Source organism: Melozone crissalis, unplaced genomic scaffold (genome assembly GCF_028551555.1).
Source record: "Melozone crissalis strain CALT ecotype California unplaced genomic scaffold, PUWL_Pcris_2 ptg000111l_1, whole genome shotgun sequence".
NCBI lineage: Eukaryota > Metazoa > Chordata > Aves > Passeriformes > Passerellidae > Melozone > Melozone crissalis.
In genome coordinates, this window is record NW_026535888.1 from 8858022 (window position 1) to 8928905 (window position 70884).

The 70884-nt window shown below is 41.2% G+C and overlaps 4 protein-coding genes across 4 annotated transcripts; 3 read left to right on the forward strand and 1 right to left on the reverse strand.

Moving 5' to 3' along the window:
- Nucleotides 1–1093: 1093 nt before the first annotated feature.
- NFKBID (NFKB inhibitor delta) lies at nucleotides 1094–7319 on the reverse strand. The gene is made up of 13 exons (XM_054292476.1): nucleotides 7256–7319; nucleotides 6581–6842; nucleotides 5696–5882; nucleotides 5582–5615; nucleotides 5325–5443; nucleotides 4765–4949; nucleotides 4206–4311; nucleotides 3461–3607; nucleotides 3264–3315; nucleotides 2632–2789; nucleotides 2129–2242; nucleotides 1691–1855; nucleotides 1094–1255 (listed from the first exon to the last, which is right to left on the reverse strand). The coding sequence occupies exons 1-13, from the start codon at nucleotides 7317–7319 to the stop codon at nucleotides 1196–1198; spliced, it is 1653 nt and encodes a 550-aa protein (XP_054148451.1). The 3' UTR covers nucleotides 1094–1195.
- Nucleotides 7320–11901: 4582 nt separating this feature from the next.
- Nucleotides 11902–13434, forward strand: GJA9 (gap junction protein alpha 9). The gene has a single exon (XM_054292585.1). It carries the CDS (start codon nucleotides 11902–11904, stop codon nucleotides 13432–13434), a length of 1533 nt encoding a protein of 510 aa, XP_054148560.1.
- A 3546-nt stretch (nucleotides 13435–16980) lies between these two features.
- On the forward strand, nucleotides 16981–22149 carry MYCBP (MYC binding protein). The gene is made up of 5 exons (XM_054292567.1): nucleotides 16981–17061; nucleotides 17261–17333; nucleotides 19053–19101; nucleotides 19757–19886; nucleotides 22051–22149. The coding sequence occupies exons 1-5, from the start codon at nucleotides 17047–17049 to the stop codon at nucleotides 22093–22095; spliced, it is 312 nt and encodes a 103-aa protein (XP_054148542.1). The 5' UTR covers nucleotides 16981–17046; the 3' UTR covers nucleotides 22096–22149.
- A 2154-nt stretch (nucleotides 22150–24303) lies between these two features.
- On the forward strand, nucleotides 24304–34831 carry RRAGC (Ras related GTP binding C). Its single transcript, XM_054292604.1, has 7 exons — nucleotides 24304–24570; nucleotides 28029–28232; nucleotides 28964–29163; nucleotides 30007–30121; nucleotides 31559–31701; nucleotides 32951–33099; nucleotides 33601–34831. The coding sequence occupies exons 1-7, from the start codon at nucleotides 24304–24306 to the stop codon at nucleotides 33750–33752; spliced, it is 1230 nt and encodes a 409-aa protein (XP_054148579.1). The 3' UTR covers nucleotides 33753–34831.
- The last annotated feature ends 36053 nt before the right edge of the window (nucleotides 34832–70884 follow it).

Here is a 70884-nt window from a genome sequence, read left to right on the forward strand (position 1 = left end):
ACACGCAGTTCTTTACAAGGGTAAAAGAGAATATTTAATATTTGACTCCAACATGTATACATTTCCAAAAGTGACAGTGGATTGGAGGGTGACAGTGCTGCCTTTCCAATGACACTGGACAAACCAACAGTTTATCAACTTTTTCTTTTTCTATATAAGAATGCAAAACAATAAGCTATTTACATGAAGTGTGTGAAAAATTTCGTTATAAGAATGTAAACATCAAAAAAAAATCTTAAAAAATCAAGACAACACATCAGTGTATAACACTGGACTCCATATAGAGTGTTAGTAAGCTCAATTGGCTTTTCAGTGGTGCTGGGTGAGGTTTGAGAGTGCTAAAGAGGAGCTGTAGCTGGCTAAAATGGTTTGGGGTGATGTTGGGAGGGTTTGAAGGTGGATTGGGGGGTCTGGGATGGTCTGGCTCTGGGGGGACTCGGTAGGTGTTTGATGGTTCTGGGGGATGCTCCCCTCACCAGTTCCTCAGAGCACCCCTAGGCCTGGGGAGGGAAAAACCTCAGCATTTGGGGGCACCTCTGGGAGTCACCCCAAGTGGCTCATGGTTATCACCCCCTTTTCCTTGCATTTCCCACCCTCATGGTTATCACCCTCCTTCCCCTTGTATTTCCCACCCTGATGGTTATCACCCCCTTTTCCTTGCATTTCCCACCCGTTCTCCCTTATGTTTTCTGCTCTTTTCGCCTCATGCTTCCCACCATTTACCCCCTTAATTTAAGGCCTTTAAATAGTATCAAAGAGGTAGTTTTGATGACTTAATCCTTAAAATAAGAAAAAAGGAGTTTTTCTCAATTTGAAGCCCTTTGTTTCAAAACCCCCTCCTTTTTCTGTGGTCACTGGGATGCGCTGGGAGGGACTGAGGGTACTGGGAAAAAACAGACTCAGATTTTAAGGAAGTTTTTATTTAATTCCAGAATTCTCTCAGTTTTTGGGTTTCCTCTCCAATTTGGCATGTTCCACCCAAATTCCCCAATTTAGAGGAGACGCCCCTCATTAGCAGCCCCCATTAATGAGGCTGGGGGGGAGGGCAAGGGGCTCCTCCCCCCACCAAACCAATGTGGTTCAGACTCATTTCACAGAAATTTGGGGGCAATTTCATTGAAATCAGGAAAAGTTCAATCCCCCAATATGGGGGTGTCCCCCCATCTGATACCGGGGAGACCCCGCCCCTCTGACGTCACTCGGCGGTGGGCGGGGGGCGATGGGACCCCCGGCGGCTCCTCAGGAGGAGGCGGAGCTGTGGGAGAGGGAAGTTCAGGGAGGGTCCCCAAAACACGGGGTTCTACCCCAGAATTTGGGGATGTCACCCAGAGATCCTGGGATGGGGGGGTGGTGAAAATGAGGGGGTAAAGCAGCGGGATTTGGGGGTAAAGCAGCGGGATTTGGGGCATAGCAGCAGGGATCTGAGGCAAAATAGATTTGGGGATTTTGGGGTTCCAGGAGCAATTCTAGGCATTTCACCCCATCAGCAGGAAGTTTTAGGGTGCAGTGGGGTCTTGGGTGTGAAGGTGATCTGGGGTCAGATCTGGGGTGCTGGTGGGGTGCAGGGGATGGTGCTGGCTGTGAGGGTGATGTTGGGGTGCAGGGGACAGTGCTGGCTCTGAGGGGGATCTGGGGTGCTGGTGGGGTTCAGGGGACGGTGCTGGCTCTGAGGGGGACCTGGGGGTCTCACCTGCTCTCCGGGGGCCCCCGAGGGCAGCAGGCTCTGGGGCAGCTCGTGCTCCAGGTTGCGGGCGCTGGGGTCGGCGCCCCAGGCCAGGAGCAGCCTCACGAGGGGCTCCTGGCTGGGGGTGCCAGGCAGTGCTGCTGCCATGTGCAGGGGGGTGTTCCCGTGGGCCTGAGGGATGGGAGGGGGCTCAGGGTACCCAGTCACCCTCCAGCCCCCTCAGAGACCCTTGAGATTTGATTCTGATACCTCCAGACACCCCAAAGCCCCCCGTTCCCTTTTGATTCCTCTGAGCCTCCCAGAGCCCCTTCACACCCCGCAAGGCACTACAGGAACCCCAAAGAGCTCCACAGACCCCTCCAATCAGCCCCAAGAGACCCACAGAGGTCCCCCAGCCCCAAGTGCCCCACAGAGAGAACCCAGAGCCCCCCAAGTCCCTCACACCTTCATGTTGACCAGGCGGGGTGCCATGCCAGGCTGGCGCAGCAACAGGTGGGCCAGGGCAAGGTTGCCTCCCCTCACAGCCAGGTGCAGAGCTGTCAGGCTGCTTTTGGTGTCCTGGGGGCAAAACGGGGGTCGGGGAGGGCCCCACAGGAGGTATCACCCCCCTACAACCTCCTCAACCTCCCCAAGAAATCCCAGTGCCTGGGAGAACAGGTTTATCCAGCCCATGGGGGCTTTGAAGGGAGATACAGGGGTCTTTGGGGGGCACACAGGGGTTTTTGGGGGCACACAGGGGTCTTTGGGGGGCACACAGGTGTTGTGGGGGTCTCACACCCCTCCCCAACCCTCCCAAGGTACCCCAAAGGATCCCAAAGGCTCCCAATACACAGGGACCTTGAGGTGGGACACAGCCATCTTTGAGAGGTCTATGGGGAACCCAGGGGATCTGAGGGACACCTGGAGAGTTGTGGGGTACCTGGGGGTCTTTTTGGGGGGGTCTGTACCTGGCTGCTGCTGTCTGCCCCCATCAGCAGGAGCAGCTCCACACAGCGGAATCGGTCCTGGGGAGTGGGGGACCCCCCTGCAGAGCCCCCCACGGGGCTGTGCCCTCCCTGCAGCGAGGCGTTGTGGGCCAGGACAGCGCAGTGCAGAGGGGTCTGGCCTGGGGGGGAACCGAGAGGGGTCAGGAACGGCCCCTCCCCCAAACAGGACCCCCCTGGAATTGGGAACCCCCCTAGGGACCCCCTCAAAGTACAGACACACCCCCTGGGACGCTCCCACCATCATCCAGGACGCCCAGACTGGAGATCCCACATCCCCCCAAAACAGGGATGCATCCCACTGAGAACTACCAAAAAATGGGCATCCCCAGCATCCCCTTCAAACCAGGGACCCCCAAGCCCCTTCTGTATTGAGTACCCTCAAGTGGGACTCTCCCAAAACACCCTGAAATAGGGACTTGACAGACACCCCAAATCAGGGACCCCTGAGTCCCCCCCCCACCATTGGGAACCCACCAACTGAACCCTCCCCAGTCCCACCCAAACAAGGACTCCCCAAGAATCACCCCCACCCCAAAACCAGGGGCCCACCCCAAGCCCTTCCACCACCCTTGCCCCCCCTCAGATTTGCTGACCCTCAAAATTTCTGGCCTCCACGTTGACAGGAACCCCCGAGGACATCATGGCCTGGGAAGGCAAGGGGGAAGATTTGGGGTCCCCCTGGATACCAGGAACCCCACTAGGCCCGTTCTCTGGTCTCCCAGGACAGCAGTGTCCCTTCTGGACCCACTATGGGAGGTTTTTGTGGTCCCCATGGGGGTTGGGGTGTCACCTGGAGGATTTCGGGGTGCCCATAGGCTGCAGCCAGGTGCAGCGCCGTGCGGCCCCCGTGGTCGGCGGCATCAGGGTTGGCCCCCAGGACAAGCAGGTCCCGCACGATCTCCGGGGCTGCAGCTGCTGCTGCCACCAGCAGGGGAGTCTGGGGACATCAAATGGGGTCAGGGACAGAATGAACAGGGGTCAGGGGGGCTTGAGTGACTCCTGGGGGGAGTTAAATGTCTGAGGGGTAAAGGGAGTCTGGGGGCTCTTGCAGGGAAAAAAAGGAAGGTCAGTGAGATCTGGGGGAGTCAGGGGTGGTTGGGCGCATCAAGCACTCCCAGACCTTCAAATTATCACCCTGGTATTCTGTCATTGCTCTGCCCCCCCTTATCATTCCTTTATCATCCCCTCATTAATTATTTGTTACTGATTGCCCCTTCATTGCCCTTTATTGGACTCTAATCACACCATCACTAATCAGTATTAATTGCCCCTTTATTCTCAGCACTCCCTCTATTATTAGACTGCAACGGACCCCTGTGATTAATTATCCCAGAATTAACTACCCCATCCCCATATTTTTACCTCCATCACCCCCTTATTGCCCCAGTACGACCCACTTATTACCCCTTCTTTACCAGCAATGCCCTCATCTTTCTCTTGCACTTCTAGCTTCCCACCCCAAACTTGCCTAGGTGCTCCTGCACCTTGATCTCCCCCAGATGCCCCCCAGGCCCCCCAGGTGTGTCCCCCCTCACCTTGCCCAGGTGCTCCCGCACCTCGAGTCCCCCCAGGTCCCGCAGAGCCTCGGCCGCAGCCCGGGCGAGCGCCCGCTGCCCTCCGGCACAGAGCACGTGCAGCAGCCTGGGGGTGGAGGGGGGTTAGAGGGGACCCCCTTAACCCCCTACCCACCCCCCACGTTCCACCCAGAACACAGAGCCCACAAAAGCACTTGGCACCCCATAGCTCCTCCCAGTGCCTCACAGCTGCCCCGGGGGCTTCCCAGCACTGCCTTGTCCCATGGATTCCCCCATTGCCTTCCCGCTGACTCCACACTGATCTCACCCACAGACCCCACTTCATCCCACTGCCCCCCACTGAGCACCACACTGACCCCACTCACCCCACTGCCCTCCCATGGGCCCCACTGACTGTCCTTCACACCAGTGACCCCCTAAATTGTCCCCCATCAATGCCTCCCATTTGCTGCAATTTAGCCCATTGACCCATCATGGACGCCTTGACCCCTGTACCCCCTTATAACCCCTGTACCCCCCCTTATACCCCCCAGTGCCCTCCCATGCCCTCCCCACTCACGTGTCCCCCTCCTCGTCCTGCAGCAGCAGCTCCCGGGGGTCTCGGCCCCCCAGCACAGCGCGGGCGGCTGCCAGGTCCTGGGGTTCAGGGTACGGCTCTTGGATCTCCCTTCCCAGCAGGGAGGCCCCAAATTGTCCCCACGGCACTGCGGGATGGGGCCAGGCAGGGCCGGGGATGGCAGCAGCCTTTGGGGGGGGGCAGCAGTCAAGATGGAGTGGGGTTTGGTCCCAGGTACCCCCCCATTTTCCTCCCCTTGTCCCCCAGGCTGCCACCCCATTGCCCCCACCTACATCATCTCCCCCCATTGTCCCCAACTGCTTCCTTCATTCCCTCCCATTGTCTCCCTTAACCACCCCATTACCCTCATGTAACTCCACATTGCCCCACCATTCCCCTCCCAGTTGTCTGCCCCCCTTCTGCCCCCATTTCCCTCCCATTCCCCCCCATTCTTCCCCCACTGCCTTCTCATTTTCCCCATTGACCCCCATTTACCACACTGCCCCCCCTTTAACCTCCCAGTTCCCGCCCCATTTCTCCCCCGTCCCCTCGAACCAGCTCACCTGGAACCCCCTCGGACCGGAGACCCTTCCCCCATGGGCCCCCCCCGGGCTGCCATGGGACACGTGTGGGACCTCACAGAGGCCGGGAGTCACCGCGGGGACAACGGGCCAGGGAGCGCCTGAGGGGACACCCGGTGATGGGGGGACATGGGGAGGGAATGGGAGGCGAAGGGGGGACGTAGGGATGGGGAGGGCATGGAGAGGAAGTGTGGGGCACAGGGGGTGTGGGGGGATCTGGGGGATCGGGGGTCACTCACCATCCGAGGGGCGCGGGGAGGGCACAGCCAGAACCTGGGGGGAGAGCGAGGGGGTCAGCGAGGAGAGTGGGGGTGTCCCCAGGGGAGGTGTCACTGGGATGGGGGGTCACCCACCGGGGATCTCGCCCCTTCCCTGCTCTTCTGCTGCCGTAGCTCCTTCAGCAGCTGCTTCACCGTCTGGGGCGGAGCGGCGCGGGGGGGACCTGGGGGTGTGCAAGGGAGGGTTCGGGGGTCCCCGGGACGCCGGGGAACCCTAAAAACTCCTAAAACCCCACCAAACGCCCCGGCGTCCCCCCTACACCTGAACTAGGAGGGCGATAACCACGTGTCGGAATTAAACCCCTAAATCCTATAGCAGTCCCACTCTTTAACACTGCCATCCTGCTGGCCTCAGGGGTTACCGTTTCCCCGTGTGTCATCCAGACCCTGTTCGGGGGTGCGCCCTGAACTCCCGAGACCTCTCAAACCTCTGGGTCATAACCGAGACCCCCAAAGCCCGGGGCACTCCCCCAGCGAGGCAGGAATCCCCCTGCCGTGACGTCACGGGGATTCCCATGCGTCACCGCCCGCCCCCGCCGTCCCCGCGCTCCTCCCCGGGGAACCCCCTCCTCCCCCGCGGGGAGAATCCGGCGGGGAGGCCCCGGGAGCCCCCCCCGCTCCGTCGAGGCCGGTGTCCCCCCTCCTGCCCCCCAGGGCTCCTAAAGGGTCAGCAGACCCTTCTTGGCTCTCTTAAAGGGCCAGTGTCCCCTAATAGCGAGGCTTAAAGGGCCAGTGTCTCCTACACGCAGCTCTTAAAGGGCCAGTATGGCCCAAAAGCAGCTCTTAAAGGGCCAGTGTCCCCTAAAAGAGCTGCTTAAAAGGCTCTCTTCCAGGTGTTTTACAGGGCCTGCACCTTGTCCCAGAACTCTTAAAAGGTCAGCGTCCTCTCAAAGCGGGTCTGAAAGAGCCCGCGACACCCCCCCGCCCCCATACCCCCTCATCCCCCTTTTCCCCCCTCACCTCTCTGGGGCCGCATCCCCGCGGGATCCGGGGGCAAATGAGGCCGGGGCGGGCGCGGGGACCGTTTTGGGGGGACCTGGGCGAGGAAACCCCGCCCCGGAGGGAAACGCCACCAAAACGCCAACGCTGTCACTGTTGCGACGGGTGACAAGGCGGGGGGGCGGAGCTTCGGAGGGGCCCAGGGCACCCAGAGGACGGGTGGAGGTGGCGGGGTCACCCGGGGCCGGGGTCCTCTGGGGGGTGTCGGGAGGGGTCACAGGTCCTGGGTTGTTCCATCAGCACCGATTTGGGGCGACAATCCAGGGTCCCTCTGAGCCCCCATCATTTTGTGTGGGTTTGGGGTACTTTCTTCACCATTCTGGGAGGGGGCTCTGTCTCCCCAACCCCAGAAGATCACAAGACCCACGAAGACCATGAAGACTGTGGAGACACCAGGGCTGGTGCCTTTATTGGGGTGAGACAGGGCTGTCCCCTCACCCACAATTTGCAGGAGTCACATCTCCCCTCCATACCCCCCACTTGGGGGATGTGGGGTGTTTCTTAACCATTTGAGGACATCTCTGCCCCATTTGAGGGAGGTTTCTGGCCCATTTGGGGGTGGCATTTAGGATGGGGGGGCTCAGCTCGATTTTGATGGGAGTCTCTGACACATGGGAAGGAAACCATGAGACCCACTGAGACCATGAAGACCCCTGAGGCCACCAAGGCTGGTGGATTTATTCTGGGGGATGTCACACATTATGGGGGTTCCCTCCAGGATCCTGACTCGGGGCTGGGTGTCACAAGTGTACTTTCTACTGCACAGCCTGCTGAAGCTTCACTGGTCCTGAAGCCTTACTCAGACAGCTCCATTCTCTAAATGCCACAACACTGCTGCCCAAAGAGCTGAAACAGCAGGAGGAACAGCAAAGCACCCTGACCAGAGGCTGTGGTTTATGTACCCCAGCCTCAGTGGCTGCACATTTGCTGCCCCAGCCCATCCCTTCCTGCAGCCTGTGTTAAATCTTGGCTCCCTTGTACCTCCTGAGTACAACCTTGATGCTGCAGCTCCCAGGTAATCCCATCTCCCTTCCTCTGACACTGACCCTGAGCCCAGCAGATGGATACAGAACAGGCAGGAAAGAAGAAAAAAAATAGAGAGAGGAAGCCTGATAAAGTACACATGGAAACTTGAAAATGCAAAGTCAGGAGAGAACTAAAAGCAGGCACAGAAATCTACAGTACCAGTGTACATGTATAAATAAAATTTTACAGACAATGGATTAAGAGAGGAAAATAGACAGCTAGCTATATTAAAGTATACAGAAATTACAAATTTTTAAAGTTAAGGAACTAAGAGAGGAATGAATTAAAAACTATCAACAGTGAACTAAGATAAAGACAGAAACTGTGAAAAAAACCCTTACACTTTCAGATATAGGCCAGGGCACCTTCAGAAATTTTGCTTGTGAAAGTGAAAATATAAATGTGCGCCTACTGATTTGCATGTGTATCTTAGCAATAAAGAGTGAATCTATAACATACCTACTGATTTGCATGTGTATCTTAGCAATGAAAAGTGAACCTATAAGGCAGCACAGAATATACACTGATTTGGAGAGTATGTGCTTCAGTCTTCATGTGGTGATCTCTGGTCTGCCTTCAAACACTACTGCTGAATTTGGTGATCCTAAAGACAACACTGAGTAGTTCAGTTGTCCAAATTTCTCATTGTTGCAGTTTATAATTTGTGGTCCCCCTTCACTACTGAAAGAAAACCATGGCAGTGAGTTCATGTTAGCCTGAAAACGTGCAGGACACATCACTGACGTTTGTGCCTCATCTAGCTGTCCATTGTGGGTCAGACAGATTACAGTAGAAAATAAAATCAATTGTGCACATAAAGTGCACATTATTGATGTATAGAAATAAAAAGGCCTTGATCTTCAGAGACTATTTCCATGATTGGAGGATTACTGTGACGTTTGACCCTAAGCTAAGAAAAATCAATATAGTCATAAAAATGTAGAGAATGTTTTGCAGTGAATAAAAAGCCAGTGAGGTAGCTTCAAACCTGGAAGAAAAATTAATAGCCTCTCCATACAACACTAAATTACTAAATTCTGAATGTTGTTATAAACAGTTTGAGTTGCAAGCTGTCTAACTAAGGTAAACAGCAGCATCAACACTATAAAATTATTGTTGGCACTTGAATTTATTTTCCCTTGTGAGTTGTCAAGTTGTCATTTAACTGTAGTACCATTTTAAGAGATAATGCATCCTGGAACACTGTGGATTGTTACATGGTTTTTTAAAATATTTAGGTTTTACAGAGCAAGTAAATCTCCAACCATGGCAGCTCAGTCTCACCAAACACTTCAGGTTTTCAAACAAATCTTCAGCATCTCTGCATGAACTGGCAGGGTGTGTGTGTGTCTGTGGACCACTTCAGCAGAGTTAGAGGGTTTTATTAATAACAGATAAATATTTAGAGACTACTTTAAGTACCCAAGAGAAGACACATGTTTGGAATCCTGCTTTAAGTACTTCACAGAGATGGCTGCCTGCAGACTGCCGGCTTGCCACAATGACTGAGTACTTTCAGGCAAGCTGTCAAGTGTGAAATTGGACATGACCTATTGACTGCTCTTCAGCACCAAATTAAAAGATAATGATTAGCTTTTTAGAGTTCTCAGCAGGGGAAGTTTGTTCATATTTTACAGGACATTTGAATCAGAACTACACTTTTGCAGAGTGCTGATGAGCATCACCTAAAAGAACATTACAGTGCTAGATATGCATCTTAACTCATATTGGTCCTAGCAATGGACTTGCAATTAATACCAGGCATGCCTAATGAGGCTGTGCCCTGCTAATGCTAATGCTGGCTCCAGAAAACATTTTTGTCCACAAAATAGACATATTTATTTCCTTTTTCCCTTTTGTAAAATTTCCTTTTTCCCTTTCTCCTCCCTCTGCCCAACATTTCTTAATGTTTAGAGTGTTTGAAAAGGTTTCCTCAGCTTACCATCTGTACCCAAAATGTTCTTTGAGACCAGAAAGTTTGTGCACTCTGTTATAACAGAAAACATTTCAGCCTGTTCTCCCTGTTTTCCCTGCTGAGGTAATGCAGATGTTTAGCTTAAGGTCTGAATTAAAAATGGAACTTGTGTCACTGAGTCAGTTTTTATAGGCTAGATGTAAGTATCACTCTCAAGAAGAATGACATCTTTGGTATGTCTGACATTTAAGACAGGAATTATAATGATTTGCTCCCAAAAAGAAATACTCAATTATATGGAGGGGGAAAATAGAGTAAAAACCATTGTCAAATTCAGGAGTTTTTTAAACTCATCAGCGTGACCAGTAATGTGGTCTCAGGAGAATGGAAGAGAAGTGCAGAATCACAGAATATAGATACATACATATACAGAATACAGATGCTGTCTGTGAGCAGGGAGTGAGTTTGGAGTAACCAAAAGTACATCCACTGATTTTTTTTACATCAGGATTGTGGTGCTAAGCTGTGGCAGGAGAACAGACTGCAGGAATTTACAATGAGAGTGTTTGGGAAGATTTACCTTCTTCTGCACAGGCAAGCTGAATTGCTGCTGCTAGTGAGATATATAAACTGAAACATAGTCTGAAAGCTCTGTTTTATTCTGTTTTATTTATATGAGGCTGAGACTGTTCCTAAAACTTAAAAGGTGCTATTGAGGCAAAAGGGAAGATAATCTCAAAGAACTTAAAGGTGCATAATTTTTATTTCTAGCTTTTTAAAAATGAGAATCTTTTACTGTTCATAGTTAAATTATGCTTGGAGCAGTAGCAGATTGAACAAGAGATCGATTTTCTCCTCCCTTCAGCCCCAGCAAATAAAAATTCCATGTGCAAAGCTCACACTCTATTTGCTACTGTAGCAAAATAAACTGCTTAAATGTGTCAATTCACTCACATAGATGGAAGATGGCAGGGGCTGTATATTGGACGTCACAGATGTTTAGTTTGACATATTTTTGTAAAGAAAGGTATGTTTTATTTTTAATTTACCATTTATTTTTAATTTGTTTCTCTTTAAAAAATGCTTAAATTGCCTATTCATATACTGATTTGCAAAAGTATGTTCATGTTTAGAAGGCTTAAAATAAATATTCCTCTATGGACATCAATATGCAACCATAACATTCCAGTTTCTGTTGACCTGTTAGCACTCCTGTTTTACAGGGTGAAGATTAACCCCATCTGAAGAGAAAATGCTATGCTAGAGCACCTTTGTCCTAAAAATACCAAAGTAAGATACTATTCTATTGAATTGTGCTGTACATACAATGAAAAAGTGTTTAGCTACAAGTGTTTTGCTTGTCCCCACTCATAAAAAAATTGTGTTACAATTGTATATGCATAGAATAACATAAATATTGAAAAGGAATTTAAAATTTTGACCACAATGTAGTATCCTGTTAATGGAGAAACAAACATATGAAAGAAAGGTGAGATGTACAATTACACACATATGTTACCAGTTTAGCTGTGTTCAGATGACAGCTATTTAGGAAGATGCTGGTAAAGAATTTTTGTGTCAATAATTTATTTTTCAAAGAGTTGTGGCCAAAAATAGTAATGCTTGCCACTTAGGCACTCTATTCACTATTTCAAATGCAGGTATCATTGATCAGAGGAAGTGAACCAATTACAGCAATTCTATTTATTTATTGTTGACATCCATAAACAAAAAGCAAATGTCTGCACAAAATGATATGCTTTAACATGTCATTTTAATTAATATTGACATTTCCATGAGATGATTGACTCCCTCTTGAGCTCCTTTATATAACCAATTTTCTCTGTGAAACAGTAATTGGACTGCCGTAATTACAGCTGTGACATGGGGCTTGGAACATCCAAAAATGAGGACAAGCAAATATTCCTGTACCTTGATAAGTGACCTAAATAGAAATGTACTGCTCTCACATTGTTACTGGATGATGTTCAAATGCATCACAAAATGCTCTTTAAATCCTGCTACAAGTCAGACACTCAGGTTTCCACTGATCTGATGCAGACTGAGGGTGTTTAATATCTTGTAGTGATGTCTTATCAGGATGTTAATAATAAATAATAATAATAAAGCAGGCACAGGCAGATGATGCAGTTCTCCTTCTCATAGGTGAAAGAAAATAATACCCAATTATCAATGAGCAGTTGGTCATGGTTACAATGTGAGATATGATAGTTTTCCCAGTGTTGTGTTTTTCATAATATGTTAAAGAAAGAATGCAACTTTTACAATCTTTGATACTTGTTTCTCTCATGCATTTTAGTGTTAATATGGCAGAATAACCATGGGAGACTGGAATTTCCTTGGAGGCATTTTAGAGGAGGTCCACATTCATTCCACAATTATTGGAAAGATTTGGCTCACAATCCTCTTCATATTTCGAATGCTTGTCCTTGGAGTGGCAACTGAGGATGTTTGGAATGATGAACAATCAGAATTTATATGCAACACTGAGCAGCCTGGTTGCAGAAATGTGTGCTATGATGAGGCCTTTCCCATCTCCCTCATAAGATACTGGGTCTTGCAAGTTATTTTTGTGTCTTCCCCTTCCTTGGTGTATATGGGGCATGCCTTATACAGACTAAGAGCCCTGGAAAAAGAAAGGCAAAAGAAGAAAGCTCAGGTAAGGGTGGAACTTGAAAGCACTGAATTAGAAATGACTGAAAATCGTAAAAGACTGGAGAGAGAGCTCCGGCAGCTGGATCAAAGGAAGCTGAACAAAGCACCCCTGAGAGGCTCTCTGCTCTGCACTTATGTGATACATATTTTCACAAGATCTGCAGTGGAAGTTGGCTTTATGATTGGGCAGTATCTTCTTTATGGTTTTCACTTAGATCCCCTTTATAAATGTCAGAGAGACCCATGTCCAAACACAGTTGACTGCTTTGTATCTAGACCAACAGAAAAGACAGTGTTTATTTTATTTATGCAATCAATAGCAACTGTATCATTGCTTTTAAATATCCTAGAAATTATCCACTTAGGATTCCGAAAAATTAAAATGGGACTCTGTGAGCAGAACAGAACCAAAGATGACTCTGAGAGTTTCTACATAAACAAATCTAAGAAATACTCTGTGATACCACACTCTTCTTTGGGAATATCCACCACCCCTCAGAAAACACTGCCTTGTGCCCTTAGCAATTATACCTTTCTGATGGAAAAGCAAACTGACACTATGCTCTACCCAGTTTTAAATTCTCCTTCTGTGTTTCAGTCTGTGCCAAATAACCGTGCAGAAAGCAGCAGCAATTACACCCACTGCAATCAGGAAAAGAAATCTCCAAAGAAGAGGCCAGCTACAAATGCTTTGGACAATCAGACTCAAAATGCTAGCACAAATAATAACGAAGGCTTTCTTGGTGAGCTTTGGACTGAGACACACAATGCACAAGAAAAGACTGAAAAGAAACATTTTCTTGTTGATACTCAGATTGCAGACACTGCTGCAAACATGTACTTGAGAAGCTTTGCTGAGATGCCATCTCAAACTTCAGTGCAGCCTGGTACAACTTTTCCTGGTACCAGTTGTGGACGACAGGCAGTGGTTGAGAGCACAGGAGCACCAACAAATTCTCTTCCAAAGAGCAGTGACAGAAGACAAAGCAGTTTCAGTGCAAACAAAGCCCAGATTCCTTACAATGCTGATGGAAAAAACTCCAGCCGACCAGACACTTCTGATTCTATGGGGGTGGTGAGCTCAGAATCCACACAGAGCAGAAACTGGAGCAGTCCTAAGCTTTTCTCTCTGTCTAGACAACAGTCACTGTCAAGCAATGCCAGCAGCAGGCGTGCCCCCACTGATCTTCAAATATAACATGAGCTAATAACTCATTACTGCACTAATCAATGCTGGGATAATTCCTGAGCACAGACACAACCCACACCCGTGTGTAAGTGCAGCTAAATAATTCAACTTTAACCAGCTCTTTACATAGGTAGAAAAGTTGTGTAACTCTTTGAATAGTAGCTAAGTAATTTTAAACACTCTCTTTACTATTACAGCGACTTGAGGAGGTCGCTGGGGTGAGAGAGAAGGATGAGAATCCTGTTTCTTGATCAGAAGGTTGGATTTATTGATATATGATATATAATACATTATAACTATACTAAATAGAATATAGAGAGAAGTTGCAGATGCTTGCTAAGTTAAGAATAGAAAGAATCTAAAAACAAGAGAATTCTCTGTCTTTGTGTTCTAGAGGGCTTGCCCTGGGATTGGCTCTTAATGGTACACATGAAACACGAACCAATCACAGGTGCATTTTATTGCATTTACAGCAGCTGATAATCATTGTTTACATTCTCTTCTGGGGCTTCTGCCTCCCAGAAGACGCAGAAATCTGAAAGAAAGGATTTCTGTGAAAAATGTCTGCGACACTTTACTTCCTTTGTAATGAAAATGTGGCGTAGACTCAGTGTATAAACCTCAACACTCCAGCTAAAAAGGAAAAAATACATCCTCCCAATCCACATATTAGGAAAAAGTCAGGCATAAAATCACAGGTGATACTATTTAAACTGAATAAAAGTAGAAGACAAAATTTGCAGGCTAAGGATATTTTTTACAAAGACCAGTAAATCAAATTAGGCTAAAGATGCTCTCAGAAGAATGTATTGGTAAACATGTCTCTGCCTAATCAGTCTGAGAATTCAAACAGACATTTGGTAGCTGACCAAAAGCAGAATGTCACACTTATTCCACTGTTCCAACTGTTGTAAATACAAAGAGAAAAAGCCTTTACAAGACAGATAATTAATTCTTTGGCTCCATGGTACACTTTTTTTTCAGTGTATCGCCACTGACTTCCTCAGCAGAATAATCAAAGTGAATTTGTTATAGTATACTATCAGAATTCAATATATCACTATTTTTTTAAAACATCATGAATTACAGACATGTTGTGAGCTTTACTTTTGACATTTTTTTATAACACTAATAAGATAGCAAAACCAGAAACCAAGTTACTGAAATTTACTAATCAGATATTTTGAATTTCACAAACCAGAAGGATTACTAAGGAAAACAGAAAAAAAACCCCAAAACCAAAGACAGAGAAGTAAAAAAAGCAAATATGGTAGTACCTCCTGATTTCAGTTACAATGTCAAAAGATGTATAAAAGGTTTATCAAACAGTAAAACTACTCCTTTTCTGTTTGTCTTTCCCCTGAATTCTGATAAACTTTTAAATCAAATAAAGCTTCTACCTGTTTAGGATAAATTTCTGTTTATGCTTTTTATGGGGATAGCAAAACATTAGCACATTTATCCACTTGCTGTTCAGGTCATCATGGTGTAAAGGAAGTTCCATGAAACATCTTGAAATAACAAAGGAGGCAAAGATGAACAAAACACTATGATACATTTGTAATCAAGCTTTCTATGTATGAAATACATTTATTTGAGTTGCACAGCACTGAAACACTGTAAATACTTGCTGAGGTGGCCACAGCTGGAATGCATTGGTATTTTTGTATTTTTTACTGGCAGATTTGACATACTGTTCATGTACTGAAAATAATAATTTGTGAGATATAGGATAGTGATGTTACAGCACAATTAAATTCTTGAAGTGCACTGTCATTATGCTTACCAGACAGCCATGATTTACTGAAAACTGTACAATACTGGCAAAAAAGGAGCCAGAAAACCTAAAAAGCTCTTTTGCTTGTAGCAGAAACATTAATTTGGTCCCATCCACGTAAGAAATACACACAAGAACTATTAAAACTATTCACTGTAGATTTCTCTTGAGCAAGTATCCTTTTCACTTCTACGTGTATACATAAATACAGCCCTACATAATTGTGTTTACACTGTAAAATTTAAGATTGTGTAATATACTGGAATGCACATTACTGTATAGTGTGGCTTAGGCAAGTTAATGCTGCTGCTATGCTTTAATTCTTGCATTTCTTGATGCATAAAATTCTGTGAACAATAACTGCTCATGCTTGATTTGCATTTAATCTCTCCATAATAAAAAGCCTCGTATTTAATGCACTCTGTTCCTGCTATCTAAATAATAGAAAGTCAGCATTTAGATGTTCGTGTACGGGATATGACATTTGTATTTTTATTGTTCAAGACAAGTTAAAAAAGAATTTTTCTGCTGCTGTGAGAGGAATTTTATTAACTTTTTTGTGTCTGGACATGAGTCAAACATTCTTTTTAATCACAGCACCTTCCCAAATAAAGAGTAACTACTGAAAAATAAAAACATTACGGAGGAGCATGGAGTAGATTAAGGAGTGAAAACTCCTTAACATCATATGTGCAAGATCATTTGGTTGGTCTTTTTTAAATTATTATTTTTTTTTTTATTTCTACAACAAATAGATTGTTTCTGTCAGCGTTTCAGAAAAATAAACAGGTATAACTGCTTCTGTTTTTTTTTCTTTTTTTTTTAACAGGCTAAGGCAAAACACTTTCGACGTGAAAATTTCAGAGTCTCTTGGGTAGGCACCTCTGCAGCTGCTCGCTGCAACTTCTGTGATTTCAGTCAGCTGCAGCTACTGAAATTTATTAATCAGACTCTTTGAATTTCAAAAAACACAAACCAGAGTGTTTACTATGGAAAACAGAAAAACTCCAGCGACCCTCAGGACAGCTCGAAGACGCTCGGGCCCGGTCACGGCCGGACCATTGCCGCTGCCACCGCTCGCCCTCTCCGCGGGGAGCTCCGGGGCCGCGTGTGGCGGCGTCCCGGCCAGCGGGCGGCACAGCCCCTGAAGGCTGAGCTGAGCAAGGAACCGTCCCCGGCGAGGAGAGCAGGGCAGAGCGGGCCGGGGGCCAGAGCCGCGCAAGAAAGGGGGCACAGCGCCGGCACAGCTTCCCCCTGGGCGGCGAGCGAGCCGGCGAGGCTGCCCCGAGCGGAGCGAGGTCACCCCGAAGGGAGCGAGAGCGCCCTGAGGAGAACGTGGCCGCCCCGAGGGGAGCGAGGCCACCCCGAGGGGAGCGAGAGCGCCCTGAGGGGAGCGAGGCCACCCCGAAAGGGAGCGAGGCCGCCCCGAGGGGAGCGAGAGCGCCCTGAGGGGAGCGAGGCCACCCCGAAAGGGAGCGAGGCCGCCCCGAGGGGAGCGAGAGCGCCCTGAGGGGAGCGAGGCCACCCCGAAAGGGAGCGAGGACACCCCGAGGGGAGCGAGGACACCCCGAAAGGGAGCGAGGCCGCCCCCAGGGGAGCGAGAGCGCCCTGAGGGGAGCGAGGCCGCCCCGAGGGGAGCGAGGACACCCCGAAAGGGAGCGAGGCCGCCCCGAGGAGAGCGAGGCGGCTCCGAGGAGAGCGAGGGCGGCGCGCGGAGCTCGGAGCGCGGGGCGCGGCCCCGGCCGTTGCCGCGGCGCCGTCGCCGTGGTAACCGCAGGGAAGCGCTCGCGCCGTTAAAGCGCAGGGCGCAGGCGCGCGGCCGGGGCAGGCGCCGTGCGGGTCAGATGGCGCACAACAAGGTAGGGGGGAGCGCGCCGGCGTGGGCGCGGTGCCGCTCTCCGTGCCGGCTGCGCGGAGCGGCGGGCCGCCGACCGACACCGGCTCGGCCCTTCGTGCCGCCTCCGCGGCGGAGAGCGGGACCGGCCTGTGCCAAAGGGCCGCCTCCGCAGTCGAGGCGGGGCGCGCCGCCGAACTGACCGTGTGGGCGTCCTCCCTCAGGCCGCGGACTCCAAGCGGGAGCAGTTCCGCCAGTACTTGGAGAAGTCGGGAGTGCTGGACATGCTCACCAAGGGTAAGTGTCCGGCTCGCGTCGTGCCGCCCCGGGGCCGGCGGGCGCTCTTCGGGGGCGTTGCGGGCGGGTGCGGTTCCTCTCACGGTGTCCCGCTCCCGCGGAGCAGTTGCCGCCCCGCACGGCGGTGCCGCGGCCGTCCCTCGGGCTGCCTTGCCGCTCTCCACTGGCTTCCCGCCTCGCCTCGCCGATCGCTTTTTCTCCTCAGTCCGGCGAGGCGGCCGGCAGAAGAACTCTCCTGGAAAACTTGGTGCGGCGTGGCCTGGAAATGGAGCCCGAGGTGCGCGGCGGGGCGGAGCACGGCGGGAGAGGGCAGCGGGCCGCTGGAGCGGCGCCCCGGGGGCTGCGGAGCGCTCCGGCCCCGCGCCTCACTCACCGTGTGGGGGGCAGTGCCGGAGGTGCCTGCGGAACGGCAAGGCGGGTCCTTTCCCCGTGCTGGGTGTGATGGAGACATCTCTGCTTCGGCCAAAGTGCTACTTTCAATGCCTGCTTTTGGTTAGTTAGTTTATTTTCTTTCAGTGGGTGCTTTTCGTGAAGTTTTTCTACAGAGGAAGTTAGTGCTTGCGATGAAATAACAGCAAATGTTGTCTTAATAAAACTTTGTTTCGAACCTTTTGTTGGATGGAACTTAGTTTCATTCATTCTAGAAAAAAGCACTAAGTTCTGGATTAATGACTCTCCATATCGAGCTAGAGGAAATGATGATTCTAAACTTGACACGTGTGACTTGCTATCTTTGAAATCCTTCTAAAATCTTTTTGAGAAACTTCCAATAGTATGTAGCAAAAATGTGTTAATATTTAAAAAAAAGTATATTCTGCTAATACTGAAAATATGCTGTTTAAAGAGGGAGCAGCAGATCTAGGAAGTCAAGCGAATAGCTGCTGCACTAAGACTCTTGGCCTGGTGTGTGAGTACCATTTGATTTTTCAATCTCAGTACCATCCTGTGGGATGCAAAACAAGTCTTCCAAGCAGCCTAATTTTGCTTTTAAAAGCAAAAGGAGTTAGGAGTAAGTTACTTACCTAAGTAACTTCGGAGTCACTGAGCTGAAAACCAGTTTGGCTGTATAGTGCAGACATCTGAAACTGGCACGTGGCCCCTGTGGGGAGCAGGGAGTGGTGATGTTTGGGAACTTCCTGGGTATTCATGTGACAGTCTCCTATTATGTTGCTATGTAATGGCTATTTTTATTTAAATTGTCGGGGTATTGCTGCTTTTGTCCGGCGGTTTTGGCCATTAGAGCCCCCATCCGTAAAGATTATCAGTGTCAGCCATTTAGTAGCTATTTAGTTTTGTAACTGGATGCTCAATGGAGGTTTGCTGTTCTGCTGGAAGTTACAAAATGCCGATGTCTTGTGGTTGAAATATGTAGCTTAAGTAGAATTTTAATGAACGCTATAGTTAGAATTTCAGGCTTACTGGCAAAAGCTAGTACTAGAGTGTATATGGCATATGTAAAAATATTTCAGGATGCTTTGTGTTCTGTGTTAGACTAGCCAAAGACTGTGTGGGGTTAGGGATCAAGAAAACTCTTCAGCTGTTGCCAGGTACAATGTTCTGTCCCCTCTCACACAGCAGACCTGTTGCTGATGTCAAAGTGTACAGGAGAAAATCTTGTTAATGGAAAAATTGCAACATGTATGCTGACTGCTGGTATGTGTTTGAAAATCTTAGAGCTGCATGAACTTCTTGCAATTGTTGAATATTTTCTATTTGCAGTGTTGGTAGCCTTATATGAAGAGCCAGAGAAACCAGATAGTGCACTGGAGTATCCTTTTTCTTTGCTGTGACTTATTTATTGAGGCTTCATGCACAGTACTGCTTCTGACTCATGGGTGAACTGACAATGCATTGACTTTTATCAATGCATTTTACCTAATAATTGCATTTTCTCAAGCTAACAGAGTCTGACAGATGCAGGGGAGCTGGGTATTTCAGAATGCCAGCAGTTATGGAGCTAAGTTAGAGCCATTTCAGTGTTGGAGATCTGCAGCGTTAGGTTTGAGCACCTGCAGTGGCAGTGGGTTCTGAAGTTTGCTTCTTCACACTTCCTTTTTCTGTTGTTTTTTGTTTGTTTTTAAATACATGAAGAAAGGGGGAACTAGCATATTTGATTTCATGCTGTTTTTAAGCAGCCTCCATTTTTGGTTGTTGCTTCTTTTTTTTTTGTTATTTCTTTTAGGTTTTCAAAACATCTACCATAAAGAAAAGAAAAGAAGGGGGTACTAACCCATAAGAATTTGTACTGATATCTTGTTTTTGTTTGCTTTTAAGGAATATGAATTTGAAAAGCTGTCTTATTTTGGTAACTTTTTTCCTGTAGTAATCTCAATGGTTTACTGCAATTTTGACTATGTGTACTGCAGTGTTAACACTAAAATTTAGTTATACAAGTGAACAAATACTTAACGTCTAAATATCAGTTTTCTGAAGCATCATCTGGGAGCTTCAGCTCCTGAGAATCCAGAACTAGAAGCACTTCGCTTGGAAGTGGCAGAGATGAAAGAAAAATATGAAGCTGTGCTGGAAGAAAATAAAAAACTGAAAAGCAAGGTAAAAGTCTACTTGGTGTTATTCAATAGTTCCATCTTATACAACAAGAAAAATATTTTAATTACTTAAATAGAGCTAACTTCCTTCCATTAGAGTAACTGAGAGATGTTGTTACATTGTTTAGCCTCATGACTGAGAAATGCTGATAGAATTCATTGTAGTAAAGATTTATTATTTTTTATGGAACACTTCTTGTAGAATATAACAGAAAATATTGCTAAAGTAGGGATTTTATTTATTTAGGGGAAGTGTATTATCATGCCCAATATGTTGTATTGAGTCTTGTCAGGATGTGTTTAAGTTATCTGATATTATGTAGATCATGCTTTCAGGACAGTTTTGAAAAACAAGTATCCAGTATAAAGCCTTTCAAAAGGCAGATTGAAGGAGGAATATTATGTATTACTTTGTGTCACTTGGCACAGACTTCCACATGGCAGGAACGTACACGGGCACTTAGATCTTGTGGAACAATAATTTATGCTTTTAATTTAAAGTGACCTTGGGATTTATGTGAAACAACAATGAATCTGAAGTGCTAGCTGGGGCAGGGCTGTTCTTTAATGGGTGTGCAGGCTGGCTGAGAGAGCTCTGAGATGTGAACAGCTCTCTAACAACACTGAAGAAGGAAACCTGTGAGATACTTAATGTGCTAGTAGCTAATGTGCCACTACAGGTTCCCATGTATTTGTTAAAAGAGGATGGTGGCTGTTATATGAGAATACCCCTGGGAGACAACCCACCTTGTTTTAGTTCTGTGAGAAAGGATTCTTGGCCATTACCCCTTTGTATTTCTTGTCCAGAGTGCCATCTTGCTGTCCTAGTAATTCTCCTTCTTCCCTATTACCCATTATGAGTCCTCAGCTACATTTGTTATTTCTTACTAGGAAATATGGCAAAGAACAGAGTTTTAGGCAGAGTAGCAGTAGACCAGCCACCTGTTTTAGCAGACTTGAAAATCCAGCTGATAATAAATAGATAAGAGCAGAGTAATCTGGGTCTTTGTTTAAAGAAGTATTTTCAAGAAGTCAGAACTTGTTGCAGGAAAGTAAGCCTTTTGGAATCATGTCCTAGAACTCCTCCTTCTTTACATATTTTCCGGTATTAGTGTGTTTTGTTTTTTCCTGTTCTTTCCTGTACAATGTCATGGCCATCATTCTGACATACTGTAAAATTCACATAGCAGGGAGAACACTACATTCTATTGTAGCAATCCTGTAACATAAAATACACATCTTTATCTGTGCTTTTATTGATAATTACTATCACACAGATGTCAGATATTCATGTGTGTTGGGAGGAGGACAGGGAGTTAGGACCTTGGTAGAATAGAAAACTGACTTTGGGTTGTGTACTAGTAATCCATTGTAGTAAAACCTACAATAATAAAAAATTAAAATTTTAGTGGTTCTTGTTAGCAGCAGAGTGATTGCTGCAATTTACTGGTGCTGGTAGGAAGGAACACATGTACATTTTTATTTTTAATTTTATTTATGTTTTAAAATTTTATATGTACTTTATTTTTAACCCACTCTGCATTTTGCAGAGGGGAGGAATCTAAATTGAGTAAACTGAACCAGCATATTTCAGGGAGATGGCCATAATTCTTGAACTGGTTTTGAAGCTTGAACTAATCTTTAATGCCACTGAGGTCATGAACAACTTTGTATCTTTCTTTGGTAGTAACTGTACAAGTAAAGGTCATATTTAAGTGTGGAGTTGCCCAGGCTATGCTCTCCAGAAAGGATAATGGAAGCTGGAATGATTACAAGAAATGCTGTGTTGGATACTATTGCAATGAGAATGACTGTTTCATTGAATCATGTTTCAGTGAAAGCTGATAGTACCCCAGTCACTATCAACTGCTGTTTAAGATGAACGTACTTAAAAACTGCTAGAATTAAAACAGGGAAAAATTGAGGGCAAGACAAATGTGCTTCAAAGTGCATTTAAAAATCACCTTGTTGTGGCTGCATGGTTATTCAGTGTGAGAAATGGATGCTTTGGGGAAGGGTTACTTTATTGCCTGACTTGAAAATAGACTTGCCTAATAATGTACAAAGTTAATGGAACAAGTCCAGACCATGTATTTTCCTTCACTTCTTAATATAGAGTGTTACATAAAGTATTGCAACTAATGAAATTCCTTTCTTTAAATCCACAGCTGGCTCAGTATGAACCACCTCAAGATGAGAAGCATGGTGAATAACAGTAGTTTTTTTCTTTATTGCCTTGACTTAATAAAGGGCTTCCTGAGAAATGCTGTCTTGTGTGTGAACTCTGCATTGTCTACTTTGTTACTTCATCATCTTAGAGAAAGAATTTATCACCATGAGCACGCTGATGCCTTGGCAACTGCTGAGTTAAGCATGCTGGCCAAGGTTCTTGCTTTCTGTGTTTAAGAAAAGATGATAATTATGATTAACTTTCAGATAACTGTGCTTCACTCTTCTGAAATGCAAAGTAGTTATTAAAAAAAATCCATAAAAATAAAGTAATAATATTTTAAAGAGCTGCATTTGTTTCCTGCCCTAAAATTAAGTACTTTAAAGGCAACTGATGACAGCAAAAATAAAGGAAGGGGGAAATGAAAGCAGTAGTTGTCTTATGTATTAGATTTATTGGCTGTTAGTCTGCAAAACCCATCCTAAAAATAAGGAAGTTAAACTACCTTGAAAATGTGGCAAGATGGATCAGAACTTTTGTTAGTCATTGTAATCAAGGGCTAGTGAATGCAATAATTGCTTGCCTTAATATTACATCTATTGATCTAAATAGACCAGAAGAGAGGTAAAATGAGGGGAAAATACTGTTTTATGCCTGTAAAGCATTAATTAGGAAAAAACTGCCCTGGACCAACAAACCAAAACCAAACAAGTAAGGCAAAAAAAAGAATTTCCCAAACCTCAGGAACAAAGGACAGAAGAAAGTTCCCTTGAATGTAAGCTAGAACATGAAGCATTAAGTTGCACCATGTGGAAGCAGGGAGAGGGTAATGCGGTGGGAAAGGTGTTGTACAGCTGAAGGTGTTTCTGAGCAACGTGAGGTGTCCTGCTAAGGAAGCAGCAAGGCAGGTAAAGGTGTTGGCCCAGCCATCCCAGGGCACGGACAACTGACCTGAGCTCTCAGTGCCTGGCAAGTAAACCAAACTTAAGAGTTTTCATAACTGTATTTGCTTCCCTCTGAAAGCACTTGGATATCGTGAACCTTAAACTAGGATTGTGATGAAATAACCAAGATTTGTTAAAGCTTCAGCTGAGTGCCTGCTTGCACCATGGCTGCTAGAAGAAAATCAATGACTGTTAATGAAGACTATTGCTTCACAAGGTAATGTTTTCTTACACGGCTGCTTTGGCAAAAGCTCCCCTGCTGAAACCAGTGCCTCTGATTTATTAAAAATATGGATATTGATGTAGTACTGATAGCACCTGTGACAGACAAAGACTCTCTAAGAGTTTAGAGTTAGAAAGTGAATCTTTATTGTGGGATAACTCCCAAATACACTCCAAGTTTACAGGTGATTACAGAATCCTTTTATCTATCCAAGTATTGAATAGCCAAAATACAAATGCGTATTCATAACTTTGGTACATCCCATTCCCTGCTTCATATGGCAATTAGTTCAAAAGCTATTAAGCATGCGTAGTTTGTTCCTTGAAATGGGTCAGTGGTCCCAAAATGAGGAAGTAAATGAAGTCTTCCTCGTTCTGACCTTTCTACCTTTTCAATGCAAATATGACAAATGAACCCATTGGTAGAACTCCTATTTCCCATCTTCAATTGGTTTCAGAACAGAGGAGGCCACAATTGTCTTATTTCTTAAAAGCTATTTATCAGTTCCTATATTCATTATAAACCCAGCTAACCAAACACTGTGCTGACAAGCAATCAATTATTAGTTAACTACTAACTCTTAACTTCATCAACCTACCCATTTATTTTGATTAAATCCAATAAAGCTTATCTCTAACTGAAACCTCTAAAATTTTAGCTCCTCTAAAATCCCTATGTTCTTTAAAGTTTATATCTCACCTCTGCTGCGAGCGGTGTGCGCCCCGGTGCCTCCGCTGCGTCCGGGCGCACCGAGCCCTGCGCGCCCCCGGTGCCGCCGTTCCGCAACGAGCCCTGCGTGCCGCCGCCCGGTGCCGCCGCCCGGTGCCGCCGCCCGGTGCCGCCGCCCGGTGCCGCCGCCCGGTGCCGCCGCCCGGTGCCGCCCCGCCCCGCGGCTCACGTGCGGCAGCGCCGTCAGGTGACTCGGGTCGTCTGACCGGAGCGTTCCCAGCTCGCTGCCGGCCGAGCCAATCGGCGGCGCGCAGCCTGACAGCGGCCAATCGGGGCCGGGCTGGGCTGGGCCGGGCGAGCAGAGGAGGCCCCGGGACGGGCGCTGGCGGCTGCGGGGCGGCGGGCTCGGGCGGACATGGCGCTGCAGTTCGGCGGGGCGGGCGCGCCAGGCGCAGCCGAGGAGCCGGCGTTGGTGGGGGGGAGCTTCGGGGCTGCGGACTCGTTCCCCAAGGACTTCGGCTACGGGGAGGAGGAGGAGGAGGCGGAGCTGGAGGGAGGCCCGGGGCCCGGTGGGCCCGGGGGCGGCGCGGGCGGGCCCGGCGGCGGCGCGGGCGGGGCGGACTCCAAGCCGCGGATTCTGCTCATGGGGCTGCGGCGCAGCGGGAAATCTTCCATCCAGAAGGTGAGGGGCAGCCGGCGGCTCCCCGCCCCTGCCTGCCGCGCTGCCTCTCCGGCGCCGAGCTGGTTCTCCCCGCCCTGCCGCTCTTCGGGCAATTTCTACTTTTTGTTGTGGGCCCGTGTGGCGAAGTTGGAGCGACGGGAGCCTCCTCCTTACAGACGTTTGCTTTCCAGAATGGACTCTGATCATCTGCCCTAGAGAGGAAGGTTGTGTAGCATAGGTTGTAGCCTTTGTATTTCTTCACTTTTAAGGCGTAAAAAGTGAAGACGCTGGTGTGAAATTTATCATGAGTAGGTTTTTTACGTGGTGTAGGTGTGTGGTGTTTAGCTAGTGCTTCCATTTGGAAGGCTTGAGCCGTTGTTTTGCCCTTTGATGCTTTGAGGGAGACTTCTGCTTTTGTGAGAGCAGAAAGAGCCTCTGGTTTCCTTTAGAGCGAGTAAACGAGAGTCCCTTGGCAAGGAGGAAATGCAGCAGTTCCGGTGCCTTAGGTTTGTTGGTAGCTTTGTGAAGTCATTAGTGTTTCTTAATAAAAATAAGACAAAACTGACTTTTGATTTGCCAGGTAGCTCACTGGAATTGCAGCAGTCAGAACAATCCTTGTTCCTCAGTGCAAATTTTGTTTGCAGTCCCTCCTGTGAACTTTGCATAGGTGATGTTTTTATGGAAAGGTATTACTAGTGAAATGCATAAGTCTCAGCTCTAGACTTAAGGGTCTCAAATTTGTTTCAGATGCAAGTGTGAAAGCCTACAGAGATTTCTATAAAGTTTTTGTGCAGAGAAGCCTTTTTGGACATTGCAGTATAGAAGGTATGCATCTGCTCCTTTTAGAAATGTTGTGCAGGCTGCGTGGTGATCCAAGACTGCAGTAAACCAATGAGTTCTGAGCTGACTTCAGCCCCTGTTAGTGAGAAATCTTTGCCATTGTGCTGTGCTGAAATCCAGTGGTAGCCTGGACTGTTGTTGCTTTTTAGCCTTATCAGTTACTCCCCGTTATTTAGGTCAAATGCTCCCACTGTATGTGCAAATGTTCTTTCACTGAAAGCCTTTTTTCTAACTATTTTACTCATGTGAATGGTATTCGTTGTAGACTCTTATTAGAGATCTGATTGTATTATCCACTTTTGAAAAAACTGAGCCCTAAAAGCAAGAGGAAGACAGCAACTCCAGATTACAGATAGATTTCAAGAAATTACAAGTCTCTTTATACATGTAGCTTTTGGACTTTTTTTATGGCACTCTTCAATTTTTTGAGGGTCTATTCCAGTAGTTGTGTAGGAAAGGAATGGTGTCATATTGAATATGCAGTAAGAGGACATAGAATTTATCTTTTGCCAGTTACTAATCTTGCTTAGGAATTAGAAGTTGTGATTCTGGTTCCTAGGAGCTCACTGTGATGCTGCCTGAGCAAACTCTAATATCAGGAAATTTCTTATTAACAGTGTCCCTGCTCTTAAATCTCTCTAGTTCAAAAATGGGCATAACCAGACCCAGCCCTTCTGTCTGGGCACCAGCTGTTGGTCCCCTTGCCAGAAAATAGGGATATATGCTAGATAAATTCTGTATTGGGGGAAGCATTGGCTTTGTGATTATCTAGAAATTTCTGTGAAAAACATGATTATTAAATAATTTCATGCTTCTACTGAGTGCAGTATTGACAGGAGATCTCTCACAAAAGAAAAAAACACAGTCCTGGGGAGGGGCTTTTTTCTCCTTTGGTCAATTGGGTTTTCCATGCTGGTGTAACCTATTAATACTCAGTTGCAAATTGTAGGTAAATTTTGGGAATGCAGTGATTGCTTCAGTTCATAAGCAAATTTCTGTGCAGACTTGCATAACTGGACTTACTGTACTCTACTGATGTAATAGGAAACTGGAAAGAGTTCAGGTGGAGAACATCAATCTGATGAAATGTGCTATTTTGGGAAAAAAAGGAGGTGACTGTGTTGCTTCCCAGAGACTTATCAGCTTTAAACTGAACTTACTAATTCTGTCCTGCTCTTGTGGGAGATGCTGAGTCCCAAAAGAAATGTTGATTTCAGTGTACTTTAGAACTATGCTGCAAACCTTGAAGAATGCAGTACAGCTGCTGTTTTTCTAGAAGTGTTCTTACTTCTCCCTACAAATGTCCTGCTGTTTAAAACCTCTGTTAGACCCTGGCCTCCTGAGATGTTTATCCCAAGGAAATAAATTCTTTCCCTTGGCCTTAAAAATCTAGGCTGAAGTAATACTTTGAACCTCACTGAACTGTACTAGGTGTGGAGCTGTTGGTCTTGCAGTTTTTTTCATAGTTTGTTGCATCAGGTTTCTAAAGGATGACTTCTGTAGCTGTCAGAAACACTTGAAGAAACCAAAATGACCAAGTTTGCAGTCCCTATTGTGAAGGTTTTAGGTTTACAAAGTGCTGTATATGAAGTTTGCAGTCCCTATTGTGAAGTTTTTAGATTTACCAAGAGCTGTATATGAAACTTCTTTAATTTTTGCAGTCCTGGTGTATGACTGATTGTTTGGAGTAACTTTCTTGTCTGGTTGAGTTGCATTAGCACAGAGTTCTCTGTTGACACTGGCTGGTTTTGCTACAGGCTGCTTGTGCTGCTTCTCTGCAAGGAAGGACTAAAATAAATCCCAGTGGGGCTTTTTGAGTTCTGGCAATGAGTCTGTTTATCATCCTGCAGCTGAACTGTTTTTGCCAACTGGTGCGAAATCCTTCATCCTTTCTTTAGTGAGCTTTCACAGGAAGTTCCACCTACATCAGAGGAATTATTTACTGTGTGGATGCCTGAGCCCTGGAACAGGCTCCCCAGAGAGGGTGTGGAGTCTCCCTTTGGAGCCACTCAAGAGCTGTCTGCATGCAATCCTGTGTCTTGTGCTCTGGGATGACCCTGCCTGAGCAGGGAGCTTGGATCAGATAACCCCACTGTGTTCCTTCCAACCTCACCCATTCTGTGATTCCCTACTCAAAATGAGTTGTTAATAGATGGCAAACTACCTAAAACTGAGGTGTTATTTTTGTACTCTTCTGTTGTAGCTTAGGAACCATCTCTTTATGTTGTGTTTTAACACCTGACACCAGACTAAAAACAAAGTTTCCTTTAGGAATTTCTAAGACTGAAAGGAAAAGTATTAAAAGCTTGCAGTTATTTATTTAACTGGCTTTATGCCAGATCTGAATAGAACAGAATTTGAAAACACTGTGCTAGCTTTGCTGGGAAAAAGAAAGAGTAACTTGGATGTCTTTGTCTCCAGCCAGCTGGGTTATTTGTGAAAACGTTTCACTGTATGCAGTTACTTGGTTCTTTTAAGGGGTAGACAATTTCCTTAGCTGATGCAGGAAGCTGTCTATTTACCTCAAGCTATACATTTTAGAATGTGTAAAACCTATTTGTAAAATTCAAGTCACAAATCTTTCACTAATTTCTTCTGATAAGATAAAATCTAGACTGTTATTTGTGTTCTTTTCACAGGTGGTGTTTCACAAAATGTCTCCCAATGAGACTCTGTTCTTGGAAAGTACCAACAAAATCTACAAGGATGATATTTCCAACAGTTCATTTGTGAACTTCCAAATATGGGATTTTCCTGGACAGATGGACTTTTTTGATCCAACATTTGATTATGAGATGATCTTCAGAGGAACAGGTGCTCTAATATATGTTATTGATGCCCAGGTAAATACAGATGACAAGGAAGTTTTAGTTTAACTTTTTGTGTGAAAGGGATGATGAAGAGGCCAGTAATTTGTATTTTTAGATAAGTTCATTTATATTTTTAGATAAGTTTGGTAGAGGCTTCTGCTGTGTATGAAGAGATGCATTGGCAATCTGACTCCTGGTGTGTGGTTTTGTTTTGGTGGAGTGACTGGACATATGCTGCTGGTGGAGAGAGTGGAAAAGGGCTCCTACTCTGAACTTACCTGTTCTGTAATAATAGGGAGAACCTGCTTGGTTATTTGGTCTGAATTATCCCTTTTTTCTGCTCTGGAGTTCAATTAATAACACACAGTTCAATTAACAACAGCTCACTTCTGACTTCAGGTTCTAGTATTGTTATACTGGTATCTGGTAGCTTCTAATCAACCTAGGATTTGCACCCTGGGAGGTTTTCTGGTTTTTGGGACCATCTTGGGGATCTCTGCCTTGTGCTGGAGTTGAAGTGTACCCCACATTTTGCTCTGAAGTCTGGTTTTGTGTAGCTGAGCCTTGTATAGCTAATGAAAATTAATTGACATAAAGAATCTAAGCTGCTTGGATTTATGACACACCAAGGTATTCTCTTGTCCCATACTTCTATTTAGTTACAGAAGTGAAGTTCTTGCACTGAAATATTTTGTCTTTGTGCAGAATGGAATAGTTATCAGGCAGCAACTTTGTCATTCATTCCTGCCAAAACTGATTTACAGGATGACTACATGGAAGCTTTAACAAGACTCCACATTACAGTTTCAAAAGCCTACAAGGTCAACCCAGAAATGAACTTTGAAGTTTTTATTCATAAAGTTGATGGTTTATCAGATGACCATAAAATAGAAACTCAGAGGGATATTCATCAGAGGGCTAATGATGATCTTACAGATGCTGGGCTTGAAAAACTTCACCTTAGGTGAGTTAAAGACTCTGGCATATGTGATTCATGCTGTTGCTGATATGCATACAGATTAAAGGCTTTTAGATGTAATACTGGAGCAAGATCTGGGTAGTTTCTTATTGAACTAACTTGTATAAATAAGATTGCTGAATTTATGCACAAGCCTCAGCTGTTAGGCTGACTGAAAAAGAGGCAGGCTACTGTATCAGATTTATAAATCAACAGATTTATCCCTGCTCAGTGATAATTGAAAGTTTCTCTTTCAGTGTAACAGATTTGTGCCTGTGGGCTGGAGGAGCAGGGAAAGAGAGGGGAATCTCTCTGCCTTCTAGTCCTGACTTGCACTGATTTTCCCTGTGATTAGTGTGGTTGATTCTAAAAGCTCAGTGTGTTAGTTGAGATTTGGCTCACTTTTAAGGTATTTTCTACAGACACCTTTAAAACAAGCTATCTTTTCTCTGGTTTTGTTGTTCTTTTGATTCTTGTGGAGCCGGTATCTTAATGTTAATGTGAAAAAAGTGGAAGGCCAGGAATGGGACTGGCAGAAATCTGATTAAGCATTTTTACACCTTTGTGATAAGCATTGTGTGGGCAAAGTGTATTCTAACGATGCTGAGATTTTTATTTTTGTTCTTCCATCTCTCAAGGATGGGAAAAATCTGTTCCATGTGTACTCCAGCTGCTCAGAACTTTGATTCTTTGTGCAATGTCCAGACATATTTGTGATAAAGTCATCCCAGGCAAAAGTAGCAGGCCTGAATGTTAGAAAATGTAACTTTAACATTTCTATTACAGTTCTGAAACACTCTTGAATCTTCTTTTTCTTTTTTCTTTCATTGCCCTCCCTCCTCATCTCAGCTTTTATTTGACCAGTATCTATGACCATTCAATATTTGAAGCCTTCAGTAAAGTGGTACAGAAGCTCATTCCACAGCTGCCAACCCTGGAAAATCTACTTAATATCTTCATATCAGTAAGTGTTCATCTCACAGAACTTTGAATGAAATACCCAGAATGGTAAAGCAAAGTCCTTCTGCTAAAGGTTTCTGGCTAGATCTGCCCTTGAGAGATTTGGGTGGCACTCATGTAGGTGTCCTCTGGCAACCTGGTTTTCTGTATTAAAAGCTCTTTACCAGCTGATTTGTACTGCTGTGTGCTTTGGGACTTTCTCTAAATATTGACAAAGTGTATTTTGCCTGGTTGTAACAGCTGATGGAGGTTTCCTGCCAGCAGGGTGTACTGATTACTTTGCTAAGGCAATTAGTAGTTTAATGTACTGGCCAGAGATTTTTTGATAATATGAACTTGGCCTCAGACTCAGCTGTCTGTTTCATATGACCTGTGAGACTTTTCCCCTTTTTTTCTTAGTGTTTGTGTTTCTTATGGAATTAGAAATTTGCTGCTCTGTACTTTCAATCAAATAAAATATCACCCTAGAGACAAGGCCATCTCATTTAAGTTGTCTGTGAGGCTGTTGCAGGCATTTGGACAACAAAGAAAAAACATTTATATCCAGGAGGAGCTGGACACTTAGACATGTCACCCCATGCTACCATTTAATGCTTGTTTGGTAGAGCACTGTTTGTAATAACCTGCCCAGTGGATAAAGGATATGTTGACCTTCCCAGTGCCATGAGGATGTGGAGTGTAATCTTGATATCAGAAAGATTGTCTGGATATCCTCAGGACACTGTCCCGGGTATTCAGACTAGCTAGGAAAAGATAAGGAGTGTTTCTGGTGCATAAATAGAAAAGAAGCTTTGCCAGTAATGTATGTGTGATAAATTGAACCATAGAAGGTTTCTGAACTGTGTATGGACACATGCACTTTACCAAAATGCTCAGGTACAAATGGCATTGTGCTTTTCCATACTCATAATGTGCTACTTTTCATGGGTTTTTAACTTCAGAAGCTAAGTTGCTCTGCATGTTAAACTGCATGGCAAATGCTTCATGCAGAAACTGAACTGCCAAGATACTACAAGCATAAATTTAAGGGTCAGCACACTGCTATGAAATATCTCTGAGCCCAGTTCCTTAGGAGGACGTGAATTCTGGCTCTTCTGGAGTTAATAGAAACACAGAAAAGGTAAATTGCTGAATATGGATTCTGGAAGCACAGTAAAATGTAACCTTGATAATGATTAGTTAAATAACAAACTGAAAAGAATTGTACCAGAGTCCCCAGTTTTATTTTTGTCAGCTATGTGATGTTGATATGTATTATGGCAACAAGGTTATTGTATTTGTAAAGTAAATGCTCTAAATCTTGTATCTATCCTAAGCCTCTAAATTGCTTATATTTAAACTATCTTCTGCTACTAAGAATGTGAAGATGTATAAATTCTAGTTGAGATTATAAAAATGCAGTTATTTTCAAAATTCATCCAAATTCTTTCTCTTTCTGAAGAATTCAGGCATTGAAAAAGCTTTTCTCTTCGATGTAGTCAGCAAAATCTACATTGCAACAGACAGTTCTCCTGTGGACATGCAGTCATATGAGTTGTGCTGTGACATGATTGATGTAGTCATAGATGTTTCCTGTATATATGGGTAAGTGATGAATACTCTCAGGAAAAAAAGAGTCCTCAGAAGGTGTAGAAACACCTGTAGGAATAGATTGTAAACTGTTCAATTGGTGCTGGCTTTGTCATGCAGCAAAATGCTATCAATTGGTTTTTAGAGCACATTGGTTCTGTGAATAACTAAAATAAATCCAAATTATTTGGCAGCATTTATACTTGGTTTGTTTCCCTCCACTGATGGCCCTAGACAGATATGTAACATTTGTAGAAATCGTGTTTCTAAACACAATTTACACAAAATATTCGAAAATACACAAGTGTATATTCTTCTATATATGTATATATATACACAAGTATATTTCAAATATTTTACACAAGTATTTGAAAATCTGAATACTGCTGTGTCTGGTTTGGCGTGGTGGAGCAGGTACATAAATACCTGTAAATAACTGGGGTCAATAGCATGCCATAAGTGTAACCTGCAGTGATATTGCTTTGAGATTTGCTGCAGTCTGAACAGAACAACAATTGCCAGATAACTCATCTGCTGCTGACCATCTATGAGGGATGCACACAGTGCTGATATCTCACAATTTACAGCAGAATTATACTTCCCACTGGACTTGAGAAGTGGTTCTGAAGAAGTGATAGCTTATGTTAGAACTGTAGCCTGGAAAATGCAGTGCTACCAAGAAAATACCACAGCATTTCATGGTCTGTCTCCTGATGGGTTGATCCAGGGTTGTGTAACTGTTTGATTTGGGGTTTTTTTCAGGAGGGCTTAGAAGTAACTTGCAGTACATCATTTGCTTCTATAGTAATTTAACTAACACTAATAACTTGAAGCTAGAAAACAGCATGCTCATCTCTTCTTGTAATAAATGCAAGCTGGTGTAGCTTAAGACCAAAAGTGTCCTGCTCCATTTTGCATCCTCTGCCCCAGTCTCACAAAGGAAGCCTTTATATTAATTTACCAAAAGTAATTTCACTGAGCTGTCACTCCAAACATCAAAAGAATTCATGCTGGTAGCTTGCTCTTAACTTTTCATTTATGATAGTCAGTATCTAATGAAGGCCTCTGCCCTGTTTAGCTCTGGCTTTCCTGAGAAACTGAAGTCTGATAATGGTCTTACTCACTGAGAGTATTGAGACCTGCATTGCAGGTTCTCCATTTGCTTAGCTCAGTATGAGTAATATTCTTCTAACTGCATTTAGCAGCTGTTTGTCTTGGAAGTTACATGTTAGATGATGCCTTGGGTTAACTTGTTCTTTTTTAGGTTAAAAGAAGATGGCACTGGAAGTGCTTATGATAAAGAGTCAATGGCAATTATCAAGCTCAATAACACAACAGTCCTGTACTTAAAGGAAGTAACAAAGTTTTTGGCATTAGTTTGCATTCTTAGAGAAGAGAGTTTTGAGCGCAAAGGTAAGAACTTCCCTGCCATTGAGCAGCCTTTATATAATATTTTTCTATCAGCTATAAAATATGAATATGACTTTACAAGTCACCTTGATTTTTGTCTGACTAAATTTGTGTAGTTTCTTATGGGAGAAAATTTTTATTTTTTGGAGATAGATCTAATGAGGTCGTATTTTTAAATTTGTGAATCATCACTTTAATCACTGTCCTGCTGCCAAAATGACTTGTGTAGCTAACGTGAGTTCTGTCTCTACCATCTGTTCTTGTGGGATCAGTGGTATGGAGCCATGGGCCCCTCACCTACTGTTTGATCATGAATATACACCTTGCATTCCAAATTATTACCTGAGACAATCCAAATAAATACTAACATCAGTAAAACTTTGTTAAATCTTCTCAATCCAAATTTATACTAAATAATTAGCAAAATACCTATTTGATACTGATTTTGAAGCTGTGTTTACATAAATATGCCAATCTGAGCCCAGTTTTTCCTCTCCTTGCCAGGTTTGATAGACTACAATTTCCATTGCTTCCGCAAAGCCATCCATGAAGTTTTTGAAGTAGGTGTTGCCTCCCACAGGATCTGCAACCATCAATCAAGCACCTCAAATATGAAAGCAGTGACTCACAATGGCACACCTAGGAATGCAGTCTAGAGGAAAGCTAAAGACCTTGGGTAGACTTGTCAGCTCTTCACTCCAAAGTTTTGTGGAACAAGAGAAGAGTAGTCTGAAAGCCTGAAGTATGTTTCAGAGAAGAGTGGTCCTAACTGTGGAACAGCAGATTGTAACTCATGTTGGGCAACTGAGACTACTGTGAAAATACTTTGAGGCCAGTGGAGTTAGAAATGCCAGTTTGAAATCAGCTGTATTGCAAATGCAGTAGGTTTTCAGTTTGGAGTCCTCTTTTAACAGTCTGTGTCTGACTGATTGCCTGGTCAAAACTTACAAACAATTGAGTTGGGTTTTGTGTGAAACACTGAACAGTCACTTGCTTAACTTTTTAAAATTTTTTTTTAAATTAATCTGTAGAATATCCTCTTTTGCTTAAGTTTACCTCCTGTCATGCAAAAACAAAATTGGTGTTATTAAGGCTTGTGAAACTCAAGCTTTTTGCTTGCTGAGGCTGGTCTCAAATCATTCCATTAAGTAGTTCTTGTTCTTGCTGGTGTGCTCATAGTTCTCATGAATTCTGTGCTTGTTAAGTGGATGCAAGATAGAGAGCTCTGTTCTAGTGATCATGTGTTTGTTTAGAGAACTGACCTGGAGCTTCATTCTGAGAGATAGTGATACTTTGCTTTCAGACCACACTTCTTGGTATGTCCCCTTTGATGGAAGGGAAGGAATAAAATCAGAAATAAACTACCTGCTCTCTTTTGCAAAAACATGGATGTCATAAATCTGTGTGATTAATCCTATTCATGAAACAACTGCATGGCTAACTAAACTGAAATGTCTGCCATCTGTTGGAACAAAGCAGCCCCTTTCAGCTATTCCCAAGCAAAGAAATTACCAAGTTACTGACTTTTGATGGTGGATCTTTCTCCACTCTCTGACTGATAATCAAGACAATTCCTAGCAAAATGTCTGAGGGTGTTATCTGTGCATGGCAATTAAGTTCACTGTGCCATAATTTACTAATAGTACTGGACTTTGGAAGTACATTGATTCTGTACTATGACAAACACCCTCTTGTTTGTCTCTGTGCAATCTGACTAAAATAGTGGTTTTTCTGATTTTGTGAATTCTGCTGACTTTCATACTACGGGCAGTATATGTGAATCCTTTAATTTATTGGTATTAGTAGTGCAGATGTCATTCTGTACACCAGCCTTGCTGTGCAGGAGGCTCAGCCACTGGCCCATAAAGACCTTGCCTCCTTTTACCTGTCCCTGTGTGTGTATAGGTGTTGCAAAGCCATTGGACCAACTATACAAGTCCCACTATAAAAGTTTCTGCAAGAAGAACTAATTGGAGTGATTTCTGCAGCTGGTGTATTTATGTGGTCAGAAATAACCTTGGGACTGCTTCTGTGCTTATAGAATGAACTTCCATTGATATATGTAAAAATGAATATACATGCATTAACATTGGGGTGTATGCACATACTGTGTAAATGTGTTTTTTTTTTTATTTACAGCAGGAAACTGGAATTTAAGTGCTCTAGGTCTGTTCTCTTAAATCTAGGCTGAGCCCCTTTTTGCTAATGGAACTGCAGAGCTCTTTTTGAGGGAGTGCAGTGGGCTCTTAAGATTGGGTTTTGTAGTTTGCAAGCACTATCACAGTTCAGATTCTGAAGGTAAGAGAAGAAATTGGCAAAATAACAGGAAGAAAGAATCCCCATTTGTGCAGTGAGTTTTCCATGTTCTAAGTACATGCATATGTTCTCTTTCTTTTCACCCACTACAGGATTTTGTGCTAATAAAATGGAGAAAAAAAAAGTCAAACTGTAACACTATTGTTTCTGCTTGTCTTTATGGACAGAAGTCTATAAAGGCCTATGTGGTTAAGCAAACCTTTAAAATCAATGTTATCTTTATGGTATACTTAAAAAAGTTAAATACTACATTCCCATTTAGTCAGCCTTAGCTTTCATTTTAATTAAAAACTGCATCAGAATTAAGCTCTGAAAGTTAAATTTGTTGAAAGTTAAAATTAAAAGGAGTAGAGTATTTCTTTAGTTTACTGAATTAAGATGTTGTTATACAAGGAGAGTGTCAGTAACCTGTTGCTGCTTTAGTGAATTTTTGGCTTCTGAAAGCCAAGGGAGGATGAAGGATAGGAATTAGGCTTTATTTTCTTGCTTGTGCAGGAACTTATCTCTCCTTCTTGTACTGACCTGCTGGAGGGAGAGATGCTATTAGAGAGAAGGGAAGGCAGTATCACAATATCTCCAGTAAAAGCACTGAACTTGCAGAGGAAACCATCAATCAAAGCTTTACTTTTCTGCCTTTTTTTCCCTTTTTTCCTCCTCTGAACCTGTAGTGCTGTGAATGTTCTTCAGTATTTTTTTGCAAACAATTGAGGAGCTGTGATTTTAAGGAGAAGAGTGGCGCTGACAGGGGAGGGCATAGGCAAAACAGTAACCCATCTGCTGAGAGAAGGGATAAAATTTCTTTCTGTTGAAGAATAAAGCAATCCCTTGCCGAGGTACCTCTCAAAGCTTTGCATTGTTGGGCACTGGGGCATTGCTGATGACTGGTTGAATTTCCCATTGGCAATTATGCACAGGAGAGGGATGGAGGGAAAGGCCAAGCCCAGGAAGAGGGGCACAGCAATCAAAGGTGGTATCACTGCTGTTCTGAAGGCGTAATACTCCTACCTTTGGCTGTTAGACCCAAAAACCCCTCCTCACTGCATCTCTTGCTCTGTATCTGACAGATAGCTACTCTCCTGTTGGGGAAGATGAAACAGGAAATCCTTATAAATATGATTGCCTGGCAAAAGATTTTGAGAATATGGAAACTGTAAGTGAGATTGAAATGAAAGCAAGCTTTGAGATCCCTCAGTTACTGAACAACTGGAAAACAATGGCATGGCCAGCTGAAGGTGATCCCCTTTGGATGAAACAATCCCCTCTGCTTGCAGACAGGCCCAAGGCTCAGAGCAGACCCTGCCAGCTTGGCGGAAGGGCCCAAAGAGGAGTTTTTAGGGTTTAAAATGTAACCCAGTGTGGTGATGTTATCGGCATGGTAAATTTACATAGAGCCTATTAGAATAGGCTTTACATTATATGGTAATGTAAAGCCTATTCTGATAGGCTGCATGTAAATGCTATAGGATTTATATCTTGTACTAGACTGGTTAGTGAGAATTAGAATATTCAGCACAGAAGAAGATTCATGCTATTGGAATGGGAACTTCGCTCTCTCTTTCTCTTTGTGGCTCCTCTTTGGGGTGTGCTCCAAGCTGTGGCTGGCAGCCCCCAGCAGGGCCCCTTTGCAATAACCCACAAGTTCCAGCCCTGGCTGCAGAGATCTCTGCTCTCTGTCCGTCCCCAGCACCCTACCCTCGTTGTTCCAGCGCTGTCCTGCTCGGGGAATGGGATCAGCTCCGCTCGCTGGGAGCTCCTCCCGCTCCGGAGCGCCCCGAGCAGCTCAGCCCGGCCTCGGCCGCCGCTGTGCGGGCTCGGGGCGGGCTCAGCCCCGGCCTCACCTGCCCACGGTGGCTGTGGGCAGCCCTGCCCCGGGGCCGGTACCGGAGCCGCCCCGCCTGGCCCGGGCAGTGCGCGGTGCTGGGAGCAGCCGGACGGACAGACGGACGCCTCTGCGTGCGTGGTTTTTATCATTTAGGAAAGATTAGTGTTCCTTTTGGTGCGGAATAGCGGGACGCCTGTAAGACTCCACATCAGAAGCCTGTGTGTGCTTGGTTTTTATAATGTAGGAAATGTTATCATTTTATCATTTCATTTTATCATTTGTGTTCCCTTTGATGCCGAAGAGTGAGATGCCTGTGTGTGCGTGGTCTTCTCTCATTTAGGGAAGATTTTTGTTCCCTTTGGTACAGAATAATGGGACGCCTGTGTGTGCACGGTCTTCTCTCATTTAGGGAAGATTTTTGTTCCCTTCAATGCCAAATAGTGGGATGCCTGTAAGACTCCGCAACAGACGTCTGTGTGTGCGTGGTCTTTTCTCATTTAGGGAAAATTTTGTGTTCCTTTTGGTGCAGAATAGCAGGACGCCTGTAAGACTCCACAAGAGATGCCTATGTGTGCGTGGTTTTTCTCATTTAGGAAATATTTTGAGTTTCCTTTGGTGCAGAACTGCAGAACGCCTGTGTGTGCGTGGTCCTTTCTCATTTAGGAAAGATTTTAGGTTCCCTTTGATGCGGAATAGCGGGATGCCTATAAGGCTCCACAACAGATGCCTGTGTGTGCGTGGTTTTTCTCATTTAGGGAAGATTTTTTCCCCTTTTTGTGCGGAATAACGGGTTTGAGTTTTGGGCTTGCAGCAGCCGCTCGCTGTAGACGGCGCTCTGGTAACGCGTCTGCAGGAAAACTTTAAAAATGAGATTCCACTGACCCCTGCTGCTGTGCATGTAGCCAGCTTCTCCCTGCCTTTCCTTTTCTTGCTATTCTCTGCCCTCCCAGCACAGTGTTTTACACTGACAGTTGTGGAAACCATAGCAGGAGAAACGTAGCCTTTAAAAAAGGAGTTCTAGAGATGCCTTTTCTGAATGCTGGCGTTTTTTGAGGTTTGCCTTTGGTAAAAATCTCTTGTGCTGTCAGTTTAAACAAGCTGGAAGCTGGACTTCAAGGGACACTAATTAAGTTTGCTTATGACACTAAATTTAGAGGAGATGTCAACTCCCTCTAAGGAAATTAAAATTTGCTCTCTCATAATATACTGTTAAATCTGCAATTACCTTACAAAATGTTTTTAAAACCTTTTACTCTATGACATAACAAAGATAAAGGGAATTATGTTAATTCCCTGTTTTTATGTCACTTGGGGCAAATAAAAGAGAAGCTATTGCAGTCTGTCCACATTTTGCTTGATTTTGATTTTTACAATCAAGTTTCTGTTGTTGATATTGTCCCCATCCCTCTCTTCCACCATCAATCTCCCCACTCCTAGATATCTTTTGGGCTGCCAGCTGATTATTCTTTATCTGAAATCTGTAAGAAAAAGTCAAAGAGGAAATATGTTGAAATACCAAGTAAAATTAAACCACCTGGTGGATAAAAGTAGGGTGGATCCATTTCATTCTTTTTGGCTTGCAGCGAGTGAATTGGTTATTCAGTGCTCCCCTGTGATCTAAAGACTGTTTATCTTTCATGCCCTCTAGATGGCTGTCTTGTTCTCTTTGAAAGAATATCACTCTCTGATAGAGCTGTAAGGCAGAAAGTTTATCTAATTAGTCTCAGTTTTTACACGTTTGTGTATTTGCAATGTGCTTTAACGTTTATGAACAAAAATTACAATATGTGACTTGAAAACCTTCTGTGAACCACTGTCAGCTGATATGTCTTCTGCTTCTGGGCAGGAGGTGGATAAGTACTAACTTGTTTCAGAGAATTGAAAGTATTTCCTAATAAACTTTCCATTCTATCAAAAAGCTGCTAACTTATTGCACAAGAAAACTTTTGTAAATGATAATATAATTGCCAAACAACAGCTTAATAAAGCTACATCTTCAATCATCCATCAGCAGTGTGGAGTGAAAGTTTCCTGAGGTTTTCAGTTCTTCCTTGTTAAAAAAAAAACAAACCTAAAATTTTTGGTTCTTGAATTTATTTCATTAAATTTAAATTTTGTTAAATTTTGTCTTCAGAAGGTGACTGCTGATAGTTGGCAAATCTGTAGCAGGGTCCTCATGAGGTGTTCATTGGATGTTATCCCATACAAGCAGGCATTTTAACACAAACATACATATATCAACTATTTCACTACTATATCTAAACTTAATTAATAACAGAAATAAAAATGATATCTTTATAACAGTTACTTTAACAGCACACATATAAAATGCATTTTAATATTTGTGAAAAGCCAATATTACAATATGTATCTATATTATCTGTATAATATCTATATTATAACATGTATCTATATTATATCTATATTATAATATGTATCTATACTTTTTAATATATATTGTAATATGTATCTATACTTTTATCCTTATATATATACACTATATATACTATATATACTATATATATTATTATACTATATAATATATATATCTATATTATAATATGTATCTATACATATATACATACATATATATATATATACACACTATATATACTGTATATTATATCTGTATTATAGTATGTATAATATAGACATCTTATAATATAGATTGGGATCTCTGCCCTTCCCAAAATCTCTCCAGATCATCCTTCCTAAAATCCCTCAGGATCTCTGCCCTTTCTATCCAAAATCCCTCCACATCTCTGCACTTCCCAGCCAGAACTCCTCGGGATTTCTGCTCTTCCCAAAATCCCTCAGGATCTCTGCCCTTCCCAGCTAAATGCTTTGGGATCTCTGCCCTTTCTATCCAAAATCCCTCCAGATCTCTGCCCTTCCCAGTCAAAATCCTTCCAGATCTCTGCCCTTTCCAGCCAGAATCCTTTGGGGTCTCTGCCTTTCTCATCCAAAATCCCTCAAGATCTCTGCCCTTCCTAAAATCCCTTGGGATCTCTGCACTTCCAAAATCCCTCTGGATCTCTACTCTTACCAGCCAAAATCCCTCCAGATCTCTGCACTTCCTAAAATCTCTCCAGATCTCTGCTCTTCCCAGCCTGAATTCCTCAGGATCTCTGCACTTCCTAAAACCTTCACAGAATCTCTGCCCTTCCCCGAATCCTTTGGGATCTCTGCGCTTCATAAAATCCCTCAGGATCTCTGCCCTTTCCAGCCTAAATCCTTCGGGATCTCTGCACTTTCTATCCAAAATCCCTCAGGATCTCTGCCCTTCCCAGCCTAAATCCTTCGGGATCTCTGCACTTTCTATCCAAAACCCTTCGGGATCTCTGCACTTTCCAGCCAGAATCACTTGAGATGTCTGCCCTTCCCTGAATCCCTCGGATCTCTGCCCTCCCTAAAATCCCTCGGGATCTCTGTCCTTCCTAAAATCTTCTCGGGATCTCTGCACTTCCCTGAATCCCTCAGGTTCTCTGCCCTTCCCGGTTTAAATCCCTACAGATCTCTGCCCTTTCTATCCAAAATCCCTCTGGATCTCTGCACTTCCCAGCCAGAATCACTTGAGATCTCTGCACTTCCTAAAATCCCTCCAGATATCTGCATTTCCCAAAAGGCCTCAGGTTCTCTATCTCCGCAGCCTGAATCCCCCGGGATCTCTGCGCTTCCCAGCCAAAATCCCTCGGGATTTCTGCCCTTCCTAAAACCTCTCGGGATCTCTGTCCTGCCCTAAATCCCTCGGGATCTCTGCCGTTCCCAAAAGCCCCCAAGCTAAGAGATGTCTCCAGCTGCACCCTCCCCTCACCTTGGCCAATTCTCTTTAGAGAATCTTAATCTCCATCTCTTAGGCAACAAATAGAAGATTTGTTGAAATTCCCTGAGAGAAAGGGAATTCAAGGAACCCTGAAATTCCCTGAGAGAAAGAAAGGAAAAAAAAGAAAAAAAATTCCTAACCTCCAACACCAATGAAGACATTTACTTCTTGCTGTGTTTCTTTTGTTTCTAAGTGACTTTACATACATATTTTTTCCTGCTTCTGAACTACCAAAAATGGAATTTTCTCACTGAAGAGGAAGTGCCCTCCTCTTGACAGCATTGATCTTGGGGTGTTCAGAAACTACTTCAAGTTAATTGCTGTTAAAAACAATTGATAAGGGATGATAACTTACCTGATTGAGCATTGATTAAAATAATTGCTTTCTGGAAAAGACTCCCTTATAAGCTAATGCTTCTGAAGGGGAGATCATGAGATTATTAAACATCCTTCTGCTGTCACAAAGAATGATGTCAGTTTTCATAAGTGACAATTAGCACAGTGATAGCAACTTTAGGTTAGGAAGTGACTGCTTTAATCTGCTTCTCCTGCATACAGAATCACAGAATGGACTAAGTTGGAAAACACAGTTTTTGTTGGTCAGTTCAGTTAAAAAAAATCAGAAGTCAAATAAGAGTCTTTTGAGGTTAAGAAAAAATGACAACGTTTATATTTGACTTTATTAAATTATTTGTTTTTACAGAATTTTCAAGTCTACCTAATTTAAATATATTTCCAATGGAGTAGAGGTCTTGATAATATTATTTAAAAAGCTTCAAAACCTGCATTGACTTTCAGAAATGCTTGATCATCTGAGCAGTTTATAATAAAAGAAAACAAATCAGAAAACTCAAGTAGCAGGAGAAAGTTTAAGGTTTATTTTAGGTTTATTCTTTGAGCAGTTTGTGTGAGAATGATGTGTCACCAGGTGTGGTGACAGTTAAAGCAGCAGTGTCTGAAGAGAGGATGATTGCTGAAATATGTCAAAAGTAAATGAATGTAAGAGTTGTTGGGGGAGGTCTTGTCTTTGGAAAAGATGCTTTCAACACACACAAAACAAAACAAAACAAAACAAAAAGTGATTTTTTTACTTCTGCATCTGCAGCAAAGTTCTTCAGTCAAAAGTTGGGCAATCATTTTCCTTTGTGTTACATTCTTTCTGTTTTTTCTGATAGTGCCTTTTGCAGAATATACTTGTTCAAAACGCCAAGACCATATAATTTTCTCAAAACTTAATTGAAAGCACCATAAGGACAGTGTAAATTTAAGTGAAGCTCTGATTTCATGGTCCAGCTCTGCGTCTTTCAGACCAACATTCTCTCACAGATTTGGGAAGACCTACCAAGCTGATCAAATCTTTTCTAGCTTTTACATTATTCCTTCTTTTTAATCCTGTACAAGAGCTACTATGTGTAACTCTTGATAAAACAGGAAAAGTTTGCTGCAGTTTTATTGAAGTTCCCACCTTTTACTCTGTCTGAATTTCCTTTTTAATAGCTGATACTGGAATGATAAAGTGTGTGTATATATATATATATATATATATAAATAGATTAAAATATATAAATATAAATGTGCACCTCTATAGAAGATTTATAAACTTCCTTTTTAGTTTTAAACATGTAGATGGCACATCTGTAAGGTAACTTCAAGATTCCTCATATGATAATCTAGTCATGTTATCAATTTACTGTCTGCTCTAAAATCACTTCTTTATTCCTGGTTTTGCTTGGGGATTCAGTCAATCAGAATTATATGTGCATATTCTAATATTTCCTTTTTTTAATTGTCATGCTTCCTCTCTAGAGAAGTAATTATGAAGTGTGCAAGCACTCAAGTAAATCTAGATCTTATGTAAATAACAAGAGGTTTCTAATTACATGAAGAATGAATAAAGAGAAAATAGTGTCATCAGCACATGACACTATTTTCATGTAATCCAAATATGTCCTGAAATAGCGGGACATTTTATTAGAGAGGTATAAAGGCATGAGATATTTAATGGTGTCAATTTTGTCCATGACATTTGTGGAGTTGATGTTGCCAAATGATTAATAAATGGAAAATTGGAAGCACTTTGTATGTGTGTGAGATGTAACTGATACAACCACTTTTTGGTTTAAGCAACATTCCTCAAATTCTGGAGGAATTCCTGTTCCAGCAGTGCATACGAAATAGGTAAGGGGATAAAAATATCTGTTTTTTTTTTTATCCTAGCTGCTAAGGTGCAGCTAAATAAGTGAATCACCTTCCTTTGCTTGTTTTATTTTTAATCCTGCATAATTCCATTAACAAAAAAGAAATGTGTAGAGTAACAGAGGTTGTAATCTCTGTTGGTTGGAAGGAGGATGTCTATTTCTTAGGATGTGCTACAAGACTGCATCTAAACTTATTCTCCCACATAACACTCTGCCTAAAGTTGTGTGACTAGACAAATTGCTCTTCCAGCAGTGCATAATAAATAGGTAGGGGGATAAAAATATCTAGTTTTTATCCTAGCTGCTAAGATGCAGCTATATAAGTGAATCACCTGCCTTTGCTTGTTTTATTTTTAATCCTGCAGAATTCCATTAACAAAAGAGAAATGTGTAGAGTAACAGAGGTTAGGAGGATGATGTCTACATCTATTTCTTAGGATGTGCTAGAAGACTGTATCTTCACTTATTCTCCCACATAATACCGGGCTTAAAGTTGTGTGACTAGAGGAATTGCTGTTCCAGCAGTGCATAATGAATAGGTAGGGGGACGAAAATTTCTGGTTTTTATCTGAGCTGCTAAGGTGCAGCTAAATAAGTGAATCACCTGCCTTTGCTTATTATTTTTAATCCTGCATAATTCCATTAAAAAAAAGGAGAAACGTGTAGAGTAACAGAGGTTATAACTTCTGTTGGTTGGAAGAAAGATGTCTGTTTCTTAGGATGTGCTACAAGACTGTATCTTAACTTATTCTCCCACACAATACTCTGCCTGAAGTTGTGTGACTACCTCACAGCAGAAGGTTATTAACCACGAGCATATGGCTTCTGTCCTGGTGGTGGCACTTAGCACCCTCGCTGCAATGCACCAAGCATTTGGAGGAAGGAACAGGAACCCAAAAGAATTAATAGTAATAATAATAATAATAATAATAATAATAATAATAATAATAATAATAGTAATAATAATAATAATAATAGTAAAATAAAACAAAAAGCAGTGTAAAATGATAACGGGGGAGTGCGCAGTCCCTCTCAGCGAGCAGCTCAGCAGAGCAGAAGTGTGGCCCCAGTCACGGCGCTGTGAGTCATTATTGGAATCCTTCGCCTGCAGGCTCGGAGCAGTGATGCAGGAGAAGCTCACGCTGGGATGCTGATAGCTCCTCGCAGTGACTGTGAAACTAATCAGGCTGCTGAAGGCTCGCGTTTGTTCCCTGACAGACACATTCAGAATCAAACATCAGCACTATCCCTGCGTTTCTGTGAGAGCACAAAGCAGCGCTGCTTATTCGCTGTGAAATGTTGTTGTTGTTGTTGTTGCAATAATAAAAATTATTATCATTTTTACCAGCTTCGGTTCTCTGAGGAATAAGAAAATGTCCCTCTGGGAACTGCTGCAAATGTGACATTTTATTTTGTAAATTGTTTCTCTGATTTGGACAGGGCGGGATGTTAGTTTTCAACATTAGAATAATATTTTTCTATTAGCCTAGGAAAGGCATTACTTGAATGAATATTCTTCTGGTGCTGCTCTCCATCATTATAGTGACAGCACAGGAATTATAATAATAGCCTAATTCTACTAATTTTCTACCTTGTGCTCATTTTCTATTCCTGATTGTTTCAGCACCTTTACACAATGTGACTGCCACACAACTCTTCTTTTTGTACTGAGAAAGGTATTTATCCTTGGTCACTTAATAATGCTTCAGATTCTTTATTGTAATATCTAAAAGGCTCTTGAAGTTTGAATAGAGTTCCAGTTCCTTTATGGTCCTTACCATGTTGTGCCTTCTTAGCTAGCTATCTGTGTTTGTAACTGTTGATAAAGAGAAAAGAAATTGATGTTAAATGGAAGCATGGGAGGCCTTCAGGGAAGGGAAGAATGAAGCCTGAGAAAGCCAAAAAAGGCAGGTCTACAGTAGGCTGCAATTTCAGCATTGCAGCTCTCACATCCTATGTTTTGTGGCACAACATATATTCTGTCCTTTTTGCAATGATGACACTGGAAAGCCTTTGCCTTTCTTTGCATTGACATGGGGAGTGCAATCTTAAATATCTCGTGTTCATTGTGCCATATAGAAAATGCCCACTGACCAGAACTGGGCTCCACAAGGGCCTGTTTACCCAATTGCTTTAAACAGCAAAGAGAAAATACTAAAATAAATGATGGGCTTAAGATTCTGCTTTGTAAAGGATTTGGATGTCTGAATTCATTAAGCAACTGAGGCAGGCCAGTCTTTTTATTTTTGTACAGAACAGAGCAAGGAGAATGCTCAGGCAGAAGTTCTAGAGCAAAAAAACTTAGATACACAGGGAACTCAGAGCTGACTGAGGGAAGCACGTGGGAATTATGGTGATAGGTCCCTTTTAAATTTAAACTTTTAAATTCATTGCTGAATGGTTTTTCTATGAGTTCTCTATTTCCTTTTCCTGAAGATTTGAGAGAAGAACATTTAGTTCTTCCTGCCTGTATGCATGACCAAACCAATCAAACTTATTGATGCTAGGAACAGCAGTTATGGGTTCCTGCCATTTTTAATTGTCTCAAACATGAACTGTCAAGACAGAGTTTAGTGTTTTCTAAACCAAGTGGTCAAGAGACATGTTTTTTCCTCTCTCATTTTCTCTATTGATTGTATTTGAAAGATGTTGAATGCAGGAATGGTTTGAGGAGCAGCACTGGATGTTAAAATGTGATTAAACCAGAGACTGTAAAGGAGGCTTTGTTTTGCCTCAGCTGGCTGAAATAAATTTGAAATGTAGGATAAACTTTCTCTTCATGTTCCTGTGACAACCTACTTGACGTAAACAGCAGTTATACAGAGCTATGAATTTAACCTGCTTGTGGCTGGGTTTAAAATCTGAGCAGATTTTAAACCATAAAACATAAAGTTTTATGGTTTATAAAAACATAAACAGCATAAACAGCAGTTCTACAGAACCATGAATTTAACCTCCTTGTGGCTGGGTATAAAATCTGAGCAAAATCAAGAACTAGATTTGGATGCATTTTTGTAAATTTGCTTCATTGCTTTATAACTCTATGAAAACACATGGGCTGCAAATGCTGATTCAGATGCATACATACAATTTTGAACTTTAAGTATTTAAAATAGTATTGAGTAATCACTTAATTGTTTGGAAAACATTATTTCTGCATGTGTGTACTTTGTTTTCTTTGAAATTTTTATTGTGCTTTACAATGGTAACTTACCAGAGCACTGTACTTGTCTAGAAAGTATTTGTGTATCTGAATTTACTGAGTGCTAAATAGCAATTTGCAGCTGTATGACCAGAATACTTGCAAATGATTTGCAGATTTAAATACCCAAACTGAAGAAATTGAGAGAAAACTTTAAATTTGAGGATTTTGACTTTAAAGATTTTAAGTAATTGTCTCTGCTTTGGATGTAGTGAAGCTGCTGGTTCAAAAGACATTGATAGCAGCAGTTATTGGAATATTTTGTTAAACAGTGAATACTTTCAAATAGTGCCTAAGTAAACTTAATTAAGGAACATAAATTCAGTTTGAAAAGTTGGCTTAATTTTCAAACTTTAAACTTTGAAGGAACTGTAATTCAGTATAACAGGCACACAATATCAAGGGTAGTGTTTTGTAGATGATGTGAGGCTCTTGTCAAATCTTGCATTTCAGTGACAGCCATCTGATCTAATTTCTGTCTCTTGATAATGTTTTGGTGACTTGGAGGAGTCCAATCACTGCTGACCACAGCAGATAGCACAAGTGACAAATTTTGCTCTTCTTATCTGCACATTCTTCTTGGCATATCTTGATTGATTTCTGTTTTTATTGCTTTTAATTCTCTAAACATTAAGAGAACAGTATAGAAGATATAATTATTGTCTGTGCTGCTGTTCTTTCATTTTTGGGTTTTTCCATGAAGAATTACACTGCAGGATTTGTTTGTTCCTTTTGGTTTTGTTTTGTACAGCAGGAGACAATGGTAAATGCTTTGTTTCCCACCATCTCTTCACTGTATTCCCTCCGTGAAATTTCTACTCAGTCTTTCTGAAGAATTTCTAGTTTCATCTCTTAAAAATAGGTTTGTGTAAGATGGTTTAAATGTGTTTACAGTGCATGTCTTGAACAACCAAGTGGCCAAAGCATTAGTTAGGGCTTTTAGACTTTCCTTCTGCTCTATTTACTGCCTTGGGCAAAAAATTTGAGGGAAAATATGGATATTTTAGTGAAGGGCAAAAAGTTGAAAGAACTTTATTTCTTGGTGTTAAATATATACTGAATACAGGTAGAATGTGAGGCTTGTTTAACATAGCATTCCAGTTTAGTTACTGAATAACACAGTAAGAAATCCCAGAGGAATTTTTTAAACAAGGTAAAATAGAATTGCATACACTCCTTATTATTGCTAAAGTTTCCTTAATCACATTGTTTAAACTCTGCAATACACTGTAATGCTTATTAGTGATTTTTCATTTTCAGCTGTCAAATAATTCCTTTTGCTAACTCTGGATAAATAGCATTCTCAATATTTTTGGTTTTTGTTATAGATGATGTATATATGACCAGACAGCTGATAAAATAAAGAACTATTGTGTTTTCCACTGCATTGCATTTAGAGTTTCAGATGCAATTTATTTGATTTGTAATATTTTATAAAAGTTTCTTCAACTAAAATTCTGTTAGGGATTCTTGTTGTCAAAGGTAATGAAAGGAAATTAAATGTTCTTTGACCTGTAATGACAACAGATGGTCTGGGTCCAAAGAGAAATAATCTCATGGTCTCTTTTTGTTCCTATTTTCCAAAGAAAACTCTACATTATAAAAAGTCCCTATCATTAGAAGCACTGAAATGTTCTATTCAATGGGCTTGTGTGAGGAAATAAATTTGGAATATCAAACCTCCATAATAATATAATCATACAATATATGATTTGTTATGCCATTTCCAGTATTGGTTCCCCTTTTCAGATTTTCCTTGTTATTATTTTGTTTACCAATTTGAAATTTGATTTGATTTTCAGTTGGAAGTATTCTGAGAAAAATGGAGAAGGATCTTCAAGAGATCCATCAAGACAGCAACGAGTGTTTAAAAGTAAATATGTAAATAAGTCTATTTTTTGTTGTTTGTTTGCTGTTTTTTGTTGTTGTTATGGGGGGTTTTGGGTTTTGTTTTTGGGGTGGTTTTTTTTTGGTTTTTGGTTTTTTGGTGTTTTTTTTTTGGGGGGGGGAGAGAGAGAAGCACAAAACCTGGGGCTGTTTAGGATCTATATCCTTTGGTATGGAAAAGTCTTTAAAATTTAAACATTCTTGGTACTTTTATTTTTTTAATTGAAGCAAAGTAAATAAACTGGCGTAGCTAATTATTAAGATATAGTCAGGCTAAGTGGTATTGGGTAAAAGAGTTAATAGAATTTAAGATGAAGACAAAATCTTAGCAACTCCGAACTACTTGAATTTTTAAAACCTTTAAGTTTAACATTTCAGATGCCTTCAAGACAGATAACATTGGAAAAGGGACACACTAATTCTGTATTTCAACCATTAATGACTTCTTGAACCCATTAACTTTTTTAATGTGCCCTGTACTCAGCTAAATTGGGTTGTCTGGAAATGTTCAAAAGTACCAAGACAGTGTGGACAGTGCAGTGCTGAAAATGCATCACCTCTGCTATTCAAAAGTGCTGATGCAGGGGCATTTGTGGTGTTTCACCCTGTGTCTAATTCATACACATGTAGTCCTGTCTCTTTTCACACCAGCATTCCTGCAGAATTTTTGTCATTTTCTTTTCTTTCCATGATGATCCTTGCATGATGATGAAATTAATTCTCTGAGTCTTTTCATCCTGTGAAAACCTGACTTGCTTGGCTTCCATTTATATGATTTTTCCCCCCTTTCTTAAACTGAGGTATTTCTCTGCTTCCCTATAGGAAGGTGCCCCCTGTTCATAGAGTGACAAAACTATTCTTTCTCCCCTTAAAAATGAAAAAAGCCCAGAAGTTTCTCTCCTCAATGAGGTGAAAAGGCATCTCATAGGAACTGGGGGACTTCACCTCAAACTTAAGGATAGCCAATTGGACAGAAACCAAAAAGTCTCTCCCTTTATTCAAATAAAGTCAAAGGACTCCTCTGTCTCCTTTTTGGATATAAACCTCTGGTGTTTGTGGATTAATTTTCCTGACAAAAACAAGATAAAAGAAACCCCTTAGAAATAACATTTGGAGACCCACGAGGACTTTGGTGCCGTAGAGGCCAAATCCTGGGTTTCCCTGACTTTGATCGCCTGGCTCAGAGTCGAATTGCTTGTGGCTTTTTCCAAATTTATACTTTGATTATTTAACAAATTTCCTTGATTATTAAATTGGAATATTCACTTGTAACAGGAGTCATCAGTGCATTTGGAGGCTGAGCATGTCCTTGGCCCCAGCTCCTCTCTACCACATTTTGAAGCTGCAGCAGAGCTCTGCTGGAGCAAGGAACCAGGAGGGCTGACCCAGCAGGGCTCAGAGGTTTATGTCCTTTTTGGACATAAAAGAAATGCCTTAGAAATAACATTTGGAGACCCATGGGGACTTTGGTGCCGTAGAGGCCAAATCCTGGATTTTCCCCACTCTGATCACCTGAGTCGAATTGCTTATGACTTTTCCCAAATTTATACTTTGATTATTTAACAAATTTCCTTAATTTTTGAATTGGAGTATTCATTTACAACACGAGTGACCAGTGCATTTAGAGGCTGAGTGTGTCCTTGGCCCCAGCTCCTCTCTGCCACGTTGTGAGGATGGAGCAGAGCTCTGCTGGAGCAGGGAGCCAGGAGGGCTGACCCAGCAGGGCTCAGAGTGTGACACATAATGAAAGGTTGAACTGCCTGTCTCTGAGGTGGCGTAGCAGATCAAATCACAGAGGATCAGGCAGAGATATGTTGCCTTGCTCTGAGTGACAGAAGTTAATAATTAGTGACAATGATTGACAGATCCACTCCATCTGCAGCTCTGACGCCTAGGAGCAGTTATTCCACAGCTGTCTGCAGGCACAATGAACTCCTCTGGGGGAGCAGGGTGGGCTCTGATTGACAGCTGCCTCCAAGAGAGACAGGCCACTGACAGCAAAGTCACTGTCAGCAAAAGTGTTGAAGTCTCCCCCTGTTCCCTGGAAGTTTCACTAGCTGTATACATTTATTCTCTTTCATTTATCATGTCAGGTGGGGTTTTAAATATATTATTAGCCAGGCATTTCTTAACTGCAGGGTTTTTTTTTTCTTCCAGTGGTAGTGGAGAGATCCATGCACAGTGAGACGATTTCACCTATCTGCAGCTGAGTGAAAGTGTAGACCAGCATACTGACATATCTCTAATTAATCTATCTTTCTGTCTGTTGGGAAAGAGGAAATATTGCATTACCGTCTCTCTGTATTGAAATTTTGAATGTTCATGTAACAACGAACTTCTTGTATTTCCAAATGTTGCACTTTTTATATTTCCAAATGTGGCACTTTTTGTATTTCCAAATGCAGAAAAAATATTTGGATATGTTTTATAATTTACATCTCTCGTATTATCCTTTCAGATTTGCAGTATTATAATAGAAATGTAGGTTGGTTTTGACAGAGATAACAGTCTGTGTTTTTTAACACCATGCATGAAACTAGGATTTGTAATGTAAAATTGTACTAAAACCAACAAAAACAAGCCAACTACGTCCTGCATTCTGTAAGGAGATGTTTTTTCCTCATTTCTGTTTTGTTTGGGGGGGATTTTGGTTGGTTTGTTTGTTTTGGCATGGTTTTGGGGTTTTTTTTTGCTGGGTTTTGTTTGGTAGAGTTTTTAAAAAAAAGAAATTTGAAAGAGCTTTGTATCTTCATTCTTCTGCCAAATTTGCTTGCAGTTAATTAACCAGATGAAAGGAATCATTAGGCATGGATGGAGGACTCCTGTCATTCATAAATCTAAAAAACTCTGTTGAAAGGAATAGATACCATCATTGCTCTCCCTCTGCCCTTCTTCTCTGTCTCTACTCACTTCCAACCTAAACCAGTTTACACTTGAATATTTACCCTGGATTCCTCTGACTTGCTGTCTTGGTTTGGAAAGCCAGGAGTCTGCTAAGGAAGGCAGGAGCCTCCCCTGAAATGGAAAATGCAAACCCCCTCTCTGCAAATTGCTATAAATTTTAAATTAAGGGGCTCTCAGGCAAAAAATATGGGAGCAGGAATAATAGTTCTTTAATAGGGAAAGGAAAAAAAAAAGGATAAAATAAACAATGCATTACACTGGAACAACACTGCCAGAGTCAGAACCCAACCTGACACCCTGTGGGTCAGGCTGTTGGCAGCAGTCCCATTGGAATTGTGGCTCAGCCCTCCTGCAGTGTCAGGGCTGGTTCTGCTGGAGCAGGGATCCTGGAGAAAGGTGCAGTCTCTGCCTCTGAAGATCCAGGGGCAGAGGCAGCTGCTGTTCCTCTGGGCAATCCAGTGCAGAAGCCGTGCTGGTGTTCCAGAATCTCCAGATTCTATCCAGGTAGGAATGCTTGGCTCCTCCCTCTGGGCTCCCATCTCCCAATGGGATGCTGTAGTTCTTATCAGCCATGCAGGGACATTCAATAGCTGTTATCAGCAGGTGTCCCCTCCCGAGGGAGGAGTGGATGTGGAAGAGATAAGGAAAACTGCCCACTGAACAGAAGCCAGCTGCCATACAGATGGCAAATGGACACAATTTGCTTGGCAATCCGAGACACTTGCTCTTGCTTTACATTGTGGTAAATACCAGACTCTAATTCTGCTTCTCTATATTTTGTGCTCTGAAGGTATCTATGAGACACAAACACTTATTGAGGTATTATTTTTTCCTTTTAATGGTAGTAATTTCAGATAATTGCTGACTAAAAAAATCTTAGCATACTTTTATACGTTGATTATTGAATACTTTTGACCAAAGAACATACTCAGATTTCCCCAAAGTTGCTAAAATAGAGATCTTCCTTGAAGGATCAAGAATGCTGTGCTGCTTTCTCCTGCTTGCTTTTTTGGAATAAATCTTTTACCATATGCCATTAGAAATGTGGTGACAAAGTTCATCCTTACGTAACAGGAGTGTTGGAAAGCACCAAAGATTAATGCTTTTTTTGATTACAAGAAACATCAAGCAAGTGCACACCCAAAGGACAGAACTGGCTGCTGGCATTTGAAAGGAACTTCCATGCTTTAGCTTTTTGGGTATTCTTCAGTTTTGTTTTAAGAAGGTCTTGTCAGTCATCAGGTTACAATTATTTTAAGCAATGCAGATATCAGTGCACAATCACTGCCATCCTCTTCTGGGAAATAGTCCTGGGTTGTCTCCCTGCTTGCCTTCTGAGTAATTATTTAGGTAAATTAACTAGAAAATTCTATGTTACTGTAGTGAAATGAAGTTCAGCATACAAAGTTATTTCAGTTACTGCAGAGTCCATCAGAAAAAGCTCTTATGCAAAATAACAGTATAATATTTCAAAACTAAAGCAAATTTGTTTTATTTTAAGGGGAAAATCGGATTGCGCTTCTATTAAGCTATGTTGATTCCCTAGATTGTTTTATTTTGGGCTGTCAATAGATCAATTGTGTCCCTTTTCCCATTTTTAAAAAGTCCTTTGACTCTCAATTTCATTAAAAGACCCAGAAAGAACAAGGCAAACCGAGAAATCTGCTTTGACCAAGCTGAGGGGGGCAGAGCGTACAGCTCGGAGACCGAAGCTTTGGGCTTTTTGGACACATTCTCTCAGTCTGAGGCTTCATTTGCAAAGTTCACTGTCCATGCCTGTTAGCAGTGAAAGTCAAGTCTTGTTGAGTGTCTGTTTGCCAGAGCAGCAGGAGGTTCATCATCTGTCTTGGAGCAGGGCTGCTGTCGTTCCGGCTGACACGTACAAGAGGCAGCATGCCTCGCAGAAACGAGCGTGTGTGATAACTATACAGTGAACAAAATATTCTCAAGGCATCAGGAAGCTAAACATATCTCGCTGTGTTATGCTTCATCTTCGCAATTCGAGATGACACGTTTTTAGAAGTTCAGCAGTTATAATGGAGTGCATGTGTCTGGCCCTGTGAACCCTTTAAAAGCCCTGAAGTTTTAGGGGCTGCTTTGCAGCACAGACCTCTGGAGAGACAGTTTTTAAAGAGAAGGGGGGGAAAATCCTTCATATGCTAAAAGTGTGGTTATAAAGAAGCTCCCCACACTGCTATCCTCGATTCACAATACTTAAAATACTTAGTGGAATGAATAAGTATCAGCTGAGTATTTTTTCCCCATCTTCATAATTTTCTTTCCTTCTCTTTGTGTTTTGTTTACACATCCATTCCAGTGTGTGCTGCCTCATCATTATTATTACTTCTGAGCAATGACCTTACCAGGAAGATGTATCTAACTGTAATCTCTGTCTGATCATTAACAGCCTGCTGTGAATCTGGTCTCCAGTTAATGGCCATTGATCCAGTAATGCACATTTCCTCAGTGATACTCTCCCCTCAGAGTGTTACTTTTTCTCCTTCTCAATGTACAGTAATTAACCCTTTTGGCCAGCATGGTGAGATCACCTCAAATGCTACACATAAGCCCTGCAGGGATATGAGGAAACAGATGCTGCCAGCACTTTATTGTTTAATTATGATTACAGATGTTTTTGCACTCAGGAGACTTGTCTGTCTTGGCAGTACATTTCCCATCCAGTCAGTCAACAGAATGTGAAATAGGTTTCTGGGTTGTTTTTGCAATACAATATTGAATTACTTCCCAATAGGAAGAAGCAGATCAGGTACTTTTTCCACAGAATAGTGTTAAATTACCTAGACTTGATTTCAAACCTTAATTATTATTATTATTATTATTTTAAATGTGAATGACTATATAGATATATAGCTGTAGCATTTACATGTTTTGAGCAGCATGGGATGTGCTGAGCAACAGTTTGGTTCTTTCTTTGCAAGGCCTTTTTCCCCTCTGATTTTGTCCCTTTAAAGCACATTTTAATGTTATTCTTTATATTGGTCTATGCCTTTGGTCTGTTTTCTCAAATTAAGTTGAGTGAGTTATTTCATGTGGAGAGTGGAAATGAGCCTGTGGTAAGGAAGATCACAGGAATAGTGAACACATGAAATGTCAGATTAAACTGAGAGGCAGCAAAACAAGTGGGCAAATTTCACCATAGTTTGCCCTTCTGAAACATGGATGTGATTAAGCTGTTTGTAATCTTATTTCTTCAAGATGCTAAGTATCAACTTGAAAACCATTAAACTATTTAAGTGGAATTTCATTCCTTGCTACCTTGAGGTACCAAACAATATTATGAAGATACTCTCAGTTTCTAAAGATAACTTAGTGGCACACCTCTTTCAAAAAATCTTTAATTTTTACAGGCATTATGTTAGATCTTCATTGAAGAGAAGGGTTTTCCCTTTTGGTTAAAGTTTGGTTCAGTCTCAAGAAGTATATCTGGAAGTAAAGCAGATAGTTCAGAGTGTGTCATTAAGGTTTGCTTAAGGTAATTCAGGAATTCAGAAGTATCCTAGCACTAAGTGCTTTTGCTTATAGCTGGAGAATGGATCAAAGGGTTGTAGAGACTGAGGCTGCAGCCTACAAATAGTCTAATCTTTAAAAAAAATATTTTGAGAGGATTTTTTGGTAATTCTTCGGATCTCAATACAAATTTTTCTGATCTGAGGTGTATTTTCTTCAAATGCTTATGTTTGCAAAAAGTACATGGCTGCATAACAGAATCTGTTGTGAAGTCTGCAGTTTCTCACCTGTTTCAGGAAGGGAAATGAACAAAGCTCTCTTTCAGACTAAGGTTTTTTAGTGATCAGCATGAGAGTAAAAGAAAAACCATTTATTTACCTAGTCAGATGAACTGGGAATATCTATTAAAATCCCCTATTTTTTCAGGTCACACATGTTAGGTTTTTCTGCGAGATGAGAGGGAGAGGGCCTGCAACAAAGCTGCTCCAATTGAAAATAAATAAGTAATATATTGTAGGGTCCTTCCATCTTTCTCCATTTACTGTAAAGATATTTTTCTTCTGGTTTAGTGACTTAAAAGCCACAGAAGTAGACTTTACTAATTTTAAAAATAATTCTTTTTCAGCACCTCTTTTAATCAAGAAGAGAGTGCCTGGTTAGGGCTCCTGTTTCATTTGCAAAGTGTTGACCCTGCTTCATTCAGTATAAACTGTAGTGCAAAGGTCATGGAAATGAAATAACATATTTAAAAATTATAATGATCCAGATGGGATAGTAGGATTATGTCAGATTTTTTGCAATCTAAAATTTTTGACTAATGTAATGAATCAAGAACTGTGTTTGTTAGAAGATAGAGGTCTTTGACCTTTCTTTGACTTGATTAACTGAGAGTGAGATGGTAATTTCAAAAGTGATGGGACTGGTATCTCATTTCTTCCAATGTTTTGTTTATAATTAAACATTAACACTTTTAATAACTATTTTAATCGACCCAATCTAAAAATCTTTTATTTACTTCTTCAACAAGCATTTCAAATATTGGTACTTATGGTGAGAGAAATTATGTTTTACTTTGCCCCTTGTGGACCTAATTGTTTTGTTGTTCAATGAATGAAAGCCAAAATGAAGAAGGAATGTGGTGAGCAATGAAGGTTCTCAGCTTTGATTAAAAGGGCTTAGTATTAGGGAGAATATTCAAAAGTGGCATCCATGAGAGCAGTGTCTACAGTATATTTGCTGGTTTCTAAAATTAGAAAGCATATTTGCTGCTTTCTGATTTTAAAAAACCTTTTGGAACCTGGGAGATTGATGTGTTAGGTATCAGGATGCATCGATAGCATGCAAGATGTGTTTGTATAGTTCCTTTTCTCAAAACAAAAGGCATAGACATGAATGGTTGGGTTCAGTTACTTGAATGTCAGACCCTAATAGAGTTTCAGGTGCTCCAGTAGCTTCTCCAGGAGAGTGTGAACCACAGAGACACAGAATTAACTCTCTCAGCCTGGAGAAAAGGAGACTCAGGGGTGCCCTCATCACTTTCCACAGCTCCTGAAAGGTGCAACCCCTGAGTGGGGTTGGGCTCTTTCTCCAGGCAGCAACTGAGAGAATGAGAGGACACAGCCTCAAGTTGTGTGAAGGGAAATTTAGGTTGGATATTAGGAAAAGGTTTTTTACAGAAAGGGTGATGAAGTTCTGGAATGTTCTGCCCGGGGAGGTGCTGGAGTCACCATCCCTGGAGGTGTTCAACAAAGCCTGGATGTGGCACTGGGTGCCAGGGTTGAGTTGAGGGGTTGGGGCTGGGTTGGACTCGATGAGCTTGAAGGTCTCTTCCAGCCCAGTGATTCTGGGAATTCTGTGATTCTGTGAAGTGTTCAAAAGGTGAACAGATTTAGCTATAGGACATGAAAAAACACAAGCTCACACTGCTGTTCTCAAGGTTAAGAAAAAGGGAAGTTTATTTTCTGACTCCAACATTTATAGATTTCCAAAAGTGACAGTGGATTGGAGGGTGAAAGTGCCACCTCGCCAATGACACTGGACAAACCAACAGTCCATCAACTTTCTCCTCCTCCATATAAGAATGCAAAACAATGAGTTATTTACAGAAAGTATGGGAGAAGGTTCGCTACAAGAATGTAAACATCAAAAGGCTTAGAAAATCTTAAAAAATCAGGGCGACAGTTGGGGCTGGGTTGGTATCGACGAGCTTGAAGGTCTCTTCCAACCCAGTGATTCTGTGAATTCTGTGAATTCTGTGAAACTATGGAGTCCACATCCCTTTATCAATTGCCATCCTGCATCAAGGCAGGCTTGTTTTGCTGCTGGCCCTCCTCACCTCCCTGATAAGAATGCACCAAGTGTGTTTGCCACCTGCTCACCTCTGCTCTGCCTCCAGCCACCCCTCCCAGGCTGGGAGGAAAGTTGTTAAACAGAACGTTTCTCCCTCTCCAGCTCAGTGACACAGGAAATGTCACTCGTGATGATTAACATTTTAAAGTGGTAAATCTTGAAGGTCAGTCTGAGACAGAGGACAGGGGATGCTCGTGGCTTTCCTTCCCTGCCTGCCTCCCATGAGGAAATGTGTTGCATGAAAGTACTGTTGGCAGGGTAATAACCACACCTTGCTTTTTCACTTTTTCCCCATCAATAAAAAGGCAGAAATAATTTTGGACACATTTCAGGTAAATATAAAATAAATAAACAATTGTATTTATCATATAGAAATGCACTGCCTTGACATATTCTCATCTTCTCAGGAAAGAAGTGCTGCAAAAACCAATGCACCTTCATCAAACAGTGTCATGTTGCTCTGCAGAACTCATTAATTAGAGTATTTAAATGATATAGTAAACATAAAACTCAGTAACATAACAACAGGTGATGTTTTTTTAATAACAAGATGCCATTTCTATAGAACCACCGTGTAACAGAATTCCTCCTCAGAGCACATATCTCACTGCCCCCTATGTTTCTTGCTAAGTGCATTCTGAAACATAAAATAGGTAAAATCAAGCAGCCACCAATGGGTATTTATATGCTAATATAAATCCTCTAAGCTGAAGTAGGCACCTAAATCCTACTGCTACTAATGAAGGTTATGTTTTAACCTTCATGGGAAAAAAGAAAGGTATTTTTCCTTAGGAAAACAACTCAGTTTCTATGAGATGAAATGTAATTATCTGTTATCAGATGTCCTTTCAAAATGCAAGGCATATTTAAGCTGCTAAAAATATTGAAGCCCTAATTCCACCATAATAGCATTTTAATTTCAGCAAATCACTTCTCTATTGTTACAGGACGTTTTACTGTAGGAATGGTGTTAGAGGTCCATCTTAGCTTTTTTGAGAAACATTTTCCTTTCTTTTAGACATTCAATTAAATCTTTGCAATCATCTAACCTTTTGTGGCACAATTTTTTGCTTACTAATTGAGAAAACAATGGCCATTAGCATCTAAAAGACTTTGTTTTAAAAAGTAGTTGAAGTTTGATTCTGATGTGTTCTCATCAGACTGTGTTTTGGCTGTTGGATTTCCCATTTAAGTTCGAAAGCTAAAGTTTAATTCATTACTGCTCTCCATTCAAAATACTTATTTTAAATGCTGGACAGAGTTGGTGTGAAATCCTTCTGTGAGTGGGTCTGTGATTCGATTCTGACAGTCATTTAAAGGGTGATGTCAAAGGCAGGTGAATGTTGTTTTTCTGTTACTAACAAGTAAATTAAATCAAATTTTTCTATTTAAAATTGCTTACTTATCACCACTTTCATTGTTATAGCTCACATACATGACCAATTTTAGCATCTTCATTTATATTGATGATTTTGTGCTCTCATGAGAGCAGGTGGTTTATACAAAGCTATTTTGCCAACAAGTTCCTTGAATTTATTTTTAAAATGTTGCGCTTTACTTCACCTTTTCTATAGCTTGCTACTCTTAGTTTATCTAGAATTTTTGTTCTACAGGATCAGAAAACTTGTGTATGCTGGCTTCATTTGATGACCTGTGTGATTATAAGAGTTATTTTTATCTATCATTCAGTCATAGGAACTTCTGGTACTGTGAAACAGCTTCAGTAGCCCTGGAGCTGAACTTTATTGGAACCTGCATTTGAATGCCAAAATCTTAATAAATATAACTTTCTCTCACATCAGAAAAAACAATACATAACGCTATTTCCCAATCTGTTTTTCTTGCCTGAACTTTAACTTGTAGTAAGATGTTTTTCTTCAGGTAGTCTGTGCTGCTTTGGCACTGAATTCTAAATCTTCCTAATTTAGAAAAATTTTTTTCTAATGCAATTTTCCTGGGGTTTAACTTTTGGGCTTTTCACTTTTAAACAAAACAAACTGGGAAATATGGTTGGGTTTTTAGTAATGCATGATGAAATTGTAACCCTCCTGGAAATGTGTTCTTGTGGTTGTACAATCAAGCAAAATTCAGCTGTGTGAGATTTGCTATCAATGGTGTGAGAAGTGCATTAATGAAACGTTTTCATTCTTAAAACTATCTAGGTCATGTATAGTGCAAATGGTTCTGAATACTGCAAAATAATGATTCTGATACTCAGAAAGGAACAACAGTAAGAAATTCTTGAATTTGAGGAAAATTCTGCTACCTGGGGTGGAAAAGCAGCATTGAGAATTTAAATCTGTGACCATTGATGAAATATTTATGCTTTAAGTTTTTTTTAAAAATAATTTTAGGAATAGGTTGAAGAAAATTATGCAGCACTTTCTTTGTTTAAAAGGAGAATTAATTTTCTTTTTTACTTTTTAAATTCTTACCTTCCATTCATTTTTCATTGCAAATATGAAGTCCTGCTTTCACTTGCTCAATAGATTATCATCTCCAATTTAAACTTGTGCTTTAAACCAGAAACCTGCATTGGTTGTATCCAGACTATTTATAGGCTTAAATATCTGTCATATTGATATAAACTGAAGCAGAATGTCCTTATACCTGCTGTTAATATCTGTAATTCTGTGCCAGCAGGGAAGAGAAGGCCAAAATCCCAGAGAGGAGTTAAGAAAGTCCCAAAGAAGAGTCAAGCCTGCTCCTGTCAGGTTTTTGTGCTGTCCGGACAGAATTTTGCATTTGTGCATAAATAAATTAACAAATTATGAAATATGTAGGTGGGAGAAGCCTTCTTTTGATACACAGGAAAATGTCTGGTACAGCCTGCAGGTTGTCTTCTCTAATATTGTCACTAGAGAGTGATGGTTGCCTTTTAAACAAGAACCTTTGTTAAACTTGACACTAAAAAAGGAGTCAAATCTCTAAACAGAATAGAGAGATTCTAGCTGTCCAGCATGTAGAATTAGTAGAGTGTTATTTTGCAAGATAAAATAAATAGGATGCAGCGTGATACATGCATGGAGCAGCCATCACTCAGTTAAAATTTAGTTATTGCAGTACTAACAAGACCAGTAGTGAAACAACCTATTTAAGGTAAATCACCTCTTACTTAAAGGGCTGTAATGAGCATCCTCTGAGCAGCTTTGGAGGTGCCACTTATCACAGTGCAACAGAAAATTGTAATAAATAATAACACCTGGCTATTCTACAGCAGCTTGCATGTATTAGGGAAAATGCAAATAATGCAGCCAAGGTGAGCATTGTGGTGTTCTGGGTTTGGTTTGGGTTTTTTTCTTTGGTTTGTTTGGTTTGAGTTGAGGTTTCTTTTTTCATCCTTTACCTCTCCCCACCCTACCAAAAACAACATATCTCCTATGTATGCAGAATGAATTCTTCTTGCCTAGAAGATTTTGGTTTCAGAGGTAAAAACTCTCTCTCTATAACTCTGATTTATGTCTCTTTTCTCTGCACTATACTATCCAGTGCCTGTATAGGTGATAATTAATCCTCTCTGTTCAAGCAGGCTCATCCTAGAGGAAATTTCTTACCATTTTCTCCTGAATTCTCCCTAAAGCAGTGTAACCCCCACTAAAATAGTGACCCCCATTTCTGATCAAAATGAAAAAATATAAAAAATAATAAAAAGGTAGCTTCACATTGATTCCATTTCAGAAACTTGACCTACAAAATAGCCTAATTAGCCATTTGGAATTATATTCTTATTTTTACTTTTTATTACAGCACGGAAAGAGTCACTATAACTGCTCAAAGCAGCACTTACTAGAGAGTATATAACCTTAAACACTTAATTTAAAAGTTCTATTTCCATTTACAGAAGATATTAGTGTAGTCAGTAGCTTTTAAAGGGCTTGTTAATGGTTCACTCTTTTCATTCATCATCAAAATAAAGTCATTCTAGAAGATGTGCTTTATTAATTTAAGTGAAGAAATGCACTTATTCAGCTGTAACAGCCCACTTGCAAGGGATATTTGCTTTTTAGAGTAAATTTTTGATATTCGGTGGTTATAATGGTGTTACTAATGGAATAATAACTAGGTGAGTGTCACTAGCACACCTTGGATGCTTGTCATTGTCATATTTTCTGGAAAAATCCTTTCACCAGGATTTCTTCTCTTGGGAAGCTGAGAAGCCTCAGAGAAAAATGAAAACAATAATTATCTCATTTGCTTCTCCTGTGTTTTGCTGCTTTGGAATGTGGGTTGGACATTGTTTACCAACTGGTCATGGTTTGATTGATTTCATGTGAATGATTTTGATTTAATGGCCAATCACAGTCCAGCTGTGTCAAGGCTCTGGAGAGAGTCATGAGTTTTTAATTATTATCTTTTAGCCTCCTGTAAGTATCCTTTCTCTATTCTTTAGTATTGCATAATATAATATAATATAATATAATATAATATAATATAATATAATATAATAGCCTTCTAAGAACATGGAGTCTGATTCATATTTCCACCCCCAGAAAATCCCACAGATGCTCATCTCTCAAGGTTTAGGAATTGTTTTCTTGGATGAGCCTGCTTGAGCAGGGAGGTTGGACCAGATGGACCCTCTGTGGTCCCTTCCAACATGATTCTGTGAATAATTTTCTCATCTTTCTTAGAGGACCTGTACTTTGAAGGAAGTTTTGAGGGTAGGAAGAAAACATTGCTGCTGCAACAAATATTTGGATAAAAATGACTCTCCCTGCTGTTGGACACCTCTTTATTGTTGAGATTGAATTGCTATGAAATGACCTTCTTAGTAAATTGATTTAAGGTTATGCATGCAAAATTCTAACATGAAATGATGTATTTTTAAAGAGTTTTAAGGTAGAGGGAGAGACCCTCTTAGATATTGTGATCTTTTACAACAAACAACAAATTCCAGACTCTCAGCTCTTAAACCTGCTCATTAGGGGCTGGTGCAGGAAGTTTGTGGTTTGTTAATGAATTAATTTATTTTTAAAGTTGTACCTTGGTGTTTATTTTCAAGACAATTACTTCACACACATATCTCTCTGAACAATGTTTGTTTCAATATTGAAATTAAAAACTTGAGAATGTTGTTTCAGTTTGCCTCAACTGCACCCTAAAATAAAATATGGGGAGACAGTTTTAAAAGCTTAGAATAACAAATAATAATAATTTTAAAAATTGAATAAACTTCCCCCATTAAACTCTACTGAACTTGGTGGTGTGTAAGCAAAAGGGAAAGAAATGAAGGCAGGCAAAATAAATATTTAGATGTAAATGAGTTAAATGTGTTTTACAGCAAGGGATTGGAGGAAGCACAACTTGGATTACAAGTGCCAAAATGATAGGTCATTATCACAGCATGGTGATAATGACAATGTAAAGTCATATTTTTTTGATGATGGCCATTTGTTCTCAGAATTCTGAAAAGAAATGGCCCTGTTAAATACTGTTGCTAATAATAAATAAGTGGTTATACTGAGACTCATTTTCCTATAAGGCATTGATTTAAAGCTGCAGTTCAAAATTTGGACAAAACGTATGTGTTGGTCTGTGAAATTAGCCATATTTCTGTGTTCAGTAAGATATTTTCAAACAGTATAAATATGTTTAAGGAAAAATAGTAATAGAATATGATCCAAGAGGCAAGTAAATGTCAGCCTTTTTTCCTATGTCGCTCTCAAAGCAGGTATGATACTACTTTTTCATAGAAGTGTGTTTACCATCTTACTAAGGATAAGATAGACTGGTTTTTTTTCAAATTTTTCTTCTTTAGGTAGATAGTAGTGTGAAATGTGGCCAAAAAAGGGTGAAAGTACAAGAAATTGCTGTAGAAATTGTGTAGACCTTAAACTGTCATGCTAGTTGGTCATTATCTACTGAACATAAATCACAAAATGCAAGATGAAAATTGTTTTACACTGTTCAATGTTGGCTAATACCCTTCTCAGTGTTAGTGGAACTTTAAGATTTATTTTCAGAATTATAAGTCTAACAGATTTCAGTCCCATAACATTGCTGTGAACAATAAAATACAATTTTGATAAATTATTGTCTACACTGAAATGCCCCTTCAAACTCAAGCTTTTTCCTTTCCCTCTCCCTACCAGATGAGCAAGCTCTTGGGTCCATATATTATTCATTACAATCAAATAAGACACAGTGGTGGCTCAGTAAACTTGCTTTTCATATAAGAATTGATTTTATTGAGTAATGCACACTGCAGACCCCATCTTCCAGCAGCCCGGGCTGAAATGAGCAATTCTCTCATTGTAATAATGTGCCTCTGTCATCTCCTTATTATCAGCATGATAAAAGATGAAATATTCACAGATGCTGCCCTCCTAACCTGATCACAGTTTGATATTTGAGCTTTGGAAATGAGTTTTATGGGCTTTAATATACTCCTTGGCGGAGTGACCCCTGAAATTAAACATTATTACAGAGCGGATATTTAAAAAGCTGGGGCCGCAAATTACATCAAAATGAAAATATTGAGGAGTATTGTGACTCTACCTAGTGGGAACTCACCACTGCTGAAGTGGTGAATGCCGTAAAGCTCAGCACATTGGTGTCAAAAACATCAGAAAAAAATAATAACAGCTCAGGCACCTTGACTTCTGTTATTTTATACATAGGGCTAAACTAAATTACTGGAATGGGTTTTATCCTATAGGATGCTTTTCCAGGAAGAAAAAAGCATATTGTTCTCAACTTGGTCTGCAGCACCCTTCACAGTTCTGTTGAAATGCACATTGCAAGCAGCAATAAAATATACTTAAGTGTAGTGAAACCAAAGACTACACTTAAAGAAAGAATAACCCAACATAAGTAGGTGAAATATTTTGATTCCATTTCCACTGCTGTTGCTGTTTCTATGGACAGGTTCCTGCCAAAGTCTGGGATGTGAAGAGCTAAGGAAGCTTCCCAGACAAGAAAATAGAGGAATGTACAACATATTGAAGATCTTTCAATCCAAATACTGTTATATTTTATATATATTGTTAAAGTTGGGGAATAGCAGTTTTTAAATCTCTGTACGGGTGAAAGAAGAACATATAATTTATTAATTTACATAAAACATCAGTTCAAGGATAATAGAAAGAGATTAATTGAAAGGAAGAGGATGAAATATTTGTGTACATTTGCTTCTGCTTGTTTAGATATGCATAATTTAAAGAGAAACAATCTTACAGAATATTCTATATTTATAGCCATCAACTTTCTCCTGATTGCAGTGATCATTACACAATCCTTGCAGGAAGAAAGGAGACTGGAATTCAAATCCCCTGCAAGCTATTCAGTGGGATAGTCCTCAGAGCACTTGGGAGAAATGGGTGGTTATGGCTGAAATGTCTTTCTGTGACAGAAAGGAGTAGTTTTCTATTGTAGTTTGGTGGAATTTTTGGATTTTTGTTTTAATATGAGGCATTTCATGACCACCTGAAGTTCTTGTTTGTTGCCTAAGTGTATGAACTGCATCCCTTATTTTTAAACTCATCACTAATGACAGCTTCAAGGCCATTATTTAATTTCTGTTTGCATCTTAGCTTTTTAATCTGGCTGTGTACTGAAATATTTTTAGCTTTCAGTCTATTTATAGTTTTGAGTTCAGAATTTGTTGTAGTTTGGACATCACCAAGTCAATGTGATTGCAATACCCTCTGCATTGATCTTGCTAAAGCTCTTGCTAAATTGAGCTCAGCAGGAGCATGTCCTGTGACCTCATAAATAGTGGAAATGATTGCAAATCAGAATTCATATATGTTCCTGTCTCAGTGGGTAACTGTGTCCCCCACAAAGGAATCAATCATCTCTTTCAAATTTCTGTTTGCCCTTTCACTCAGATCTGTTTGAAGATAATCTGGAGAGGGAGATCTTGCAGAGTCTGACAGAACTGTTACTGGAAATCTAAAATAAATGCCCTGTGTCTAACAGTTCTACTTGGAGATGGATGTTTCAAACATTACCCCTACTGCAAAGAGCTTGGGGGATGGTGTATTACAGTTCCCCAGCTGGGATTGGTGCTTCTGAGCATGTTTTTTTCCTAAATTACACTTTGATTTAATTAGTAATAAGTATTTCTTATTATTCTATGGAGAATTTGTGTTAATGACATTAAACAACTTCTCTTCTGAGAGAAGAAATATTTCACGTTATTTTGTGTTACAGAGTATAATTTCTATAGAGACAGCAAAAAGCACAGACTGCCTAAAAACTCTCATTCTTGAAGCTTTCTCTCTTGGGGGATAGAGGCAATGTGGAGGGTAAGCATGTAAAACAAAAATCTCAGTCAAATTACTGCTAATGTAAGTAGGAGAAGGGAATATAGGGTAAGGCCTTTTGGGATTGGAAGAAAGATATATTTGACCTTGACAATACCTTGAGAAAAGGAGTTTTCTGTTCATCCCTGCTGTGCTCTTCTAGAACAACTCTCTGAATGAAGCATTTCTCTCTCTGCAAAGACAGGAGTGGTTCCTGTTGAAGTTTTCTGCATGTAAAATCCATTTGCAATGCTCAAATCTCTCCCAGAACACTCAAACTTTAGTTCTTGCCAGCTGTACTGGCACAGATTCTCCAGTATGCCAAGTTCAGTGCTGGAACAGGATCTAAAAACCTCCTGGGAGTACAAATTCTGTCATTAAAGGAACACAAAAATCTCCATATCTGTGAGCTGTTAACGGTCAGTAGCTGTTGCATTTTGTGTATGTATATTTCTGTTAAAATAGCATGTGCTTTCTAGCTGGAAGTGAACTCTAGATGTCAAATCCCTACTGAGAAGTAGAAATGGTGTAATTGAACATAATCTGTGTTTATTCCATTAAACACTGAAGCTGACCACAGGTGTTTTATTCAGTGCAAGATTTGTTAATGACTGAAACCTCAAACAAGAGCTCTGCTGTCTGGGAATGTGCAATTTGAGAAAACTGATTGAAGCCTTTGTATCACAGAATCAGATTCCTGGCAATTTGCACTAGAGGGAGCCAGCCTTTAGGACAGGTTTTAATCAAATGCAGCTGCCATTTGGGTTCAGTGGAGGAGAAACTGAAACATGTATGTGCATGGCTGCAGAAATGGAAACATTCAGGTGCACATTTCGTTCTGGTTCACAGCTTTTCTCTTAGGCCAGGCAGGCAAACAGCTGTTTGAGCAGCTCAGAGTGCCCTGACAGCAGGCTGACTCCCACTGTGCCTGTAAGCATCCATCAGTGTGAAGAACCAGCTCCTTTTCTCCTGTGCAGAGCTGTAAAATTGCACTGCTGCCCACCTTGTAGGTAGAACTTGGAATTAATGATGCTCTCAAAATATATTGGCACTGCTACAAGTGATAGTAGAGCTTAATACTATAACTGAGCAAAACTGTAGTAGTTTTAGCTGTGTTACCTCTTTATACTGCCAGATTTGAGTGTTTTTAAAATCAGATTATCCCTCACTGCACTGAAACATCAAATACTTTTCTTTCATTCATCCTAACTGAATGGGGTAAAGATAACTGTGACGGCGTTCACAGGGGTTCTTGGAGGAGGGGAGAGATGAGAATGTTGACTCCATGTTTCAGAAGGCTTGATTTATTATTTTATGATATATATTACATTAAAACTATACTTAAAAGAATAGAAGGAAAGGTTTCCTCTTAAGGTTAGCTAAGAATAGAAAAGAATGAATAACAAATGTCTGTGGCTCAGACAGAGAGTCTGAGCTCTCTGGTCTGTGGTTGGCCATTAATTGTAAACATTCAAGATGGTCCAATCAAAAAATCTACCTGATGCATTTCACAGCAGCAGATAACCATTGTTTACATTTTGTTTCTGAGACCTCTCAGCTTCTCAGAAGGCCAAAAAATCCTAAGAAGAGATTTTCACAAAAAGATGCCTGCGACAGATAGCCAGAGCCATGTTAAAAGCATCCTAAAGTGATTATAGATTCAACAGAAACATGTTGAGCTAGAGAAGTGTTAGGAACAGTAGCAACTGTCAAAATAAATATGTAGGTTCTTGGAACTGCTGCTTGTTTGGGTTTTTAAAATAAGTAACTCTGTTACCAGTTTAAAAACATCATTTAGTGCTGTAGAAATTTATACTGCTGAGCTATATATGTATTCCAAATCAAATTAACCAAAAGCCTGGAAAAGCATCTTGCTAGTTTGACATAAAAAGCAGAAAAGAAACCAGATTAAAAGTCCATGAGACCATAGAAACACTTTGCAAAAGTCTGGCTTAAACAAGTAATTTTAAAAACTTTTCATTTAAAAAAATTTAAAACGTTTTGGCAGCTTGTTAGCAGTGCTGATCTCTGGTAAACCCCAATTCAGTGCTCCAGAATTTTCAGTAGAGGAGAAACATGAGGCAGCATAGAAAGGAAAATGTTGAAATTGTATTTCTGTGTTCCATCAAAAAGAGTAGTAAAAAAAGCTTTACCAAAACATTTTCCAAGTCTGACTTTAGCAACTGAGACCACTCAAAAATCCACTTCATATTAAAGGTTTTTGTGAGTGCTAGGGTGAAAGGCTAATGGCTTTGCTTTTCTGAAACATGTCCATTCTTTTATCCATGCTTATGTCATTTTCTGTCCACTCATTTACTGGCATTCCATAGGACAGAAAGTTTCTGAAAGAAGCACCCACAGTAGTGACCATTAATGTGGAAATCCTCACAATTTCTTCCATTTCCTCTGTCAGTATTTGTGGACAATTTGTCCTGAGAGTTCAATTGCTTTTTGAACTTTACTGCATTAAAAAAAGCATTTAGATTTTTAAAAAAAGTTTTTAAAATTACTTTTTTAAGCTAGACTTTTGCAAAGTGGTTGTATGGTCTCATGGACTTTTTATTTGGTTTCTTTTCTGCTTTTTAAGTTAAACTAGCAAAATGCTTTTCCAGGTTTTTGGTTAATTTGATTCGGAATACAGTTTTCTTCCTAAAAATGCTCTCAGAGGTTGTTGGGCAATTCTATTCTGAAGAATTAAATTTGTTTCAATGCCAGCTGGAAGGTTATTTAAAAATAAAATAAATGCTTAAAAACAAGTTATAGCCCAAATAATTTTACATATTAAACAAATGCTGGGAATAGATAAGGTACAACAGCTCAAAATGTGCAGTAATGAATAATGTATATTGAAACAGCTCTGATTTTAAAGCAAGTAGATTAAATCCCAAACACAGGTTTTTAGATTGCAGTTATAAACACAGAAGGATAAGTTGTTTGTTTGTTCTCCTCTCAGTGCAGGACAAGTAGTGCTGCAAGAAAAGCCCAATTGAAGCTGACAGCTCAGAGGAGGTGATGGGAAATGGTTTAGAGGAGGCTCCTTTGGCCACACATTCTGCAGGAATATGTGCAGACCTGGGGAGCTAACTGCAAAATATTTTGCCTCAAAAACATGTCTAATTTCATTTTTAAAACCCTCCCAGCGGAGGTGAAACTGTCTTGTATCTGTGCATGATTTAACCCCAGGAGGGTTTCGTAATGGACATGAAAATAGATGAGATGTGACAGACACTTCCTGCAGTGTGGCAGGGGCTGTTTGCACTCGGATCCAGTGGCCATCCCCTCTTGCATTTCTCCTCTCACAGGATCCTTTTGGTGCCAAGATAAGATTGGATCATTACACTCTCCTCTTAATTTATCATTCAAATGTAGATTATTATCACATGAGTTATGTTTGGGAGATTTAACAGGGGAAAGAAAATTTTTAAAAATTACACCGTGTTCACTGGGCAGGTTAGATAAGCTGTGAGTACATATTGTATTTTCTTAGTTGCCATCTTCAGACTGATTTTCAGACTGAAATTTTTCCAAATTACAGGTAATTTCAGGAGATTTTTCTCAGTTCTCTGACTCTGCTTGGTTCTTTCCTTCAGGTGCTATATTTCTCCTCATCATTTTATAAATATTATACATATGATGGTATTCCTCTGGTGTTTGGTGATTTGGCATATAGAACAGAACATGCTGAATAGGAAGAGACCCATCAGGATCATCAAGTTTGACTCCTGGTCCTTCACAGAGCACCCCAAAAATCACATTATTTGTGCCTGGTGATGAGACACGTCCCTGGGTAAAAGGTTCCAAAACCTTTTGGCTGAAAATCTCCTGATATCCAGCCTAAACTTCTCCTAAATCACCTTCATGTTGGTCACATATAGGTTGGTCCTTTTTCATGTTGCCTTTTTCATCACATTTTATTAAATAATTTGAAGGTTTTTTTCCAGAATATTGACTAATTCTGGAATTTAGTTAAAATCTTCTCCTGGTATCCAGCCTAAACTTCTCCTAAATCACCTTCATGCTGTTTTCCAGTCACTGGTCACATATAGGTTGGTCCTTTTTCATGTTACTTTTTCCACCAAATTTTATTAAACTATTAGATTTTTTTTCCCAGAATATTTACTAATTCTGGAATTGAGGTTTTTAGATCAGCTGGTAGTAGTGTGTGTTTTACTTCCTTCTGCATTTTTCATTCTTACTTGAATTTCCTTTCTTCACTGATGAGTTCAATTAGTCCTTCAATGATTAGTTCAATAAGAAACAGCAACTTTGTCATTTCCACACAGTTGTCATTGATTTTTCCAAGGAATTTCAGCTTTCTGAAGGTGCTTAATGAACAATGTGACAATTTGCTTCTGTATTCTGCCACTTGTAGAGAGAATCTATCAGAATGAGAAGTCCTCATACTTAGTTTCCACTTTCCAGATCATCCTGTAAGTTTTTATGGTGAGTGGGATTGTACTGCCTGACATGGGTGATATTGTTTTCAGGAAAACTAGGTATCAGAATCCTGAAGTGTTTGGAGGTACTTTTCTAAGATTTTCTTAATAGCTGGTTAAATATTCTTACAATTTCTTCTACAAATAGGACTAAAAAAATTGAGAAATGCTATTTGTTAAAACACTAGACTTGAAATTAAACTGGATTTTTTGGTTTTGTAGTTCTTCTAGAGAATACCTTGAATTGTTTTTCAACAAATCTGTTTGATGATTTCCATGGAAAATAATTGCTCAGCATCTTGTTTTTCTGCTTTTTTCTTGCTTACACATTCAATTGGATTCCTTGGAATTAGCAGGGTACTTCTAGAAGCAAAAGTCTTATCCTTTCTTCTAGAAAACTCTCTCCATCACATTGATATCTTTCTCATAAAAGAGAACTTTTGTCTGATGGACTATTTATTTGCTCTGAAATTTGTGTAGATTGCAAGTTCTTGTTTGCTTTCTTCTTGGAAATGGAGCAATATTTCTGAATCCCCAAAATGTCTCCTGTTCTGTGAGCTCAAGAACTCTACACTAAACTTCTTGATAATACAATTGGGGATAAAGTTTGGAGGTTTTTTCTGAAGAACACGAGTATTTTGGGTTCCTGTCTTAGGAATGCTCCTTAGTTATGAGAGCTTGAGCATTTCTGAAAATAGTAAAAATATTAAATATCTTCAGAGGACCCTGGTGTTTTTTTGGTTTTTTTGTTTGTTTGTTTTTTTGTTTTTGTTTTTTTTATTATTTTTGTTTGTTTTTTTTTTTTAATTTTGTGGGGTTTTTTTTGTTTGTTTGTTTTGTTTTTTGTTTTTTAGGTTGTTTTTTTTGGGGGGGGGGTTTGTTTTTTTTTTTTTTTGGTGCAGAAAACGTCGTGCTAGCCAGAATTGTGCTTACTGCCTTGTGCGCTGCCATTGTTGTGTGGTTTTTGCTAACAACGTGGTGCTGTCTCATCGTGCTGACTGTGTGCTAGACATCTGCTGGGTGTGATTTGGATGTTTCACCCACTGAGCTGAAGAGTTTTGGGATCACTGGGCCATGAGCAGGAGCCACACGGTCCCAGCAGGGCCCTGTGGGATGTAGGCCAGGCCTGACATAAGG

Coding starts and splice junctions, on each gene's coding strand:
- NFKBID (XM_054292476.1), bottom strand. CDS start 7,319: ATGTGTGACATCCCCCAGAATAAATCCACCAGCCTTGGTGGCCTCAGG. Junction 2,243..2,631: donor GGGCAGACAGCAGCAGCCAG/GTACAGACCCCC, acceptor TTTTGCCCCCAG/GACACCAAAAGCAGCCTGAC. Junction 1,856..2,128: donor CCCGCCTGGTCAACATGAAG/GTGTGAGGGACT, acceptor CCCATCCCTCAG/GCCCACGGGAACACCCCCCT.
- GJA9 (XM_054292585.1), top strand. CDS start 11,902: ATGGGAGACTGGAATTTCCTTGGAGGCATTTTAGAGGAGGTCCACATT.
- MYCBP (XM_054292567.1), top strand. Junction 17,334..19,052: donor GCTGGACATGCTCACCAAGG/GTAAGTGTCCGG, acceptor TTCTATTTGCAG/TGTTGGTAGCCTTATATGAA. Junction 19,887..22,050: donor ATAAAAAACTGAAAAGCAAG/GTAAAAGTCTAC, acceptor TTAAATCCACAG/CTGGCTCAGTATGAACCACC.
- RRAGC (XM_054292604.1), top strand. CDS start 24,304: ATGGCGCTGCAGTTCGGCGGGGCGGGCGCGCCAGGCGCAGCCGAGGAG. Junction 29,164..30,006: donor CTTGAAAAACTTCACCTTAG/GTGAGTTAAAGA, acceptor TCCTCATCTCAG/CTTTTATTTGACCAGTATCT. Junction 30,122..31,558: donor TACTTAATATCTTCATATCA/GTAAGTGTTCAT, acceptor CTCTTTCTGAAG/AATTCAGGCATTGAAAAAGC.